Genomic DNA, 72,089 nt, shown 5'->3' on the forward strand with positions numbered 1-72,089 from the left:
CCTTGACATTATCTTTTACCAAAGTAAGACACAGTTAGAGGAGAAGAGTTAGAAAATCTGTGAATACATATCTGGAATGGAATATGCTCAGGAGTTCACAACCTTGGAGGTGGTAGCAGAGTTCAAAAAAGTAAGGCAAAAGGTAAACACTCCTCAAACATGGAGCTCTGCTGGCCGAAAGAATTCTTGAGAAACTACCTCTGAGGTTGGTCACTTGAAATATATGTTGTTTTCAGGAGATTTAGTTCTTTTGTAGAGAGACCATCAAAGCTGGTTCTGCATATATGTGACCTGTAAGACATGGTTTCTTATTTTTCATTGAACATGTGGCAGCAGTGCTGAATTCTTTTTTTGTAGCTAAACTGTGGACACTGGGGTAAGTTTCTCCCTGTGTTAACTGGGAAGACATTTGTTCATCCTCCACTTTTAGTGGTGTTTCTTGCTGTTGCATTGGGAGTTTGGTATTTGCTTCACGAAATAAAGGAGTTCAATTGGGACACATTGCTGGAGGGAGTTTAGTCACGTGTGGTGGGTGAGGGTTTGCAGGAGAATGCAATAACCAGGCTTCTATCCCACATAGCTTGCCCCCTTGATCATAGCAACCTGATTCTGAACATTTCCCAGAAACCTCTCCATATAACAAGATGCCTTTACCTATTGGGTCTGTTGGCTGTAACCATATCAGTCACAAGCCATTTGGAAGCCAATGGCAGATCCACGTGGCCCCACCACAGATGTTTTGTCACACATCTGTCCACCACTGCTCTAGGCCCACTAATCAGTAGGCGACAACTAACTGGCATCTCTGTTCTTCACCATTCTCATGAAACCCTGTCAATCAAGGCACTGTCTGGTATACTATGATCAGCATCAGGATATCCAAAGGTTTTCCAGTGCCACCTCGTCATGGAAATTTCAAAAATTTCATGGTATTTATCTAGCCATTATTCAAGGAAGAAGTTGTAGTCACTGTGGGTTTCAATTCATTCAGGAACCATTAAATGTTAAGGAAGCTCATTTCAATAAAAGCTCTGGAGAACAATCACAGGCAAGGCATCCCAAATAGTTGCCAAAAGGTCACATGAAGCCAGGACCATTGAGGTCTACAATGTGAGGTCCATGTGTGTTTTGACTCTCAACTATGGCTGCCAAGTTTTTCAGAATAAAATCATGTGATATCCTGGCTGAGATTCTCAGTGTTCTGTGGAAAGCCACCCTTGGCCTAGATCTCAGTTTCAAAGGGCGACTCTCATGCGTGGCCTCCTAACATTCCCACACAATCCATGGCAATACTTCTCTGAGGTCAGTTCTACAACTCAGTCTCTAAGGAGTATTACACCAGAGTACAAGCCGAGGTGGACCCAGTCATCCCTTCCAACTGCCACACAAATGACCAAAATTAAAACCAAAACATTCCCACATGGCCCTCATCTTCTTCCACATAGACCCTCATTATAACCTCTGGCTGGAGATTTCCATGAGGGGTACAGCGCAAGAGAGTGTCCAAAATAAGCTCCCTTGGCCCTCATTTGCCTAAAGTCAGGGTGGCCTGGACACCATACCTGTGAACCAGGAGTGATCAAATAGGCCTGCCATTACAACTGCTCTGCTTCTCCAATTTGAGGCCTACTGACTGTGGGGTTTAGATTCTTTATGTGAAGTGGAATCATGAGAAAACCCACGCACCTCTGCATGGCTTTGAAAAACTCATTTGACCCAAAGGATCCCTATACTCACTTGATGATTGTCTGCAACCTAATAGAGGAAGGAGAGAGACATCATCCACAATGACTGAATTTTGACATTTTGGTTTTGGATGCACACATGGGATCTTTCTTTATATCCATCAGGTGCTGAGAATCTAAGCCACAGCCTCACAGAGGGCCAAGAGGCTGATTCAGACACATCCCTTTCAAAGCAATTAAGCAAAGAGCCACAGGTGATGCCCAATCATTTCCATATGAAAACTGTTTTTTTCATGCTTCACAAATGGGTGGCCTGAGGCAAAGACCTTCCTGTCATTCAGTGAAACAGAAAAATAGGTAAGCAAAAGGCACAAAACATGGTTTCTCCACTGAGACTTACCTGGTCACACTGATATCTGAGTTTTCTATGATGCTCACCATTACCTTCAGCTATTCAGTACATGGCCATGTGACAGAGCTTGGGGTGGTACCTATCTTGGACACAAAACCATGAGACTATTCTGCAGATTGGTCAGAATTCAGGAAGAAATCTGAAAATTAGGAAGATATTAGGTGTTGCCCATCGATAAGGCAACCTGCAGTGCAGTCATAAATTGGGCAGGATGAATGCTGGGAAGCTTTCTACTAGACAGGACACATTCATTGATGCATTCTCTTTTCTAATGTCTACAACCACGGACACAGTGTTATACACAGACATAGAAACACTTGCCTTGTCAAACGACTATCTAGAAACAGTCCACTGCAAACCAGACATACCAGCTTTTCTACCTATTCTAAGAAAATGAGACAAAACCACAAACTCACACCCACAAACACAAAGGCACCTCCTTCCCCAAGTAAGTCTGTGAATATCCAGAGTGTCCTCTGACTGGCGGGCCCTACTATATTCCCCCGAAATGGCCTGTACTGTGTCAGATCTGGTCTCCTTGGCCAACTCTGTGAAGTTGTTAGGAGCCAGCGGTGAGCCACTACCTAGTTACTAAGGAAAGGCCCGTCTTCAGAGCTCTCCTGGCATTTGGACATCCTCACATCAGTAGGTACCAAAAAAAGACAGAATCTGTCATTAGTAAAACTAAACAAGTGAGCCCACTGGGACTGGGACTGGGACTGGCTCTGGATGCTGGCTTCCTGGATCCCAAGTTCAGAGAGTTCCATCACCAAAGAAGTAAGGTAGGTCACTTCCTTCAGGAACTGAATAGGTCAATGCCTTGGCAAACACTTTGTCCTAATAGTTGCTTCCAAGGGTCCCATGAGATGGAGGCTGCCCCTACTTCCTGTGACACTGTCACAAGTTAGAATGGCATATCAACCATAGGCACACGGGAACAGCTCTCCACACAGACCTTGTTTGGTCCATCTTCTCTACATTAAGAAGAAAGTGGCTGATTCAGACACACCCCTTCATCCTGACAAGGTTGTTTGCCATGGAAGATGACTTTTGCTCTCTCAGGTACTTCATAGCTGCCTACCTCTTTTCCAGGGATCATGTCTGCATGGACCTTTGAGGTTCTCCGCAGGTGGAAGATCCCCTACATTCCTGTATTGTAAGACCAACTCTGTCCCTGCTCTTCTGTAAAGTTAGATTGAGGGAACAGTGTATGTTTAGGGTCAATAACATGTTGGATTTAGTTTAGGAATCATCCTGCAGAATGAATAATGGTATTTGAAACTGCGATATTTACCAGAATATATATGTGAAATATAAGTGTGAAACCAGAAATCTAGGTAACATTTGAAGCCCAGAAGGGCATTGGACCCTTGATTGTGATACTTAGCATTGAATTGCATTCTGCACAGAGGTCTCAGATAGATCAATATACAATGGCATAAGACCTTGTACCTTGCTTGATTGAATGTAGAAGAGAACAACCAGTCAAAAAAGGATAGTCGGTCGGATTAGGAAGATAGTCGGTAGGTTTACAAAAAGAATGAGTATAGGATTAGGAACAAAAGTTTATTAGCAATAGGTTATCGATTAGAGTGTGAATGTAAATGTCAGCACATGTGAAGAGTCAGTCACAATGATGAACTGGGGAAAATATGTAGGAAACAGATAGAAATAGAGCCATAATGAAATCAGGCAATGTATAAAGTGAGGGATAGGATTAGACATTTTCAGTAGGGTTGAGTTTGAATATATAATCTTAAGAAGAAACAAATATGTAGTCACCAATAGGATTGACATTTGACAGCATTAGGCAACATGGACATGGATGTTTTTAGTAATCCATGTTTACTTTCCTTTTAGGCTTTGGTACAAACATAAGTGTGACCTTTGCATTTTGTGTTCTGAATATTTCTGTGATTAAATGTATAAGTAGATCAGGTGACATGAGTATTTCTTCCACCATTTCAGGGAGCAATATTTTGAAGACGTATAAATTAGTATTGGGGGTATAAAGAAGTGTACACTGCGTCTATGAATATAGAGATAATGCATGAATAGACCATACTGTGAATAAATAATATAACTCTTTTCACTTTAAATAATGGATTGAATTTTTATCTGAAAATATATAAGAAATCCTATATTGGTATGCAATCATTAATTCCAACCAGTTATACATCTAATGGTAATATCAGAGTTATAATTTATCATAAAGTTTATGTGAGTTTTGCTTCAAGAGTGATTATGGAAATTGAAAGTCATGTGTCTTGAAAGAAGTCTCATGAAAAGACCTGTCAAGAAACATGGAAGAATACATGTGTCCTGAAGCAGGAAGTGATTGAAAGTGAAGCAAATTCCTATAAATTTGCGAACTTGTGGGGAAATCTTAAGAGCCCCTCCCAGCTCTCCCTTGAGCGCGATATCCAGACCGAGGGAATTAGGAGTGGCACGGGACTCGTGGTGCAGACCTCCAGGCCACCGCTCCCACCAGTGCTGAAAACTGAAGTCGCTTGCTCCAGCTTCCGGGGGCATGGCTTCCGGAGTGCAAGCAAATTCGCTGGGGGTTCTCAGGCCTAAGCTCTACAAACTTAGGGTCTGAGGGAGACAAACAGGGAGATTGTGCCCAGGCATTCATGAAAACAGGGCTCCTAGGAGCAGCAGACCTGGCATGTAGCCAGTATTGTGGTGAGTGTCACAGGTGAGTGGGGCCTGGCTTGAGGAAACACAAAAGAAGGCCCTAGGCACTCAGGATTGGACACCCACCCAGTGTGGGAGGAATAGCTGCTGCACAGTGATTGGTTCCCACCTATTGAAAGGAGAAGCTTGGCCCAGTGGGCACAGCTCTGCCTAATGGAAAAAAAGTTTATTGCAATCTATGACTGCATTTATTATTATTATTATTATTATATTAGTTTGTTTTTTTTGTTTTTGTTTTTTTTGTTTTCTTTTATTTTCATTTTTTTGTTGCTGTTCTTTAACTTTTTTAAAATGTTTTTAATTTTTTTAAATTTTTTCTTTTGTTATTATTATTTTTTAAAATTTTAATTTTAATTTTATATTATCATAATCATTTTTTTAAAAAATCATTTTCTTTCTTTATTTTCTATTTTTTCTATTGTCTTTTCATTTCTTTTCAATTTTCTTATTTCCCATTCCTTGCATTCTACCTGCCTACTCTCATTCTCTTTAGTGACTTTTTTCCTTCCCTTCTAAAATCTTTCCTCCCAAGCATCAAATAAATTTATAAGAGTAAACAGTAACTAAGCAGTCAAACAGAACAAGAAGTAACATGAGCAGCATAAACAAGCAAGGAAGAAAAGGAGTACAAACCACGAAGGACACCCTAAATATTCAGGAGGACCTAGAGTCATCAGAAAAATGGTCATATAAAGAACTCAAGGAATACCTTAGACAGATGGAATGGAAACTTAAAGAGGATACGAGACAGAAAATCCAAACAGTAAAAGAAAACATTGAAAATGAATTACATAAACAGATAAAAGAAAAAGTTAAGCATCTTTATCAGAGGATAGAGATTATAAAAAAATCAAACAATAATTCTAGAAATGAAGGAAATGATAAACCAAATTAAGAACTCCATTTAGAGTATCAATAACAGAGTGGAGCAAGTAAAAGCCAAAAGGTCAGATAATGAAGACAAAATATATCATCTTGAAACGAGTCCAGCCAACTCAGAAAGGCTGGCAAAAAAATCACAAGAAAAACATCCAAGAGATTTGGGATAACATAAAAAAAAAAAACACACTACGAGTCATCAGGATAGAGGAAGGTACAGAGACTCAAACCAAGGGAATGAGAAAACTGCTGAATGAAATAATTACAGAAAACTTTCCAGAAATAAAAAAGGAAATGGATATACAAATTGTAGATGCATAGAGGACAAGAGCACACAAAATCACAGTAGACCAATGCCAAGACACATTGTTCTGAAGATATCCAATATACAGAACAAAGAGAAAATAATAAATCTACAAGACAATGGAGGCAGAATACATTCCGTGGTAAACAAATAAGGTTAACAATGGATATTTCATCACAGACGCTGAAAGCGAGAAGATCCTGGAAAAATGTATATCAAACACTGAAAGACAATGGATGCCAACCAAGAATTATGTATCCAGCATAATTAACCATCAGGTCCAACAACGAAATAAGAATCTTTCATGATAAACAAAAGCTAAAAGAATTTGAAGCCAGAAAACAAGCATTGCAAAGCGTCTTGAGCAAAACACTACACAAGAAAGAAATGAAAAACAACAACCAAAACCATCAGTGGGAAGTACCTTGGTAATGACAGAGGCAGGGTGAAAGCTTGTCATGGAGAAACAAACTAAATTAAAAAAAAATATAAATAATCAAACATGGCTGGCATACAAACCATACATCAATAGTAACTCTGAATGTAAATGGCTTAAAGTCTCCAATAAAGCGACATAGGCTGGTAACTTGGATTAAATAAACAAATCCAAAAATATGTTGCCTCCAGGAGACACATCTGAAATGCAAAGACACACAGGCTGAAGGTGAAAGGTTGGGAGAAAATACACCATGCACACTTATCCTCATAAACAAGCAGGGGTGGACATCCTCATATCGAATAAAATCGACTTCAAGACTAAGTTAATCAAAAGGGATAAGGAAGGACATTATATACTGTTAAAAGGAACCATTCACTAACAAGACATAACAATTTTCAATATTTACGCACTAAATAATGGTGCTACGTTGTTCATGAAACAAATTCTCCTCAAGCTCCAGAATGAAATAGACCACAACACAATAATTATGGGTGACTTCAACACACATCTATCATCATTGGACAGATCCTCCAAACAAAAGTTGAATAAAGAAAGTATAGAACTCAATATCACAATCAATAACCTACATGTAACTAACATATATAGAATATATCAACCATCATCAAGTGGATATACTTTTTTTCTCAGCAGCACATGGATCCTTCTCAAAAATAGACAATATATGATGCCATAGGGCAACCCTCAGTAAATATAAAGGTGTGGAGATAATACCATGCATTTTATCTGATCATAATGGAATGAAACTGGAAATCAATGATAAAAGAAGGAAGGAAAAATCCTACATCACATGGAAAATGAACAATATGTTACTGAATGATCAGTGGGTTAGAGAAGATATAAAGGAGGAAATCAAAAAATTCTTAGAGATACATGAAAATACAGACGCAACATATCGGAATCTATGGGACACAATGAAAGCAGTTTTAAGAGGGAAATTCATTGCCTGGAGGTCATTCCTGAAAAAAAGTAAAACCGAACAAATAAATGAGCTCACACTTTAACTCAAAGCCCTAGAAAAGGAAGAGCAAAACAACAGAAAATGTAGCAGAAGGCAAGAAATAATTAAAATCAGAGCAGAAATCAACGAAATTGAAACAAAAGAAACTATTGAAAAAATTAACAAAACTAAAAGGTGGTTCTTCGAAAAAATATATATGTTCGACAGACCCTTAGCCATGCTAATGAAGAGAAGAAGAGAGAGAACTCAAATTACTAACATATGGGATGAAAAAGGCTATATTACAACAGATGCTTCCGAAATACAGAAGACAATTAGAAATTATTTGGAAAACCTATATTCCAATAAAATAGAATAGAGTGAAGACATCAACAAATTTCTTAAGTCATATGATTTGCCCAGACTGAGTCAGGAGGATACACACAATTTAAACAGACCAATGTCAATGGATGAAACAGAAGAAGCAATCAAAAGACTACCAACCAAGAAAAGCCCAGGAACGGATGGCTATACAGCGGAGTTTTACAAAACATTTAAAGAAGATTTAATACCAATACTTTTCAAGTTATTTCAGGATAGAGAAAAAGAGGGAGCTCTGCCAAATTCATTCTATGAGGCCAACATCACGCTGATTCCGAAATCAGAAAAAGACACCTCAAAGAAACAAAACTACAGACCAATATATCTGATGAACCTACATGCAAAAATCCTCAATAAAATTCTGGCGAATCGAATACAAAGGCACATCAAATAATTAGAAATTATTTTGAAAATCATTATTCCAATAAAATAGAAAATAGTGAAGACATCGATAAATTTCTTAAGTCATATGATTTGCCCAAACTGAGTCAGGAGGATACACACAATTTAAACCGACCAATATCAATGGATGAAATAGAAGAAGCAATCAAAAGACTACCAACCAAGAAAAGCCCAGGAACGGATGGCTATACAGCGGAGTTTTACAAAACCTTTGAAGAAGAATTTACACCAATACTTTTCAAGTTATTTCAGGAAATAGAAAAAAGAGGGAGCTCTGCCAAATTCACTTTATGAGGCCAACATCACCCTAATTCCAAAACCAGAAAAAGACAACTCAAAGAAAGAGAACTACAGACCAATATATCTGATTAACCTAGATGCAAAAATCCTCAATAAATATCTGCCTAATCGAATACAAAGGCACATCAAAAAAATTTTTCACCAGGATCAAGTAGGATTCATCCCTGGGATGCAACGATGGTTCAATATACGAAAATCAATAAATGTTATTCATCACATCAATGGACTTAAAGATAAGAACCATATGATCATCTCGATAGACGCAGAAAGCATTTGACCAAGTACAGCATCACTTTATGTTCAAAACATTAGAAAAATAGGGATAACAGGAACTAACCTCGACATTGTAAAAGCTATCTATGCTAAGTCTCAGGCTAGCATCATTATGAATGGAGAAAAATTGAAGGCATTCCCTCTAAAATCTGGAAAAAGACAGGGATGCCCTCTGTCACCAGTTCTATTCTATATAGTTCTCGAAACACTGGCCAGAGCAATTAGACAGACGAAAGAAATCAAAGGCATAAAAATAGGAAAATAAGAACGTAAATTATCACTATTTCCTGGTGACATGATTCTATACATAGAAAACCCAAAGGGGTCTACAAAAAAAACTACTAGAACTAATAAATGAATTCAGCAAAGTGGCAGGATATACAATCAAAACGCATAAATCAAAGGCATTTCTGTATATCAGCGACAAAACTTCTGAAACAGAAATGAGGAAAAACACTCCATTCACAATATCGTCAAAAAAATTAAATACTTGAAAATCAACCTAACAAAAAAGGTGAAAGACTTATACAATGAAAACTACAGAACCCTAAAAAGGGAAGTAGAAGAAGATCTTAGAAGATGGAAAAATATACCCTGTTCCTGGATAGGCAGAACTAACATCATCAAAATGGCGAAATTACCAAAAGTTTTCTATAGGTTTAATGCAATGCCAATCAAAATCCCAAAGGCATTTCTTGTAGAAATAGATAAAGCAATCATGGAATTCATATGGAAAAATATAAGACCCAGAATAGCAAAAGCAATTCTAGCAGGAAGTGTGAATCAGGCGATATAGAGATACCAGACTTAAAACTATACTACAGAGCAATAGTAACAAAAACTGCATGGCACTGGTACCAAAACAGGCGGGTTGACCAATGGGTACAGAATAGAGGACACAAAGACTAATTCACAAAGCTACAACTATGCTATATTTTATAAAGGAGCTAAAAGCATGCAATAGAGGAAATATAGCAACTTCAACAAATGGTTTTGTATAAAATGGAAATCCATATGCAACAAAATGAAACCGAATCCCCTCCTCTTCCATGCACAAAAGTTAACTCAAAGTGGATCAAGGAGCTAGATATCAAATAAGAGACTCTGCATCTGATAGAAGAAAAAGTTGGCTCTGATCTACATAATGTGGGGTCGGGCTCCAAATTCCTTAACAGGACACCCATAGCAGAAGAGTTAATAACAACAATCATCAAATGGGACTTACTTAAACTGAAAAGTTTTTTTTCTCAGCAGGATAAAAAAATGAGAGAGGTAAATAGGGAGCCTAAATCATGGGAACAAATTTTTACTCCTCACACTTCAGATAGAGCCCTAATATCCAGAGTATACCAAGAACTCAAAAAATTAGACAATAAGATGATAAATAACCCAATCAAAAAATGGGCCATGGACCTGAACCAACACTTCTCAGAGGAGGACATACAATCAATCAGTAAGTACATGAAAAAATGCTCACCATCTCTAGCAGTCAGAGAAATGCAAATTAAAACCACCCTAAGATACCATCCTACTCTAGTAAGATTGGCAGCCATTATGAGGTCAAACAACAACAAGTGCTGGCAAGGATGTGGAGAATAGGGTACTCTTATACATTGCTGGTGGGACTGCAAACTGTTGTGGCAAATTTGAAAAGCAGTATGGAGATTCCTGGGAAAGCTGGGAATGGAACCACCATTTGACCCAGCTATTGCCCTTCTCAGACTATTCCCTGAAGACCTTAAAAGAGCATATTACAGGGATACTGCCACATCGATGTTCATAGCAGCACAATTCAAAATTGCTAGACTGTGGAACCAACCCAGATGCCCTTCAGTAGATGAATGGATAAAAAAATGTGGTATTTATACACCATTGAGTATTATGCGTCCTTAAAAAATGACAAAATCATTGAATTTGCAGGGAAATGGATGGCACTAGAGCAGATTATGCTTAGTGAAGCTAGCCAAACCCTAAAAAACAAATAAAAATGTCTTCTTTGATATAATGAGAGCAACTAACAACAGAGCAGGGAGGAAGAGCAGGAAGAAAAGATCAACATTAAACAGAGACATGAGGTGGGGGGCGGAAAGAGAGAGATAAAGGAAATTGCATGGTAATGGAGGGAGACCCTCATTGTTACACAAAATTACATATAAGAGGTTGTGAGGGGAATGGGAAAATAAACAAAGATATAAATGTATTACAGTAGATGGGGTAGAGAGGGAAGATGGGAGGGGAGCAGGGATAGTAGAGGATAGAAAATGTAGCAGAATACAACAGTTACTAATAGGGCATTATAAAAATGCGGATGTGTAACAGATATGATTCTGCAATCCGTACTTGGGATAAAAATGGGAGTTCATAACCCACTTGAATCTAATGTATGAAATATAATATGTCAAGAGCTTTGTAATGTTTTGAACACCCAATTAAAAAAATAAAATAATAATATGAAATAAAATAATTAAAAAAAAACACATGGAGAAATATTTCACTGTCATCCAGAACAATGCCTTGACATTACCCTCGCCCCAAGTAATTCATCATTAGAGGAGAAGAGTTCGAAAATCTGGGAATACATAGCTGGAATTTAATATGCTCAAAAGTTCACAACCTTGGAGGTGGTAGAGTAGTTTACTAAAGTAAGGGACAGGGTAAACACTCCACAAATATGGAGCTCTGCTGGCCTAAAGACTTCTTCAGAAACTGCCTCTGAGGTTGGGCACTTGAAATATATGTTGTTGTCAGGAGGTTTAGATTCCTTTGTAATGAGAGCATCAAAGCTGGGTCTGCATCTATGTGACCTGGAGGACATGGTTTCTTATGTTCCAATGAACATGAGTCAGCAGTGCTGAATTCAATCTTTGTAGGTAAACTGTGGTCACTGGGGGCTAAGTGTCTCCCCGTGTGGACTGTGAAGCCATTTGGTCATCCTCCACATTTTGTGGTGTTTATTGCTGCTGCACTGGTAGTTTGGTATTTTCTTCACAAAATACAAGGAGTCCAACTGGGACAAAGTGTTGGAGGGAGTTTCTCAAGTGTGGTGGGTCAGGGTCCGCAGGAGAATGCACCCACCAAGGTTCTATTCCAAATAGCTTGCCTCTTGACCATAGCAACGTGATTCTGAACATTGCCCTGAAACCTCTCCAAATAAAAATACGCCTTTACATATAAGGGTCTGCTTGCTGCACCATGTCAGTCACAAGCAATTTGGAAGCCAAAGGAAGATCCACATGGCCCCAAAACAGATGATTTATCACACACCTGCCGACTGCAGCTCTATGCCCACTACTCAGCAGTCTCCAAATTACTGGCATCTCTGCTCTACACCATTTTCTTGAAACCCAGTCCATCAGGCACTGTCTAGTATACTCATAGTCAGCAACAGGATATCCAAAGTTTCTCCAGTGCCACCTGGTCATGGAAATTTAAAAAAATTTCACCGTATTTATCTAGCCATTTTTCAAGGATGAAGTTGAAGGCACTGTGGGTTTCACTTCATTCAGGAACCATTAAATGGTGAGGATGCTCATTTCAATGAAAGCTCTGGAGAACTCTCATAAGCAAGGCTTCCCAAAGAGTGGCCAATGATCACATGAAGCTAGACGCATTGAGGTCTACAATGTGAGGTCCATGTATGTTTTGACTCTCAACTATGGCTGCAAGCCTTTCAGAATAAAATTATGTGATACCCTGGCTGAGATTCCCAGTGCTCTGTGCAAAGCCAACCTGGGCCTAGATCTCAGTTTCCAAGGGCAAATCTCATGCGTGGCCTCCTAAAATCCCAACACAATTCATGGCAATACTTCTCTGATGTCAGTACCACAACTCAGTATCTAAGGGGAATCACACCAGAGTTCCAGCCCAGGTGGACCCAGTCGTCACTTCCAACCACCACCCAAATGACCACAATTAAAACCAAAACACTCCCACATGACCCACATCTTCTTCCATATAGACACTCATCATAACTTCTGGCTGGAGGTTTCCTTAAGGGGCTCCACCCAAGCCAGTGTCATAAATAAGCTCCCTTGCCCCTTAATTTGACTAAACTCAGGGTGGCCTGTACACCCTTCCTGTGAACCAGATGTGATCAAATAGGCCTGCCATTAATACTGCTCCGCTTCTCCAATTTGAGGACTACTGACTGTGGGTTTTAGATTCTTTATGTGAACTGGAGTCATGATAAAACCCAAGCACCTATGGGATAGAATCTGCGGGGCGTTGAGGAACTCATTTGACACAAAGGATCCCTATTCTCACTTGATGGAGGTCACAAACCTTACAGAGGAAGACGAGAGACTTCATCCACAATGACTGCTCTTTTTGCCACTTTGGTTTTGGATGTACACATGGAATCTTTCTTTAGATCCATCAGGTGATGAGAAACTAAGCAACAGCCTCACACAGGGCCAATGGTCTGAATGAGACACATCTTTTTCAAAGCAATTAAGCAAAGAGCCACAGGTGATCCATTCATTTCTATTTGAAAACTGTTTTCTTCAGGCTTCACAAAGGGGTGGCCAAAGGCAAAGACCTTCCTGACATTCAGGGCAACAGAACAATAGGTAACCAAAAGGCCCAAAGCAGGGTTTCTCCACTGAGACTTTAATGGTCACAGTGATTTCTGAGTTTTCTGCGATTCTCGCCATTCCCTTCAGCTATCCAGTACATGGCCATGTCACAGAGCTTGGAGGTGGTATATATCTTGCACAAAAACCATGAGCCTATTCTGGAGAGTGGCCAGAATTCAGGAAGAAAAGTGGAACTTAGGAAGATAGCAGGTGTACCCAATTGATAAGGCAAGCCGCAGTCCATTCATAAATTGTGCAGGATGAATTCTGGGAAGCTTTCTACTAAACAGGACACATCCATTGATCCAATATCTTTTCTAATGTCTACAACCATGGATAACAGTGGGATACACAGACATAGAAACACTCGCCTTGCCAAACGACTTACTAGAAACAGTTCACTCCAAACCAAAACAAACTGCCTTCCTTGCCTATTCTCAGAACATGAGACAAAACCACAAACCTACAACCAAACCTACAAAGGCACCTCCTTCCGCCAAGTAGGTCTTTGACTATCTGGAGTGTCCTCTGACTTTTGGGCCATACTATGTTCCCCCGAAATGGCCACTCCTGTCTCAGATTTGGACTCCATGGCCAACTCTATGAAATTGTCAGGAGCCAGCTGTGAGCCACTACCTGCTTTCTCAGGAAAGGCCCCTCTTCAGAGATTTCCTGCAGTTTGGCCATCCTCACATTAGTAGGTACCAAGAGAGACTGACTCTGTCCTTGGTAAATCCAAACAAATGAGACCACTCGGACTGGAACTGGCCCTGGCTTTTGTGCCTGAATTCCTGGATCCCAAGATCAGAGAGTTCCATCACCAAGAAAGTGAGGTGAGGTCACTTCTTTCAGGAACTGAAAAATCTGTGGAAAGCAACCCTGGGCCTAGATCTCAGTTCCAAGGGTGACTCTTATGCGTGGCCTCCTAAAATTCCAACAAAATTCAATGCAATACTTCTCTAAGGTCAGTTCCACAACTCAGTCTCTAAGGGGAATCACACCAGAGTTCAAGCCCAGGTGGACCCAGTCATTTCTTCCAACCACCACACAAATGACCAAAATTAAAACGAAAACACTCCCACATGGCCCTCATCTTCTTACATATTGTCATTCATCGTAATGTCTGGCTGAAGATTTTCATGAGGGGCGAAGCCCAAGAAAGTGTCCAAAATAAGCTCACTTGGCCCTCATTTGCCTAAAGTCAGGGTGGCCTGGACACCCTTCCTGTGAACCAGGAGTGATCAAATAAGCCTGTCATTAATAATGCTCTGTTTCTCCAATGTGAGGCCTACTGATTTTCAGGTATAGATTCTTTGTGATTTGGAGTCATGCGAAACCCCAAGCACCTCTGCAGGGCTTTGAGGAACTCATTTGACCCAAAGAATCCATTTTCTCACTTGACGGAGGTCAGGAACCTAACAGAGGAAGGCAAGAGACTTCATCCACAATGACTGATCTTTTTGCCATTATGGTTTTTGATGCACACATGGGATTATTCTTTAGATCCATCAGGTGCTGAGAATGTAAGTCACAGCCACACACAAGGCCAAGAGGCTAATTCAGCCACATCCCTTTCCAAAGCAATTAAACAAAGAGCCACAGGTGATGCCCATTCATTTCCATTTGAAAATTGTTTTCTTCAGGCTTCACAAAAGGGTGGCCTGAGACAAAGTCTTTCCTGACATTCAGTGCAACAGAACAATAGGTAAGCAAAAGGCCCAAAGCAGGGTTTTTCCACTGAGACGTTCCTGTTCACACTGATATCTGAGTTCTCTGAAAGGCTGGCCATTCTCTTCAGCTATCCAGTACATGGCCATGTCACAGAGCTTGGAGTGGTACATATCTTGGACACAAAACCATGAGCCTATTCTGGAGAGTGGCCAGAATTCAGGAAGAAAACAGGAACTTAGGAAGATAGAAGGTATTGCCTCTCGATAAGACAAGCTGCAGTCCATTCATAAATTGGGCAGGATGAATTATGGGAAGATTTATACTAGACTGGAGGCATTCATTAATGCATTCTCTTTTCTAATGTCTACAACAACGGACACAGTGGGATGCACAGACATAGAAACACTCCCCTGGTCAAACGACTTACAAAAAACAATCCACTCCAAACCAAACAAACCAACTTTCCTACCTATTCTCAGGACATGGCCTGACCTCTCTCAGATCTGGTTTCTTTGTCCAACTCTGTGAAGTTGTCAAGAAAAAGGGGTGAGCCACTACCTGCTTCTTCTGGAAAGGTCCCTCTTCAGAGCTCTCCTGGCATTTGGCCATCCTCACATCAGTAGGTACCAAGAAAGACTGACTCTGTCCTTGGTAAATCCAAACAAGTGAGCCCACTGGAACTGGGGCTGCCTCGGGGTGCCTGGATTCTTGGATACAAAAGTTCAGAGAGTTCCATCACCAAGGAAATGAGGTATGTCACTTTCTTTGGAACTGAATGAGGTCACTGCCTTGGCGACCACTTTGTCCTAACAGTTGCTTCCAAGTGTCCCATGAGATGGAGGCTGCCCCTACTTCCTGTGACACTTTCACAAGGTAGAATGGTATGTCAACCATAGGCACCCAGCAGCAGCTCTCGACAGAGGCCTGGTTTGGTCCATCTTCTCTACAATAAAAAGAGAGAGGCTGATTCAGACACATCCCTTCATCCTGACCAGGTTGTTTGCCATGGAAGATGACTTTTGCTCTCTCAGGTCCTTCATAGCTGCCTACATCTTCTCCAGGTATCATTTTGAATGGACCTTTGAGGTTCTCAGCAGGTGGAATGTCCCCTACTTTTCTGTATTGTAAGAACGACTCTCTCCCTGCTCTTCTGTAAAATGAGATTGAGGGAACAGTGTATGTTTAGGGTTAATAACAGGTTCGATTTGGGTTAGCAATCATTCTGTGCGATAAATAATGGTATTGGGAACCTGCGATATTTACAAGAATATCGAGGTGAAATATAAGTATGAAAACAGAAATCTAGGTATGATTTGAAACCCAGAAGGGCATTGGGCCCTTAATTGGGATACTTAGTTTTTAATTATATTCTGCAAAGATGTCTCAGACAATTTGATATACAATGGCATAGAACCTTGTACCTTGGATGTTTGAATGTGGAAGAGAACATCCAATCCAAAGGGATAGTCGGTAGGATTAGGAAGATAGTCGGTAGGTTTAGGAAGAAGAATGAGTGTAGGATTGGGACTAAAAATTCTTTAGCTATACGGTTTCGGTTAGAGAGTGAATGTAAATGTCAGCACATATGAAGAGTCAGTCACTATGATGAAATTGGGAAAATATGTAGAAAAGCAGATATCAATAGAGACATTATGAAATCAGGCAAAGTATTAAGTGAGTGATAGGAGTAGATATTTTCACCAGGGTTGAGTTTGAATATATAAACTTAGGAAGAAACAAATATCTAGTAACTAATAGGATTGACATTTGAGAGCATTAGGCAACCCGGACATGGATGTTTTTAGTAATCCATGATCTCTTTTCATTTAGTCTTTGGTACAATCATAAGTGTGACCTTTACATTTTTTGTCCAGAATATTACTGTGATAAAATGTATATGTAGATCAGGTGACATGAGTATTTCTACCACCATTTCTGGGAGCAATATATTGAAGACATAAAATTATTATTGGGGATACAAAGAGGTGTACCCTGTGTCCATGAATATAGAGATTAAGCATGAATACACCATACTGTGAATAAATAATATAACTGGTTCCAACTTTAAATAATGGATTGAATTGAGATCTGAAAATATACAATAAATCTTATATTGATATACATTCATTCATTCCAACCAGTTATACATCTAATGGTAATATTAGTGTTTTGGTTTATCATGAAGAGTGTGTGAAGTTTGCTTCAAAAGTGATTATGGAAATCGAAAATAATGTGTTCGGAAAGAATTCTCATGCAAAGACCAGTCAAGAAATATGGAGGAATACATGTGTTCTGAAGCAGGAAGAGATTGAAAGTGAAACAAATGCCTATAAATTTGCTAAATTGATTATGAAATATATATCCTATGATGTGCATAAACTGATGAAATTGTAATGTACCAGTTTTGAATAAAAATTAACGTAAAAATACACATCATGTCCCATTGGAATCTACTTGCATTGATGTTAAACTTGGTAAGTTACTGTAGAAATATTAGGATTCGCGTGCCTCATTAACCGAAGTTAGTTTCCTTTTTTTTTTTTAATTTTTTTATGGTTGTTCTAAACATTACATATTTCTTGATATATCATATTTCACACTTTGATTCAAGTGGGTTATGAACTCCCATTTTTACCCCGTATACAGATTGCAGAATCACATCAGTTACACATCAATTGATTTACACATTGCCATACTAGTGTCTATTGTATTCTGCTGCCTTTCCTATCCTCTACTATCCCTCCTCCTCTCCCCTCTCTTCCCCTCTTCTCTTTCTACCCCCTCTACTGTAATAAATTTCTCCCTTTTTGTATTATTTTTCCCTTTCCCCTCACATCCTCTTTTATGTAATTTTATATAACCCTGTGGGTCTCCTTCCATTTCCATGCAATTTCTCTTCTCTATCCCTTTCTCTCCCACCTCTCATCCCTATTTAATACTAATCTTCTTCTCATGCTCTTCATCCCTACTCTGTTCGTAGTTACTCTCCTTTTATCAAAGAAGGCATTTGGCATTTGTTTTTTAGGGATTGGCTAGCTTCACTTAGCATAATCTGCTCTAATGCCATCTATTTTCCTGCAAATTCTATGATTTTGTCATTTTTTAAAGCAGAGTAATACTCCATTGTGTATAAAGGCCACATTCTTTTATCCATTCTTCTATTGAACGGCATCTAGGTTGGTTCCACAGTCTTGCTATTGTGAATTGTTCTGCTATGAACATCAATGTCCATTCTTCTATTGAACGGCATCTAGGTTGGTTCCACAGTCTTGCTATTGTGAATTGTGCTGCTATGAACATCAATGTAGCAGTGTCCCTGTAGCATGATCTTTTAAGGTCTTTAGGGAATAGACCGAGAAGAGGAATAGCTGGGTCAAATGGTAGTTCCATTCCCAGCTTTCCAAAAAATCTCCATAATGCTTTACAAATTGGCTGCACCAATTAGCAGTGCCTCCAATAATGTACAAGTGTACCTGTTTCTCCACATCCTCAGCAGCACTTGTTGTTGTTTGACTTCATAATGGCTGCCAATCATACTGGAATGAGATGGTATCTTAGGGTGGTTTTGATTTGCATTTCTCTGACTGCTGGGGATGGTGAGCATTTTTTCATGTACTTGTTTTTTGATTGTATGTCCTTCTCTGAGAAGTGTCTGTTCTGGTTCTTGGCCCATTTGTTTATTGGGTTATTTGTTATCTTATTGTCTATTTTTTTTCAGTTCTTTGTATACTCTGAATATTAGGGCTCTATCTGAAGTGTGAGGAGTAAAGATTTGTTCCCAGGATATAGGCTCCCTATTTACCTCTCTTATTGTTCCTTTTGCTGAGAAAAATTTTTTAGTTTGAGTAAGTCCCATTTGTTGATTGTAGTTATTAACTCTTGTGCTATGGGTGTCCTATTGAGGAATTTGGAGCCCGACCCCACAGTATGTAGATCGTAGCCAACTTTTTCTTCTATCAGACGCCATGTCTCTGATTTGATATCAAGCTCCTAGATCCATTTTGAGTTATCTTTTGTGCATGGCGAGAGAAAGGGATTCAGTTTCATTTTGTTACATATGGATTCCAAGTTTTCCCAGCACCATTTTTTGCAGATGCTATATTCCTTCATTGCATGCTTTTAGCCCCTCCATCAAATATAAGATAGTTGTAGTTTCCTGGCTTGGTTTCTGTGTCCTCTATTCTGAACAATTGGTCCACCCTCCTGTTTTGGTACCAGTACCATGCTATTTTTGTTACTATTGCTCTGTAGTATAGTTTGAAGTCTGGTATCACTAGGCCGCCTGATTCACACTTCCTGCTTAGTATTGTTTTTTTTATTCTGTGTCTTTTATTTTTCCATATGAATTCCATGATTGCTTTCTCTATTTCTAGAAGAAATGCCGTTTGGATTTTGATTGGCATTGTTGCATTAAACCTATTGAGAACTTTTGGTAATATCACCATTTTGATGATGTTAGTTCTGCCTATCCATGAACAGGATATATTTTTACATCTTCTAAGATCTTCTTCTATTTCTCTCTTTAGGGTTCTGTGGTTTTCATTGTATAAGACTTTCACATCTTTTGTTAGGTTGATTCCTAATTATTATTATTATTCTTTTAGGATATTATGTATGGAGTGGTTGTCCTCATTTCCATTTCAGAAGATTTGTCGCCGATATGCAGGAATGCCTTTGATTTATGCATGTTGATTTTATATCCTGCCACTTTTCTGAATTCATTTATTAGCTCCATTAGTTTCTTTGTAGACCCTTTTGGGACTGCTGGATATAGAATCATGTGATCTGCAAAAGTGATAATTTAAGTACTTCTTTTCCAATTTTTATGCCTTTTATTTCTTTCGTCTGTCTAATTGCTCTGGCCAGTGTTTCGAGAACTATGTTGAACAGAAGTGGTGAGAGAGGGCATCCCTGTCTTGTTCCAGATTTAAGAGAGAATGCCTTCAATTTTTCACCATTCAGAATGATGCTAGCCTGAGGCTTAGCATAGATTGCTTTTACAATATTGAGGTATGTTCCTCTTATGACTAGTTTTTCTAGAGTGTTGAACATAACAGAATGCTGTACTTTATTGAATGCTTTTTTTGCATCTATCGAGATCATCATATGGTTCTTATTTTTAAGTCTATTGATGTGGTGAATAACATTTATTGATTTCCGTATATTGAACCAGCCTTGCATCACATGGATGAATTCTACTTGATCAGGATTCACAATTTTTTTGATATTTTTTTTGTATCCAATTCGCCAGAATTTTATTGAGGATTTTTTCATGTAGGTTCATTAGAGATATTGGTCTGTAGTTTTCTTTCTTTGAAGTGTCTTTGTCTGCTGTAATAATCAGGGTGATGTTGGCCTCGTAGAATGAATTTGGAAGATCTCCCTCTTTTTCACTTTCTTTAAATACCTTGAAAAATATTGGTATTCGTTCCTCTTTAAAGGTTTTGTTAAACTCTGCTGTATACCTATACGGTCCTGGGCTTTTCTAAGTTGGTAGTGTTTTGATGGTTTCTTCTATTTCCTCAATTGATATTGGTCTGTTTATGTTGCTATATCCTCCTGACTCAATATGGGCAGATCATATGACTTAAGAAATTTATCGATGCCTTCACTGTCTTCTATTTGATTGGAGTATAAGGATTCAAAATAATTTCTGATTATCTTCTGTATTTCTGAAATATCTGTTGTGATATTTCCTTTTTAATCCCTTATTCTAGTAATTTGAGTTCTCTGTCTTCTTCTCTTTGTTATCATTTCTAAGGGTCTGTCAATTTTATTTATTTTTTCAAAGAACCAACTTCTACTTTTGTCAAGTTTTTTCAATTGTTTCTTTTGTTTCAATTTCATTAATTTCAGCTTTGATCTTAATTATTTCTTGCCTTCTACTTCATTTGCTGTTGCTTTCGTCTTCTTTTTCTAGGATTTTGAGATGAAGTATGAGATCATTTATTTGTTGGTTGTTTCTTTTTTTAAGGAATGAACTCCAAGCAATGAATTTTCCTCTTAGAACTGCTTTCAATGTGTCCCATAGATTCCGGTATGTTGTGTCTGCATTTTCATTTATTTCTAAGAATTTTTAAATTTCCTCCTTGATGTCTTCTATAATCCATTGATCACTCAGTAACCTATTGTTCCTTCTCCAAGTGATGCATGATTTTTCCTTCCTTCTTTTATCATTGATTTTTAGTTTCATTCCATTATGATCAGATAATATGCATGGTATTAACTGTACTCCTTTATATTGTCTAAGAGTTGCCCTGTGACATAATATATGATCTATTTTTTACAAGGATACATGTGCTGCTGAGAAAAAAGGTAACTGCTTGATGTTGGGTGTTATATTCTACATATCTCAAATAAGTCTAGGTTATTAATTGTGTTATTGAGTTCTATAGTTTCCTTATTCAACTTTTGTTTGCAAGATCTGTCCAGTGGTGAGAGAGGTGTGTTCATGGCTCCCATGATTACTGTATTGTGGTCTATTAGACTATTGAAATTGAGAAGAGTTTCTTTGATGAACATAGCTTCACCATTGTACGGGGCATATATATTAACGATTGCTGTGTCTTGTTGGTGTATGGTTCCCTTGAGCAGTATGTAGTGTCTCTCTTTATCCCTTTTGATTAACTTTGGCTTAAAATCTATTTTATTTGATATGAGTATGGACTCTCCTGCTTGTTTCCGAAGTCCATATGAGTGATATGATTTTTCCCAAACTTTCACCGTCAGTCTATGTATGCATTTTCCTATCAAATGCGTCCCCTGTAGGCAGTATATTGTTGGGTCTTGTTTTTCGTTCAATTCTACTAGCCAGTGTGTCTTCATTGGTGAGTTTAAGCCATTAACATTTATGGTTATTATTGAGATATGAGTTGTTCTTCCAGCGATATTTGTTTATTTATGTTCCTAAACATGGTTTGTTTTCCTCTTTGATTATCCCCAGCCTTTACTGTACTCCCTCCCGCTGTTGGTTTTCATTGATATTTTCCATTTCCTCTTCCTGTAATATTTTGCCGAGGATGTTTTGAAGAGATGGTTTTCTAGCTGCAAATTCTTTTCACTTTTGTTTATCGTGGAAGGTTTTAATTTCATCTTCCATCCTGAAGCTTACTTTCGCTGGATACACAATTCTTGGTTGGAACCCACTTTCTTTCAGTGTTTGAAATATGTTATTCCTGGATCTTCTAGCTTTCAGAGTCTGTTTTGAAAGATCAGCTGTTATCCTGATTGGTTTACCCCTAAATGTAATCTGCTTCCTTTCTCTTGTAGCTTTTAAAATTCTCTCCTTTTTCTGTTTGTTGGGCATCTTCATTCTAATGTGTCTAGTTGTGGCTCTCTTATGATTTTGCACATTCGGCATCCTGTAGACTTCTAGGACTTGGGATTCTTTTTTATTTATCAAGTCTGGGAAGTTATCTCGTATTATTTCATTGAATAGGTTGCTCATTCCTTTTGTTTGGACCTCTATACCTTCCTGTATCCCAATGTCTCTTAAGTTTGGCCTCTTTATGTTATCCCATATTTCTTGGATGTTCTGCTCGTGGTTTCTTAACAGTCTTGCTGAGCTGTCTATGTTCTTTTCAAGTTGAAATACTTTGTCTTCATTGTCTGATGTTCTATGTTCTAAGTGTTCTACTCTGCTGGTAGTATTCTCAATTGAGTTTTTAAGTTGGTTTATTGCTTCCTGCAATTCTAGGATTTCTGTTTGTTTGTTTTTACAACCTCTATCTCCCTATATAGTTGATCTTTTGCTTCTTGGATTTGTTTATGTAATTCATTGTCGAAGTGATCTTTAATTGTCTGATTTTGTTGTCTGATGTCTTCCTTGAGACTCCAGATCATCTAAAGCCTGAGTATCCTGAATTCTTTATCTGACATTCCATCTGAAGCAGCTATTACCTCTTCTAAAATTGTGTTTACCTGCATTGCTTGTGGTCCTTTCTTTCCTTGTTTTTTCATACTGCTCCCGTTTCTCTCTGCTTGTTGAAACTGTTGTGTTTTTGAAATTTTCCACCTATATACTTATATTGCTCTTGTATAGTTGAAAAGTCTCCCTTGAAGTAGCGGGGGGCGGCTGTTCTGCTCCTCCAATTGGGGTGATCTATCTACCACGCTGACGGGCTGCTGGGCCTGTTGTGCTGGTTGGTCGCAGGTCTGTCTACAATGCGGGCGTGGGCAGTGGCTCTGCTCTGCCCCTCCTCCATTTGGTGTGACGTGTCTACAACACCCACGGACCCCTCGGCCTGTTCTGCTGATCCATTGCAGGTCTTCCTACCTTGCAGGTGCGGGCGGCAGCTCTACTCTGCCCTTATTCAAATTGGGATGATGTGTCTACCATGCCGGCAGGACGCTGAGCCTCTTTGCTGGTCGGTCGCAGGTCTGTCTATTTTGTGGGCACGGGCAGTGGATCTGCTCTGCCCCTACTCCAAATGGGGTTATGTGTCTGCCGTGCCCGCAGGCCACTTGGCCTGTTTCGCTGTTCGGTTGCCTACGTTGTGGGCGAGGTTGGTCACTCTGCTCTGCCCCTACTCCAATTGGGGTGATGTGACTACCTCGCCGGCGGGTTGCTGGGCCTGTTCTGGGCATGGGTGGTGGCTCTGCTCTGCCCCTATTCCTATTTGGGTGACCTAACAACCATGCTGGTGGGCCGATGGGCTTGTAATGGGCACGGGAGAAGGCTCTGCTCTGCCACTACTCCAATAGGGGTGCCGTGTCTACCACACCGGCGGGTCGTTGGGCCTGTTCTGGGCATAGGCTGTGGCTCTGCTCTGCCCCTACTCCAATTGGGGTGACGTGACTACCAAGCCTGCTGCTCGATGGGCCTGTTCCGGGCACGGGCAGCGGCTCTGCTCTGTCCCTACTCCAATTGGGATGACGTGACTACCACGCCTGCGGGTCGCTGGGCCAGTGCCGGGCGTGAGCGGTGTCTCTGCTCTGTCCCTCTAGCTTGAAGACAAAGTGAGAGAGACTCGGGTGTTTGTGACTCACTTTTTTTACCAGGAGACCAACTGTTTCTATCACCGCTGGTATCGATGAAGTTATCTCCTCCGCCACTTTGTGATGACTTCAGATCTCTAACATGTTGGTATCCCATGCGAATGGCAGCATTTCGTTCCCTTTGCAGGATGAACAAAGCAATGGGTGAGTCCTGACCGGCCCTCACAAGCCCCGTCTCAATCCTGTTGCCACTGCCTATGAAGGCTCAGTAGGTATTTACCTCCACAGTATTCAGCAAGACCTAGACCGAGAAGCAGTTTCCGCAGGTTCTTTAGCCCTGGGCCTGATCAGTTCCAGGAGCCAGAATTCGGCCGCTCTGGGCTTGGTGTATGTTCTGATAGGAGCAGGCCTGAGTAATTTGTCTCCGAGACACAGGCGAATGACAGCCTGAGATTACCTGTTCTATAGCTGAATGAGCTGCTATCAGTTGAAAACAGGAATGGTGACGTCAGCTCTCCAAGATGGTGGCCCCTGGCTTCCTCTGTGGTCTGACTGGTGTGGAAAACCGAATTGGACCGTGTATTTCCCTGGTCTCAAACCCAGAATTCAGCAATGAGCACAGTGATTGTACAGATGGCAGGAGCCCACAGAATCTGCACCACTGAATATTTGTGTTGCTATCTCATTGCTTCCCAGCACGCGCCACAGACTCTACCCGCAGGGCGATTTGCTGAATAAGCAGCATGATGCTCCATGCAGACAAATCACTCACGTTTGAGCCCTGTAGCTGATCCTTGTGAGATGGAAATACTTCCACTAGGTTTAGGACCACCCAAATTTTGCTGGAAACTCGTCATTCTCCTGCACAGTGATGCTGTACATGGGGTTAATGCACTCTTTCGCTGTCATCATATGATCCCCTGAAGTTAGTTTTCAGTACTAGGAAACAAATATGTATTTCAGGTGGATGAATATTTCTGAGAATAAACTTGTGAAAAGTTGATTATACATCCACATACATAAATATGAATGAATTTAGGGAGTGTATAATCAGACAAATACATTTCATATTTTGAAAAATCTGGAGAGTGAATACATATATATATATATATACACACACACACACACAGACATTAAAAAGTAGCATTATGTATGCCAATTGAAATTCACCATGAAAAATATATCATCCAGAGATCCAAAAATATTCATTTTCCTGAACATCAATTTATGTTGTACAACTAGAAAACTGACCCATATGTTGAATTTTCAGTTCCAACAGCGTTTAGTAGGAGTGATCTTTTCTTACAATTTGTATCTGCCAAGTCAGCCACCTCACAAAATGTACGTGTGATACCAGGTATAATTCAATATGTGCATAAAAAATACATGTGCTGAATAGGCTACAGAGAAAGGGAGACAGTTATTCACATATTTGTTAACTTTTAAAACACATGGAGAACTATTTCAATTAAAATTGGCTTGATTTATAACACCTACCATTTATCATACGAAAGGCAAATCCAACTATACACCATGCCTCCTGTAAACCTCTTGTATTTCTATTTTGTCTGGGTTATTTTTCTGCATCATATTAAGATTATAAGTAAAAGTCTAGAAGGGAATTTGTTAGTGTCAGGGATTCAGTATTTCGAATGGAAAATTGGAAAATGTATCCAATGTGTATGCAAATATGTGCTACATAAAAATCTTCCCACTCTCATTCAGAACAATGCCTTGGCATTACCTTCGCCCCATGTAAGACACAATTAGAGGTGAAGAGTTAGAAAATCTGTGAATACATATCTGGAATAGAAAATGCTCAGGAGTTCACAAATTTGGAGGTGGTAGAGGAGTTTCCAAAAGTAAGGGACAGGGTAAACACTCCACAAACATGAAGCTCTGCCGGCCCAACATCTGGAGAAACTACCTCTGAGGTTGGGCACTTGAAATATATTTTGTTGTCAGGAGCATTAGCTTCCTTTGTAGTGAGACCATCAAAGCTGGGTCTGCATCTATGTGACATGGATGACATGGTTTCTTATTTTCCAATGAACATGAGGCAGCAGTGCTGAATTTTCTCTGTGTAGGTAAACTGTGGCCACTGAGGGCAAGTGTCTCCTCATGTGGACTGTGAAGCCATTTGTTCATCCTCCACTCTTCATGGTGTTTCTTGCTGTAGCACTAGGAGTGTGGTATTTGCTTCATGAAATAAAAAGCGTTCACCTGGGACACAGTGCTGTAGGGAATTCTGTCAGTTGTGGTGGGTCGGGTTCTGTTGGAGAATGCACCAACCAGGCTTCTATCCCACATAGCTTGCTCCATTGACCATAGCAACCTGATTCTGAACATTGCCCTAAAACCTCTCCATATAACAAGATGCTTTTACATATAAGGGTCTACTGGCTACAAAATGTCAGTCACAAGATATTTGGACACCAATGTCAGATAAACATGGCAACACCAGAGATTTTTTATCACACACCTGCCCACCACGTCTCTAGGAACACTACTCAGCAGGCTCCAACTTACTGGCATCTCTGGTATACACCATTTTCATGTAAACCAGTCAATAAAGGCATTGTCTTGTATTCTCATGATCAGCTAGAGGACATGCAAAGGTTCTCCTGTGACACCTAGTCTTGGGAATTTCAAAAATTTCATGGTTTTTATCTGGCCAATTTTCAAGGATGAAGTTGGAGGCACTGTGGGTTTCAATTCATTCATTAACCATTAAATGTTGAGTAAGCTCATTTCAATGAAAGCTCTGGAGAACTCTCAGAGGCAAGGCTTCCCAAAGGGTGGCCAAAAGGTCACATGAAGCCAGGCCCATTGAGGTCTACAATGTGAGGTCCATGAGCCTTTGACTCTCAACTATGGCTGCCAAGTCTTTCAGAATAAAATCATGTGATATCCTGGCTGAGATTCCCTTTGCTCTGTGGAAAGCCACCTTGGGCCTAGATCTCACTTTCCAAGGGCGACTCTCATGCATGGCCTTCTAAAATCCCAACACAATTCATGGCAATACTTCTCTGAGGTCAATTCCAGATCTCAGTCTCTATGTTGAATCACACAAGAGTTCAAGCCTACCACCATACAAATGTTCACAGCTAAAACCAAAACACCCCAACATGGCCCTCATCTTCTTCCATGTAGACACTCATCATATCCTCTGGCTGGAGGTTTCCATGAGGTACACAGCCCACGTCCGTGTCAAAAATAAGCTCCCTTGCCCCTCATTTGCCTAAAATCAGGGTGGCCTGGACTCCCTTCCTGTGAAACAGAAGTGAAAAAATAGGCCTGCCCTTAATACTGCTCTGCTTCTCCAACTTGAGGCCTACTGAGTGTGGCATTTAGATTCTTTATGTGAATTCATTTTTTTTTGTTGTTGTTGTACTTTAACGTTTTAAAATGTTTTCATTTTTAAAATATTTTTATTTTATTATTATTATTATTATTTTAAATTTTAATATTCATTTTTTAAATGATCATTATTTTTAAATTTTTTTCTTTCTTTCTTTCTTTTCTATTTTTTTTCTTTTGTCTTATCGTTTCTTTTCAATTTTCTTATTTCCCCTTCCTTTAATTCTACCTGCCTACTCTCATTCTCTTTAGTGACTTCTTCCCTTTCCTTCTAATATCTTTCCTCCCAAGCATCAAATAAATTTATAAGAGTAAACAGTAACTCAGCAGTGAAACAGAGCAAGAAGTAACATGAGCAGCACAAAAAATCAAGGAAGAAAATAAGTACAAACAATGAAGGACAGCCTAAATATTCAGGAGTACCTATAGTCATCAGAAAAATGGTCATATAAAGAACTCAAGGAATACCTTAGACAGATGGAATGGAAACTTAAAGAGGATACGAGACAGCAAATCCAAACAGTGAAAGAACACATTGAAAATGAATTACATAAACAGATAAAAGAAGAAGTTATGAATCTTTATCAGGAGATAGAGATTATAAAAAAAATCAAACAATAATTCTAGAAATGAAGGAAACGATAAACCAAATTAAAAAGTCAATTGAGAGTATCACTAACACAGTGGAGCAAGTAGAAGACAGAATGTTCGATAATGAAGACAAAATATATCATCTTGAAATGAATCTAGCCAACACAGAAAGGCTGGTAAAAAATCATGAGTAAAACATCCAACAGATATGGGATAACATAAAAAAACAAATTTATGAGTCATCTGGATAGGTACACAGATTCAAACCAATGAAATGAGTAATCTATTGAATGAAATAATTACAGAAATATTTCCAGAAATACAAAGTAAACGGATATACAAATTGGACATGCTTACAGGACACCGAGCACACAAAATCACAGTAGATCAACACCAAGACACATCGTTTTGAAGATATCCAATATACAATACAAAGAGAAAATATTAAAAGCTCTAAGAGAAAGGAGGCAGATTACATTAAGGGGTAAACCAATAAGGTTGAGAAGGGATTTTACATCACAGTCGCTGAAAGCGAGAAGATCCTTGAACAACGTATTTCAAACACTGAAAGACAATGAATGCTAACCAAAAATTCTGTATCCAGCAAAATTAAGCTTCAGGTATAACAATGAAATAAAAATATTTCATGATAAACAAAAGCTAAAAGAATTTGTAGCCAGAAAAGCAGCATTGCAAAGCATCTTGAGCAAAACAATACACGAAGAAGAAATGAAAATCAACAACCAAAACCATCAGTGGGAAGTGCCTCAGTAATGACAGAGGGTGGGGGAAAAGCTAATCATGGAGAAACAAACTAAATTAAAAAAAAAGATGAATCATCAATTATGGGTGGCAGTACAAACCATATATTAATAGTGACTCTAAATGTTAATGGCTTAAACTCTCCAATAACACGACATTTGCTGGTAACTTGGATTAAAAACGAATCCAACAATATGTTGCCTACAGGAGACACATCTGAATGGAAAAGACATACAGGCTGAAGGTGCAGTTTTGGAAAAAATATACCATGCAATGGTCCTCGTAAGCAAGCAGGGGTGGCCATCCTCATATCGAATAAAATCGACTTCAAGACTAATTTAATCAAAAGTGATAAGAAAGGACATTATATACTGTTAAAAGGAACCATTCACCAACAAAACATAAAAATTATCAATATTTATGCACCAAATAATGGTGCTGCAACGTTCAAAAAACAAATTCTCCTCAAGTTCCAGAATGAAATAGAACACAACACAATAATTATGGGAGACTTCAACACACCTCTCTCACCATTGGACAGATCCTCCAAACAAAAGTTGAATAAAGAAAGTATAGAACTCAATATCACAATCAATAACCTACATGTAACTAACATATATAGAATATATCAACCATCATCAAGTGGATATACTTTTTTTCTCAGCAGCACATGGATCCTTCTCAAAAATAGACAATATATGATGCCATAGGGCAACCCTCAGTAAATATAAAGGTGTGGAGATAATACCATGCATTTTATCTGATCATAATGGAATGAAACTGGAAATCAATGATAAAAGAAGGAAGGAAAAATCCTACATCACATGGAAAATGAACAATATGTTACTGAATGATCAGTGGGTTAGAGAAGATATAAAGGAGGAAATCAAAAAATTCTTAGAGATACATGAAAATACAGACGCAACATATCGGAATCTATGGGACACAATGAAAGCAGTTTTAAGAGGGAAATTCATTGCCTGGAGGTCATTCCTGAAAAAAAGTAAAACCGAACAAATAAATGAGCTCACACTTTAACTCAAAGCCCTAGAAAAGGAAGAGCAAAACAACAGAAAATGTAGCAGAAGGCAAGAAATAATTAAAATCAGAGCAGAAATCAACGAAATTGAAACAAAAGAAACTATTGAAAAAATTAACAAAACTAAAAGGTGGTTCTTCGAAAAAATATATATGTTCGACAGACCCTTAGCCATGCTAATGAAGAGGAGAGAGAACTCAAATTACTAACATATGGGATGAAAAAGGCTATATTACAACAGATGCTTCCGAAATGCAGAAGACAATTAGAAATTATTTGGAGAACCTATATTCCAATAAAATAGAATATAGTGAAGACATCAACAAATTTCTTAAGTCATATGATTCGCCCAGACTGAGTCAGGAGGATACACACAATTTAAACAGACCAATGTCAATGGATGAAACAGAAGAAGCAATCAAAAGACTACCAACCAAGAAAAGCCCAGGAACGGATGGCTATACAGTGGAGTTTTACAAAACATTTAAAGAAGATTTAATACCAATACTTTTCAAGTTATTTCAGGATAGAGAAAAAGAGGGAGCTCTGCCAAATTCATTCTATGAGGCCAACATCACGCTGATTCCGAAATCAGAAAAAGACACCTCAAAGAAACAAAACTACAGACCAATATATCTGATGAACCTACATGCAAAAATCCTCAATAAAATTCTGGCGAATCGAATACAAAGGCACATCAAAAAAATTATGCAACATGATCAAGTAGGATTCATCCCTGGGATGCAACGATGGTTCAATATACGGAAATCAATAAATGTTATTCACCACATCAATAGACTTAAAGATAAGAACCATATGATCATCTCGTTAGAAGCAAAAAAAGCACTTGACAAAGTACAGCATCCCTTTATGTTAAAAACATTAGAAAAACTAGGGATAACAGGAAATTACCTCGACATTGTAAACGCTATCTATGCAAAGCCTCAGCTAGCATCATTATGAATGCAGAAAAATTGAAGGCATTTCCTCTAAAATCTGGAACAAGACAGGGATACCCTCTCTCACCACTTCTATTCCATATAGTTCTCAAAACACTGGCCAGAGCAATTAGACAGACTAAAGAAATAAAAGGCATAAAAATAGGAAAATAACAACGTAAATTATCACTATTTTCGGGTGACATTATTCTAAACATAGAAGACACAAAAGGGTCTACAAAAACTACTAGAACTAAAAAATGAATGATATGCTACCCACCGGCAGGTCAGGCCCAGAAACCTGCGGAGGGGCACTGTTGCCCCACGCACCTGCAAGGTAGGTGGTACCGTGACCACTGACAAAACAGGCCCAGTGGCCCGTCTGACACATCACCCCGGTTGGAGGAGGGGCAGGGCCGCCACCAGCGCTTGTTAGGTAGACAGACCTGCAAACGACAGACAGAACAGGCCTAGCGGCCAGCAGAGGGGCAGAGCCGCTGCTCACGCCTGCAAGATAGGCGGACCTGTGACCACCGAAAGAACAGGCAGACCGAAAGTACAGGCACAGCGACCTGCCGGCGTGGTAGGCACATTGCCCCAATTGGAGGAGGGGCAGAACCACCGCCAAAGCCTGCGAGGGAAACTTTGCAACTATACAAGAGCAATATAAATATATAGGGGGAAAAATCAATAACACAACAGTTTCACCAAGCAGAAAGAAACGCGATCAGTATGAAAAGAAAAGGAAAGAAAGGACCACAAGCAATGCAGGTCAACTCAACTTTAGAAGAGGTAATATCTGCAGCAGATGGAATGTCAGATAAAGAATTCAGGATATACATGCTTCAGATAATCTGGAGTCTCAAGGAAGACATTAGACAGCAAAATCAGACAATGAAAGACCACTTCAACCACTTCGAAAATGAATTACATAAACAAATCCAAGAAGCAAAAGATCAATTATACAGGGAGATCGAGGTTATAAAAAACAAACAAACAGAAATCCTGGAAATGCAGGAAACAATAAACCAACTTAAAAACTCAATTGAGAATACTACCAGCAGAGTAGAACACTTAGAAGATAGAACATCAGACAAGGAAGACAAAGTATTTCAACTGGAGAAGAACATAGACAGCTCAGCAAAGCTGTTAAGAAACCATGAGCAGAACATTCAAGAATATGGGATAACATAAAGAGACCAAACTTAAGAGTCATTGGGATACAGGAAGGTATAGAGGTCCAAACAAAAGGAATGAGCAATCTATTCAATGAAATAATACGAGAAAACTTCCCAGACTTGAAGAATGAGACAGAATCCCAAATCCTAGAAGCCTACAGGATGCCGAATGTGCAAAATCATAAGAGATCCACACCTAGACACATTATAATGAAGATGCCCAACATACAGAATAAAGAGAGAATTTTAAAAGCTACAAGAGAAAGGAAGCAGATTACATTTAGGGGTAAACCAATCAGGATAACAGCTGATCTTTCAACACAGACTCTGAAACCTAGAAGATCCTGAAATAACATATTTCAAACACTGAAAGAAAATGGGTTCCAACCAAGAATTGTGTATCCAGCAAAATTAAGCTTCAGTATGGAAGATGAAATTAAAACCTTCCACGATAAACAAAAGTGAAAAGAATTTGCAGCTAGAAAACCATCTCTTCAAAACATCCTCGGCAAAATATTACAGGAAGAGGAAATGGAAAATATCAATGAAAACCAACAGCGGGAGGGAGTACAGTAAAGGCTGGGGATAATCAAAGAGGAAAACAAACCATGTTTAGGAACATAAATAAACAAATATCGCTGGAAGAACAACCCATATCTCAATAATAACCCTAAATGTTAATGGCTTAAACTCACCAATTAAGAGACACAGGCTAGTAGAATGGATCACAAAACAAGACCCAACAATATGCTGCCTTCAGGAGACGCATTTGATAGGAAAAGACATACATAGACTGAAGGTGAAAGGTTGGGAAAAATCATATCACTCATATGGACTTTGGAAACAAGCAGGAGTGTCCATACTCATATCATATAAAATAGATTTCAAGCCGAAGTTAATCAAAAGGGATGAAGAGGGACACTACATACAGCTCAAGGGAACCATACACCAACAAAACATCACAATCATAAATATATATGCCCTAAACAATGGTGCAGCTATGTTCATCAAACAAACTCTTCTCAAGTTCAAGAGTCTAATAGACCACCATACAATAATTATGGGAGTCTTCAACACACCTCTCTCACCACTGGATAGATCGTCCAAAGAAAAGTTGAATAAGGAAACTATAGAACTCAATAACATAATTAATAACCTGGACTTAATTGACATATATAGAATATACCACCCAAGATCAAGCAGTTACACTTTTTTCTCAGCAGCACATGGATCCTTCTCAAAAATAGATTTTATATTATGTCACAGGGCAACTCTTAGACAATATAAAGGAGTAGAGATAATACCATGCATCTTATCTGAACATAATGGAATGAAATTGAAAATCAACGATAAAAGAAGTAAGGAAAAATCATGCATCACTTGTAGAATGAAAAATAGGTTACTGAATGATCAATGGGTTATAGAAGACATCAAGGAGGAAATTAAAAAATTCTTAGAGATAAATGAAAACACAGACACAACATGTCGGAATCTATGGGACACATTGAAAGCAGTTCTAAAAGGAAAATTTATTGCTTGGAGTTCAATCCTTAAAAAAAGAAAAAAAAAACAACAAATAAATGATCTAATACTTCAACTCAAAGTCCTAGAAAAAGAAGAGCAAAACAAAGGCAAAAAAGTAGAAGACAAGAAATAATTAAAATCAGAGCTGAAATTAATGAAATCGAAACAAAAGAAACAATTGAAAAAATTGACAAAACTAAAAGTTGGTTGTTTGAAAAAATAAATAAAATTGACAGACCCTCAGCCACGCTAACGAAGAGGAGAGAGAACTCAAATTACTAGCATACGGGATGAAAAAGGCAATATTACAACAGACACTTCAGAAATACAGAAGATTATCAGAAATTATTTTGAATCCTTATACTCCAATAAAATAGAAGATAGTGAAGGCATCGATAAATTTCTTAAGTCATATGATTTGCCCAGATTGAGTCAGGAGGATATTGACAACCTAAACAGACCAATATCAATTGAGGAAATAGAAGAAACCATCAAAAGACTACCAACTAAGAAAAGCCCAGGACCGGATGGGTATACAGCAGAGTTTTACAAAACCTTTAAAGAGGAACTAATACCAATACTTTTCAAGCTATTTCAGGAAAATAAAAAATCGGGAGAACTTCCAAATTCATTCTAAGAGGCCAACATCGCCCTGATTCCTAAACCAGACAAAGACACTCCAAAGAAAGAAAACTACAGACCAATATCTCTAATGAACCTAGATGCAAAAATCCTCAATAAACTTCTGGCGAACCGGATACAAATACATATCAAAAAAATTGTGCACCATCATCAGGTAGGATTTATCCATGGGATGCAAGGTTGGTTCAATATACGGAAATCAATTAATGTTATTCACCACATCAATAGGCTTAAAAATAAGAACCATATGATCATCTCGATAGATGCGGAAAAAGCATTCAACAAAGTACAGCATCACTTTATGTTCAAAACTCTAGAAAAACTAGAGATAACAGGAACATACGTCAATATTGTAAAAGCAATCTATGCTAAGCCTCAGGCTAGCATCATTCTGAATGGAGAAAAACTGAAGGCATTCCCTCTAAAATCTGGAACAAGACAGGGATGCCCTCTCTCACCACTTCTGTTCAACATAGTTCTCGAATCACTGGCCAGAGCAATTAGACGAAAGAAATTAAAGTCATAAAAATAGGAAAAGAAGAACTCAAATTATCACTATTTGCAGATGACATGATTCTATACCTAGCAGAGCCAAAAGGGTCTACAAAGAAACTATTAGAGCTAATAAATGAATTCAGCAAAGTGGCAGGATATAAAATCAACATGCATAAATCAAAGGCATTCCTGTATATCAGCGACAAATCCTCTGAAATGGAAATGAGGACAAGCACCCCATTCACAATATCCTCAGAAAAAATAAAATACATGGGAATCAACCTAACAAAAGAGGTGTAAGACTTATACATTCAAAACTACAGAACCCTAAACAGAGAATTGAAGAAGATCTTAGAAGATGGAAAAATATACCCTGTTCATGGATAGGTAGAACTAACATCATCAAAATGGCCATATTACCAAAAGTTCTCAATAGGTTTAATGCAATGCCAATCAAAATCCCAATGGCATTTCTTGTAGAAATAGAGAAAGCAATCATGAAATTCATATGGAAAAATAAAAGGCCCAGAATAGCAAAAACATTGCTAAGCAGGAAGTGTGAATCAGGCGGTATAGCTATACCAGACTTCAAACTATACTACAGAGCAATAGTAACAAAAACAGCATGGTACTGGTACCAAAACAGGCGGGTGGACCAATGGTACAGAATAGAGGACACAGAAACCAATCCACAAAACTACAACTATCTTATATTCGATAAAGGGGCTAAAAGCATGCAATGGAAGAAGGCTAGCATCTTCAACAAATGGTGTTGCGAAAACTGGAAATCCATATGCAAAAAATTGAAACTGAATCCCTTTCTCTCGCCATGCACAAAAGATAACTCAAAGTGGATCAAGGAACTTGATATCAAATCAGAGACATGGCGTCTGATAGAAGAAAAAGTTGGCTCTGATCTACATACTGTGGGGTCGGGCTCCAAATTCTTCAATAGGACACCCATAGCACAAGAGTTAATAACTAGAATCAACAAATGGGACTTACTCAAACTAAAAAGATTTTCTCTGCAAAAGAAACAATAAGAGAGGTAAATATTGAGCCTACGTCCTGGGAACAAATCTTTACTCCTCACACTTCAGACAAAGCCCTAATATTCAGAATATACAAAGAACTAAAAAAATTAGACAATGAGATAACAAATAACCCAATCAACAAATGGGCCAAGGACCTGAACAGAAATTTCTCAGAGGAGGACATACAATCAATCAACAAGTATATGAAAAAATGCTCACCATCTCTAGCAGTCAGAGAAATGCAAATCAAAACCACCCTAAGATACCATCTCACTCCAGTAAGATTGGAAGCCATTAGGAAGTCAAACAACAACAAGTGCTGGCGAGGATGTCGGGAAAGAGGTACTCTTGTACATTACTGGTGGGACTGCAAATTGGTGCGCCCAATTTGGAAAGCAGTATGGAGATTTCTTGGAAAGCTTGGAATGGAACCACCATTTGATCCAGCTATTCCCCTACTCGGTCTATTCCTTAAAGACCTAAAAAGAGCATACTATAGGGACACTGCTACATCCATGTTCATAGCAGCACAATTCACAATAGCAAGACTGTGGAACCAACCTAGATGCCCTTCAATAGAAGAATGGATAAAAAAAAATGTGGCATTTATACACAATGGAGTATTACTCTGCATTAAGAAATGACAAAATCATAGAATTTGGAGGGAAATGGATGGCATAAGAGCAGGTTATGCTAAGTGAAGCTAGCCAATCCCTTAAAAACAAATGCCAAATGTCTTCTTTGATATAAGGAGAGTAACTAAGAACAGAGTAGGGACGAAGAGCATGAGAAGAAGATTAACATTAAACAGGGATGAGATGTGGGAGGGAAAGGGAGAGAGAAGGGAAATTGCATGTAAATGGAAGGAGACCCTCAGGGGTATAGAAAATTACATACAAGAGGAAGTGAGGGGAAAGGAGGAAAAATATAAGGGGGAGAAATGAATTACAGTAGAGGGGGTAGAGAGAGAAGAGGGGAGGGGAGGGGGAGGGGGGATAGTAGAGGATAGGAAAGGCAGAAGAATACAACAGTCACCAGAATGGCAATATGAATATCAATGGTTGTGCAATTGATGTGATTCTGCAATCTGTATATGGGGTAAAAATGGGAGCTCATATCCCATTTGAATCAAAGTGTGAAATATGATATATCAAGAACTATGTAATGTTTTGAACAACCTACAATAAAATTAATTAAAAAAAAACAAAATAAAACAACAACAACAAAAAAAACAGCATGGTACTGGTACCAAAACAGGCGGGTGGACCAATGTTACAGAATGGAGGACACAGAGACTAATCCAAAAAGCTACAACTATCTTATATTTGAAAAAGGAGCTAAAAGCATGCAATGGAGGAAATATAGTATCTTCAACAAATGGTGTTGGGAAAAATGGAAATCCATATGCAACAAAATGATACTGAATTCCTTTCTGTCGCCATGCACAAAAGTTAACTCATAGTGGATCAAGGTGCTAGATATCAAATAAGAGACTCTGTGTCTGATAGAAGAAAAAGTTGGCTCTGATCTACATATTATGGGGTTGGGCTCCAAATTCCTTTATAGAACACCCATAGCACAAGAGTTAATAACAAGAATCAACAAATGGGACTACTTAAACTGAAAAGTTTTTTCTCAGCAAGAGAAAGAATAAGAGAGGTAAATAAGGAGCATACATTATGGGAACAAATTTTTACTCCTCACACTTCAGATAGAGCCCTAATATCCAGAATATACAAAGAACTCAAAAAAATAGACAATAAGATAACAAATAACCCAATTAAAAAAATGGGTCAAGGACTTGAACAGACACTTCTCAGAGGAGGACATACAATCAATCAACAAGTACATAAAAAATGCTCACCATTTCTAGCAGTCAGAGAAATTCAAATCGAAATCACCCTAAGATACCATCTCACTCCAGTAAATTGGCAGCCATTATGAAGTCAAACAACAAGTGCTGGCAAGGATGTGGGGTAAAAGATACTCTTGTACATTGCTGGTGGGACTGTAAACTGGTGTGGCCAATTTGGAAAGCAGTATGGAGATTCCTGGGAAAGCTGTGAATGGAACCACAATTTGACTCAGCTATTGCCCTTCTCGGACTATTCCCTGAAGACCTTAAAAGAGAGTAATACAGGGATACTACCACATCGATTTTCATAGCAGTACAATTCACAACTGAAACACTGTGGATCCAACCCAGATGCCCTTCAATAGATGAATGGATAAAAAACATGTGGCATTTATACACTATGAAGTATTACGCAGCACTAACAAATGACAAAATCATAAAATTTGCAGAAAAACGGATGGCACTGGAGAAGATTATGCTTAGTGAAAATAGCCAATCCCTAAAAAATAAATACCAAATGTCTTCTTTGATATAATGAGAACAACTAAGAACAGAGCAGGGAGCAATAGCAGGAAGAAAAGATTAACTTTAAACAGAGACATGAGGTGGGAGGGTAAGTAAGAGAAAAGGGTAATTGCATGGTAATGGAGGGAGACCCTCATTGTTACACAAACTTACATATCGTTGTGAGTGGAATGGGAAAATAAACATGGAGTGAAATGAATTACAGTAGATGGGGGAAAAAGAGAAGATAAGAAGGGAGGGGAGGGGAGATAGTAGAGTATAGGAAAGGTAGCAGAATACAACAGTAACTAATAGGGCATTATGTAAAAATGTGGATGTGTAACCGATGTGATTCTGTAATCTCTATTTGGGCTAAAAATGGGAGTTCATAAGCCACTTGAATCTAATGTAAGAAATATTATATGTCAAGAGATTTGTAATGTTTTGAGCAACCAATAAAAGAAAAAAAAGTAGCAATATATATGCCAATCGAAATTCATCATGAAATATATATAATCCACAGATCGAAAAATATTCATTTTACTGAACATGGATTAATGTATAATGATATTCAACTAGGAAGCTCACCCATAGGTTGAATTTTCAGTTCCAAGAGCATTTAGGAGGAGTGATCCTTTAGGACAATTTGCATCTGCCAATTCAGTTACCTCACAAGTATGTACGTGTGGTACCAGGTAGAATTCTATATGTGCATATAAAAATACATGTGCTGAATAGGCTACAGAGAAAGGGAGACAGGAATTCACATATTTTTTAATTTTAAAAACACATGTAGAACTATTTCAACAAAAAAATTGACTAGATTTATAACTCCTACACTATATAATGCAAAAACCAATTGTAACAATACACCATGCCTCCTCGGAACTGCTTGTATTTCTATTCTGTTTGGGTTATTTTTCACCATCATATTAGAATTATAAGTCAGAGTATAGTAGGGTATGTGTTAGTTTCAGGGCTTCAGTATTTCAAATAGAAAATTGAAAAATGAATCGAATGTGTATGTAAATATGTGTTACACAAAAATCTTTCCACTCACATTCAGAACAATGCCTTGATATTAGCTTGGCCCCAAGTAAGACACAATTAGAGTAGAAAAGTGTGAAAATCTGTGAATACATATCTGGAATGGAATATGCTCGGGAGTTCACAACCTTGGAGGTGGTAGAGGAGTTTCCAAAAGTAAAGAACAGGGTAAACACTCCACAAACATGGAGCTCTGCTGGCCTAAGAGTTCTTGGGAAACTGCCTCTGAGGTTGGGCACTTGAAATATATGTTGTTGTCATGAGCTTTAACTTCCTTTGTAGTGAGACCATCAAAGATGGGTCTGCATCTATGTGACCTGGAAGACATGGTTTCTTATATTCCAACGACCATGAGGCAGCAGTGCTGAATTCTCTCTTTGTAGGTAAACTGTGGCCACTGGAGGCTAAGTGTCTCCTCGTGTGGACTCTGAAGACATTTGGTCATCCTCCACTTTTCGTGGTGTTTCTTGCTGCTGCACTGGGAATTTGGTATTTGCTTCACCAAATACAAGGAGTTCTACTAGAATACAGTGCTGGAGGGAGTTCTGTCACGTGTGGTGGGTCAGGGTCTGCAGGAGAATGCACCAACCATGCTTCTATCCAACATAGCTTGCCCCAATAACCATAGTTAACTGATTCTGAACATTGCCCTGAAACCTCTCCATATAAAAAATGCCTTTACATATAAGTGTCTGATTTCTGCACTATGTCAGTCATAATCCATTTGGAAGCCAATGGCCGATCCACATGGCCCCACCATGGTGTTTTATCACACACCTGCCCACCACTGCTCTAGGCCCACTACTCAGCAGGATACTAATTACTGGCATCTCTGTTCTACACCATTTACATAAAACCCAGTAAAACAAGGCATTCTCTGGTATACACATGATCAACCACAGGACTTCCAAAGTTTCTCCAGTGCCACCTGGTCATGGGAATTTCAAAAATTTCATGGTATTTATCTAGCCATTTTTCAAAGATTAAGTTGGAGGCACTGTGGGTTTCAAATCATTCAGGAACCATTAAGTGTTGAGAAAGCTCATTTCAATGAAAGCTTTGGAGAACACTCACAGGCAAGGCTTCTCAAAGAGTTGCCAAAAGGTCACATGAAGCCAGGCAAATTGAGGTCTACAATGTGAGGTCCATGTGTGTTTTGACTCTCAACTATACCTGCCAATCTTTCAGAATAAAATCATGTGATATCCTGCCTGAGATTCCCATTGTTTTGTGGAAAGTCACCCTGGGCCTAGATCTCAGTTTTCATGGGTGAGTCTCATGCATGGCCTTCTAAAATCTAAACACGATTCATGGCAATACTTCTCTGAGTTCAGTTCTAGAACTCAGTCTCTAAGGGGAATCACACCAGAGTTCAAGCTCAGGTGGACCCAGTCATTCTTTCCAACCACCACAAAAATGACCACAATTAAAATCAACACACTCCCACAGGGCCCTCATCTTCTTCCATAAAGACACTCATCATAACCTCTGGCTGGAGATTTCTATGAGGGGCACAGCCTAAGAAAGTGTCCAAGATAAGCTCACTTGCCCCTCATTTGCCTAAAATCATGGTGGCCTGGACACTCCTCCTGTGAACCAGGAGTGATCAAATATTCCTGCTGTTAAAGTGTTCTGCTTCTCCAATTTGAGGCCTACTGGCTGTGAGGTATGGATTCTTTAAGTGATTTGGAGTCATGAGAAAACCCAAGCAAATATGGGCAAGCCTCTGCAGGGATTTGAAGAACTCATTTAATCCAAAGGATCCCTATTCTCACTTGATGGAGGTCAGGAACCTAAAACAGGAAGGCAAAAAAATTCATCCACAGTGACTTCTCTTTTGGCCATTTCGGTTTGGGAAGCACATGGGATTTTTATTCAGATCCATTGGGTGCTGAGAATCTAAGTCACAGCCTCACACAAGGACCAGAGACTGATTCAGACACATCCCATTCCAAAGCAATTAAGCAAAGAGCCACAGGTGAAGCCCATTCATTTCCATATGAAAACAGTTTTCTTCAGGCTTCACAAAGGGTTGGCATGAGGCAAAGACCTTCCTGACATTCAGGGTAATTGAATCAGAAGTAAGCAAATGGCCCAAGAAGGGTTTCTTCACTGAGACTTTACTGGTCACACTGATATCTGAGTTTTCTGAGATGCTCTCATTCTCTTCAGCTATCCAGTACATGGCCATGTCACAGAGCCTTGTGGTGTTACATATCTGGGACACAAAACCATGAGCGTATTCTGTAGAGTGGCCAGAATTCACGAAGAAAAGAGTAACTTAAGAAGACAGTAGCTGTTGCCCATCCATAAGGCAAAGTGAAGTCCATTAATCAATTGGGCAGTATTAATGTGGGGAAGCTTTCTACTAGAGAAAACAAGTCCATTGATGCATTCTCTTTTCTAATGTCTACAACCACAGATACAGTGGGATACACAGACATAGAAACCCTCACAATGTCAAAGGACTTACTAGAAACAGTCCACTCCACACCAAAAAAAAAACGCCTTTCCTACCTATTCTCAGAACATGAGAAAAAAACCACAAACTCACACCCACAACGGCAAAGCCACCTCCTTCCCCCAAGTAGGTCTGTGACTATCCAGAGTGTCTTCTGACTGGTGGGCCATATTATGTTCCCCAGAAATGGCCTGTCCTGTCTCAGATCTGGTCTCCTTGGCCAAATCTGTGAAGTTGTCAGGAGACAGCGGTGAGCCACTACCTGCTTTCTCAGGGAAGGTACCTCTTCAGAGATCTGCTGGCATTTGGTCATCCTCACATCAGTAGGTACCAAGAAAGACTGACTCTGTTCTTGGGAAAAGCAAACAAGTTAGCCCAATGGGACTAGGACTGGGTCTGGCTCTGGGTGCCTGGCTTCCTGGATCCCAAGTTCAGAGAATTCCATCACCAAGGAAGTGAGAGGAGGTCACTTCCTTCAGGAACTGAATGATGTCACTGCCTTGAAAACCACTTTGTCCTAACAGTTGCTTTCAAGGTTCCCATGAGATGAAGGCTGCCCCAACATCCTGTGACACATTCAGAAGTTAGAATGGAATATCAACCTTAGGCACCCGGGAACAGCTCTCCACACAGGCCTGGTTTCTTCCAACTTCTCTACAATAAGAAGAGAGAGGCTGATTTAGACCCATCAATTCATCCTGACCAGGTTGTTTGCCATGGAAGATTTCTATTGCTCTCTCAGGTCCTACATAGCTGCATAAATCTTCTCCAAGGATCATTTCTCCATGGATCTTTGAGGTTCTCAGAAGGTGGAAGATCACCTACATTCCTATATTGTAAGACCAACTCTGCCCTGCTTTTCTGTAAGTTATATTGAGGGAACAGTGTATGTTTAGGGTTAATAACATGTTTGATTTGGGTTACGAATCATTTTGCGAGATGAATACTGGTATTGGCAACCTTCGATATTTACAAGAGTATATAGGTGAAATATAAGTATGAAAGCAGAAAATTAGGAAAGATTTGAAGCCCAGAAGGGAATTGGACCCTTAAGTGGTATTCTTAGCTTTGAGTTATGTGCTGCACAGTTGTCTCAGATAAATCAATATACAATGGCATAGGACCTTGTACCTTGGATGATTGAATGTTGAAGAGAACATCCAGTCAAAAAGCGATATTCAGTACGATGAGGAAGGTACTCGTTAGGTTTAGAATGAAGAGTGAGTATAGGATTTGGACAAAAAGTTTTTTAGCAATAGGGTTTCGGTTAGAGAGTGAGTGTAAATGTCAGCACATGTGAAGAGTCAGTCATAATGATGAACTGGGAAAAATATGAGGGAAAGCAGATATCAATAAAGACATTAGGAAATCAAGCAAAGTACAAAGTGAGTGATAGGATTAGACATTTTCAACAGGCTTGAGGTTGAACATATAATCTTAGGAAGAAACAAATATGTAGTCACCAATAGGATTGACATTTGAGAGCATTAGGCAACCTGGACATGTATGTTTTTAGTAATCCATGCTCACTTTGCATTTAGGCTTTGGTACAATTGAAAGTGTGACCTTTGCTTTCTGTGTCCAGAATATTTCTGTGATAAAATGTATATGTATATCACGTGACATGAGTATTTCTTCCACCATTTCCAGGAGCAATATTTTGAGAACATATAAATTTGTATTGGGGTACAAATAGGTATACCCTCTGTCTATGAATATAGCAATAACGCATGAATAGACCATACTGGGAATAAATAATATAACTGGATCCACTTTAAATAATGGATTGAATGGATATCTGAAAATATATAAGAAATGTTATAATGATACACAATCAATCATTCCAACCAGTTATATATCTAATGGTCATCTTAGGGTTATGTTTTCTCATGAAGGGTGTGTGAGTTTTGCTTAAAAATTGATCATGGAAATCGAAAATAATATATTTGAAAAAAAGTCTCATGAAAAGACCAGTCAAGAAACATAGGGAAATACATGTGTTCTGGAGCAAGAAGTGATTGAAAGTGAAACAAATGCTTATAAATTTGCTAAGTAGTGGATAAAATATATATCCTATGATGTGTATAAACTGAAGAAATAGTAATGTACCAGTGTTGAATAATAATTAATGTCAAAATACACATCATGTCCCATAGGAATCTACTTGCATTGATGTTAAACTAGGTCAGTTAATGTAGAAATACTAGGATTTGTTTGCACCTTTCACTGAAGTTAGTTTTCAGTACTAGAAAACAAATATGTATTTCAGGTGGATGAATATTTCTGAGAATAATCTTGTGAAAAGTTGAATATTAATCCACATACATGAACATGAATGAATTTAGGGAGTGTATATAAGACACATATATTTCATATTTTGAAAAATCTAGAGATTTATATATTGTGTGTTTGTGTGTGTGTGTGTGTATATATACACACACACACACACACAAACACACACAAAGACATGCAAAAGTAGAATTATATATGCCAATCAAATTTCACCATGAAATATATATCATCCACAGATCCAAAAGTATTCATTTTACTGAACATGGATTTATGTATAATGTTATTAAACTAGGAAGCTCACCATTAGCTTGAATTTTCAGTTCCAACAGCGTTTAGGTGTAGTGATCTCTTCTCACAATTTGTATCTGCAATGTCACGCACCTCACAAAAATGTACGTGTGATATCAGGTAGGATTCTATATGTGCATATAAAAATTAATGTGCTGAATAGGTTACAGCGAAAGGGAGATAGGAATTCACATATTTGTTAACTTTAATACACATATAAAACAATTTCAATTAAAAAATGACTAGATTTATAACACCTACCATTTATCTTGCAAAAGGCAAGTCCAATATACACCATGCCTCCTCTGAACTGCTTATATTTCAATTCCGTTTGGGTTATTTTTCTCCAACATATTAGTATTTGTAGTTAGCGTCTAGAAGGGTATGGGTTATTGTCAGGAATTCAGTATTTCAATTGGAAAATTGGAAAGTGAATCCAATGTGTATGCAATTATGTGCTGCACAATATTCTTCCCACTCTCATCCAGAACAATGGCTTGACATTACCTTCGCCCCAAGTAAGACACAATTAGAGAAGAAGAGTTAGAAATTCTGTGAATACATATCTGGAATGGAAAATGCTCAGGAGTTCACAACCTTGGAGGTGGTAGAGGATTTTCCAAAAGTAAGGGACAGGGTTGATCACCCAACATGATCTTTCATTAAAATTGTGAGCCATCTTGCCACAAAGCCATGAAAAGATAATTTTTGCTTTAGTATAAATTACTGCAAATTCTGAACCTGCTTAGAATGCCTGACCATGTTTTGAACTCACCCATGCCTGGCTCTCTGACCAGATAACAGCCCATTCTGAAACTTTAATGACACCTCATAAATATTCGCCTTCCCTGGCCAGACAACGACCCTCTCAGAGGCTCTAATGGTCCTCATAATTTCTGATGCTGGGGCCAGAAAAAAAAATGTAAACTACAATTAGTGTGATGCTTGTCAAAGTTCTGTTTTCTGTAACCCTCCTTTTGTGTAACTTTCTGGGCTATAAAGCTGGGCTGTAGGAAAGGTGGGGTTGCTGTCTTGTTCCCGCCAGTTTGAGAGGGAGAGGCAGCCCGGCTGCTTGAAATATTAAGCTTGCCTTAATTTGATTTAATTGGAGTCAGTGGTCTTTTCTTGTGTCCTGGACTAACATTTTGGAGTTCCCCAGCAACATGACCCGACCAGATCACAAAGCCAGACTGCTGGAAATTCTGAAGCTGGCCTATCCTCCAGGACTCCGGGCTGGAGAGCCAAGTTCCAAAACCTTGGAATGAGCCTTCAGTCCGTGGATCACTGCAGTGAACCATCGCACTAAAACTATTATCAAGCACCTGGTGGAGGAGGCCTTCATAGGTAAGAGGCGCCTTTATAACATCTGATATCCGGTTAAGGGAGTACTCTTCTGATGACAGAGAGGTGGCCTGGGAAGGCTCACATATACTCCTGTCTGGGACAGTAATAGGAATCCTTCTTTCCTCTGTTCTGTTCTGTAGGGAATACCTCTGAAAGTGTAGAGAGGTGACGACTGGCATGCAGGAGCTCCTACCCCGGAACTTTAGCAAGACGCTGCATTGCTCCTCTGGTTTTCTGTTTATTTGCTGAGTTTCTGTTTTTTTGTGTGTGTGTGTTTTGTTCTGTGTTCTAAATGTTTTATATTTGTTTGTTTTGTGCGTTTTGTTGTGTGATTTTTGTGGTAAAAACTTAAGGATATTGGACTTGAAAATGGGTAATAAATCATGTAAGCCTGACACCCCTTTGGACTGTGTTTTAAAGAAATGTGATGCACTATACCCGCCTTTGTTAAGCAGGATGAGAGAAGCCCCTAGCTGGCTGTCTGGAGCACACCCACGGCAGAGGGCAATGCCTGCTGGGGACCTAATAACTGAGTATCTCCCAGGTTAACAAGTGAAACTCCTTTAAAACCCCTTGTCCCTCCAGATCAAGTGAGTCACAACTTTGGACAAAGTCCCCTGTTTTTCTCCTTTGTTAGCAAAGCAGTAAACCTCCCTTTTACTTTTTCTCAAACCCTGTCCTTATATTAAATTGGTATTAATTGGCTTCAAGGTCCGGAACCGAAATTTAAGTTACAAATTTTGATACCGCCCCTGACCCTGGAATTTTTGAGAGCTGACTACTGAAATGTTAGGAGATTCAGCGTGCTTGGGGTGGAACCAAACCAGAGGAGCTAATCCTGTAAGTAAAAGACGGGACTGAGGGACTCCCAGTAGTTGCCGAAGTCCTGTTGCTTCAGTGAATTTCCTCCTTCCTTCCCTGCACTCTAAGTATTATGCCACCTCTGTCTTCTTAAAAAAGAGAAAAAGAAAAAGGAGACACTAAATGCAGTAAAGTCACCATGGAGACCTTTGATATTGCATTTCAGGTTCCCCCTCTGTGAAAACATCTGATGCCCTTGTGGGGACATATATCGTGCCACTGGTGTAGGAGATTTTTCTCTTTTCTGCTGTTTTAAAGGCTTCTGTCCTGTCAGCCATAGTCTGGAGCTCCTTTCTGTCTGTCTTTTGTCTTTGTTTCTGGCCATTTAAGACACGTGCAATAATGTGTTGATATTATAAATTGTTTCTTGGGAATGATCTTAGCTGAATGTGTGTCTAAAGGATGATGTTTTATTGTAACAATATGGTATCTGAATGGGTTTTTGAAGCATTGCACAATCTTGAAGTTAAAAGTCGGGTTTAGGTAATATTTTAGTTTATGATTTCAGATAATTCATGCCAGAGAACTTAAATACTTAAAATGGAAAACTAAAGAATTCTACTTCCAAGTTGGCAAGTAACTTCCCAATCATTCAGTCTTTTTTTTAACCAATTTTTAATTGGGTAGCCTGGGAAAATGTCACAGTGTGTATCAGTGCATTAATTTGGACAAGGATAGTAAATCATAGTATGGTATCTGTTGACAAAAAAAGATGTTAAGGTATAAAATTTTGTGAATTGTATCTTAAAATTGTATCATAATTTTCAACATCCTCACCTGAAAATTATGGTTAAAGTGCCTTAGGCCTGAGGTGTCTGCTTAGAATAGCAGTTTTGTCCAGCTCCTTCCAGAACTCAACCAGGACTTATGTTGAAATGTAAATGAAAGAAGCCTGCAAACTCAGTAGGAGACTGATCTGATGTCTAAGTGGGAAAAAAAAGGTATATCGTATGGTATTTACTAATTACTGGCCAGTCATTTTTTCTAGGACTCTCATTTTTTTCCTTAGATTCTGTATTTTTTTTGAGCTCATTATTTTGATCCTACAGAACTAGGTTAATATTTTTCTGATCAGTTCTATATTTGACCAACAGTGGAGTTTTGAAACATTGCAATGGAGATTTCACCTGCGAAAAGCTACAAGGCCTTACTATTATTATTTGTGCACACTTTTGTTATGTGTTGTATGTCTATATATCCATATGTTCGTATATCATATATGTGATATACAAATTAACATATATAAGGAGCGATCATTAAAAAAAAGCACTCATAAAAACAAATTTTAAAAAGTGGATTCAAAGATCTTTAATTCACGTGATTTAAATGATTCACTTTAAATTTGGATAAGCAAATAACAATAAATGTCTTTAAATTTAAGCTTACAAGTTTTTCTAGCTGCTCAAAAATCTAATAAAATATTAATGTCTATAAAATGTCTAATATGCCTTGGTTCTAGGACTTTTCCTTTAACAAAGAAATGGTTTACACTGTTCAATACATTTCTCTAATATTTTGATAAATAAGTGAAGTAAATTTGATATGGGATTACTCATTCATGAGTACTTTTGTTAGATATCTGATTGATTTAGTAAGGTCTGTATAAGTTTGTTCTAAAGTCTGTATAAGATTGTAAAAATCAGTCATGTGATAAAGCGACACAAATTTCTTAAAACAAAAGTTTACCCATAACATTGTGTTTATAAAGTTTTATTTTTCTAGAACAAGCAACCATAAAAATTAAACAACTGATTAAATAAGTACTGTTATTTTAGAGCACTCTACTGCCATTTCTTTAAAAGCTAAACTTGGTTAATGTAAAAACATCAATGTCATTGTGATGCTATTAATGTGCTCATATCTTCCAGGTATACAATTCTGTAAGGTAGAAACTTTAAAAGAGCATTTCATCAAGCTGGTGTTCTGAAGTTGTATGGTAAAAATATATATATATTGGGGATTTATTTACTTGTTATCAATAAGATATATAAAGTTTTATGTTACTTTTTACATTGGGAAAAAATTTAAATATATTTTTAAGTTAATGAGCGCCTAATCTATGTAAAGGTTAAAAACTTTCAGCCTTTCTTTAATTCATGTTTTAAATGTGATATCATATGGTGTTAGCTAATATTCATGTGACCTCAAACAATTTATGTAAACTGTGTAAAATGGTATTTAAAAAACAAAGATCAGCTTTAGAACTAAAACACTTAAGATTTATATAGAGCCCTGCCTTACCTGAGATAAGGCTCTGTGTCTCATCTTACAACATGTGAGAATAACTACGAAAGCAGTAGGTCAGATGTTATTTAATTTAAAGTTATGTTTTTCTGTCAAGATTACTAGGATCTCAAAAAGGGGATATAATGTATAACTCAGCTTAAAATTCAGGGTAGTTATTACACGAACTAAGTATTTTTACTCTTGTTAATTTTATTTTGAATTTCCTTATAAGTTAACTAAAGATTCCCTGTTAGTGTTTTACAAAAGAGTTGCTTTTAGAACACAATATTGGTTAATTTAAGATAATAAGTCATCACCTACAAGACATACAGAAAAATACAGATCCCAAATAATAAAAAGATAAATAATTTTAAATTATAGACATTAAAGCACAGTACTCTTAATATAAGGCTGTTAAAATTTATTTGCTGGATGTTTAAGATTAGGATTTAAAATTTAATTTAAATGAAAAGGGACAATAAAACAAATATTTGGCTCTTGCCCTCTGAGTCAGTCTGTATCCAGGGAACAGGAGACTTCTCTAAAGAACTTTGCAACTCTGAGCCACATAACCTCCTGATCAGGAAGATTAATGAGACCACTGGAGAACAGAAAGCCAATCAGTGCATTTTCTACAAAGAAGAGAGTCATCAGAGAAGGGAGATATTCCTGATGCTTCCCAGAGAAGCCACATGGTCAAGCAAGACCTGGACTCACCTAGCGCAAATGGCACTAGCAGAACTGAGAAGCTGCTCTCAAGTTTCCCAAGGAATGACTCCCATAAAATCTCAACTGACTGTTAACAATAGATAGAAACAAAAGTCAGTTTTACTGCTTCATCTTAAACTCTTAGCAAAGACAGATAAACCCAAAATACAGCCATTCCTGGGCATTTTAAAAAATAATAGTTATAATAATATTTTAACGTATACACTTTATGGTAGCCTCCCAAAATAAGTAAGACTGGAGGCTACAATGAAGGATTCTCAGACAGTAATGCCTGATGAGTATAAAAAGAGACTATCAAGAGGAGGTACCAGAGGCAGAAGTTTTTTGTTTAAGGCCTACAGATATTCCTAACCTACACAGGTAGGCTTGGTATTTGCTAGTACGATTATCCAGCCCTGAATAACAGAATTAAAGGTTTCTCTATTACACACAGAAGTCATACTAGTAAAAGGAATTTGCAAGATCAGATGACATTAAATTATTAAACTGTATCTTATGGGGTGAAACAACTATGACACTAAAAGTTAAGTTGAAAGTCCTGATAACTGGGGATATTGAAGACAGATGAGGGGACATCTATACAGTGACATGTTTCAGCTGCTGCAACATTTATTCAGTACTCATGGTTTTTGTTTCTCTCATAGAAGAACCCATCCCCAGATGACTTTACAAACTGTTCTACCACAACCAGACTTCAAACCGAATTGACTTCTAAAAGGCAACTCATATCCCTCATGCTGTGCACCCTCATGTCACCCTCTCTCAGCTCAGAAGAAGCCAAAATGAGTGACGACTCTCTTCTTACAACAATGGAGCCAAAAATAGATAGACTTTCATTTTAAGTAATTAATTAAGTCAGGTAAAATCAGGGAGACTGGTTTTGTGTGAGTTCAAAAAATATGGAGACTGTTACTTGAGGTATTAAAATTCCCTCAGTGCTCTTCCCCTACCCTATCAAAGATTTGAAAGGGACACATTAGAAAAGGGGGGAATGATAGACCCAACCTGATCTTTTATTAAAATTTGGATCCATCTTGCCACAAAGCCATGAAAAGAAAATTTTGGCTTAACTATAAATTACACCAAATTCTGAACGTGCTTGGAATGCCTGCCCGTGGCCTTGAACTCACCCATGCCTGGCACTTCGACCAGGAACAGCCCTCTATGAAACTTTATTGACACCTCATAAATATTGGCCTTCCCTGGCCAGACAATGACCCTCTCTGAGGTTCTAATGGTTTTCACAAATTCTGATGTTGGGGCCAGCAAAAAAAAAAAAAAAATATATATATATATATATATATATAAACTACGATTAGTGTGATGCTTGTCAGAGTTCTGATATTTGTAACCCCCCTGTAGTGTAAAATTCTGGGTTATAAACCTGGGCTGTAGGAAATTTGGGTGGCTGTCTTGTTCCCACTGTTTTGGGAGGGAGAGGCCACCTGGGCAGTGGAAATTATAAGCTTGCTTTAACTTGATTTTAATTGGAGTCAGTGGTCTTTTCTTGCATCCTGGTCTAATAGGTAAACGCTATCAAACATGCAGCTCTGCCGGCCTAAAGACTTCCTTAGAAACTGCCTCTGAGGATGGGCACTTGACATATATGTTGTTGTCAGGAGCTTTAGCTTTCTTTCTAATGAGACCATTAAAGCTGGATCTGCATCTATGTGACGTGGAGGACATGGTTTCTTATTTTCCAAAGGACATGAGGCAGCAGTGCTGAATTCACTCTTTGTAGGTAAACTGTGGCCACTGAAGGCTAAGTGACTCCCCGTGTGGACTGTGAAGCCATTTGGTCATCCTCCACTTTTCATGGTGTTTCTTGCTGCTGCACTGGGAGTTTGTTATTTGCTTCACAAAATACAAGGAATTCAGCTGGGACACAGTGCTGGAGAGAGTTCTGTCACATGAAATAGATCAGGGTCTGCAGGAGAATGCATCAACCAGGCTTCTATCCCACATAGCTTGTCCCCTTGACCATAGCACCTGATTCTGAAAATTGTCCTGAAACATCTCCATATAACAAGATGCCTTATATGGAGAGTTATCAGACATATAAGTGATTCCTGGCTGCACAATGTCGGCCACAAGCCATTTGGAAGTCAATGTCAGATACACATGTCCCGACCACAGATGTTTTATCACACACCTGCACACCACAGCTCTGGGCCCACTACTCAGCAGGCTCCAACATACTGGCATCTCTGTTCTACATCATTTTCATGAAACCCAGTCAATCAAGGCACTGTCTGGTACACACTTCATCAGAAAGAGGACATTGAAAGGTTCTCCAGTGCCACCTGGTCATGAAAATTTCAAAAATTTCATTGTATTTATCTAGCCATTTTTCAAAGATAAAGTTGGAGAAATTGTGGGTTTCAATTCATTCAGAAACCATTAATGTTTGAGGAAGCACATTTCAAGGAAACTCTGGACAACTCTCAGAGGCAAGGCTTCCCAAAGAGTGGCCAAAAGGACACATGAAGCCAGGCCCATTGAGGTCTACAATGTGAGGCCCATGTGTGTTTTGACTGTCAACAATGGCTGCCAAGTCTTTCAGAATAAAATAATGTGATGCCCTGGCAGAGATTGACAATGCTCTGCGGAAAGCCACCCTGGGCATTGATCTCAGTTTCCAAAGGCAACTCTCATGCGTGGTCTCCTAAAATCCCAACACAATTCATGGCAATACTTCTCTGAGGTCAGTTCCTGAACTCAGTCTGTAAGGGGAATCACACCAGAGTTCAAGCCACGTGGACCTAGTCATCTCTTCCAACCACCACACAAATGACCACAATTAAAACCAAAACACTCCCAAATGGCCATCATCTTCTTCCACATAGACACTCTTCATAGCCTCTGGCTGAAGGTTTCCATGAGGGGCACAGCCCAAGACAGTTTTCCAAATAAACTCCCTTGCCCCTCATTTGCCTAAAGTCAGGGTGGCCTGGACTCCCTTCCTGTGAACCAATAGTGATCAAATAGTCCTGCTCTTAATACTGCTCTGCTTCTCTAATTTGAGGCCTACTGACTGTCTGGTATAGATTCTTTATGTGAATTGGTGTCATGAGAAAACCCAAGCCCTTATGTGCTAGCCTCTGTAGGGCTTTGAAGAACTGATTTGACACAAAGGATCCCTATTCTCACTTGATGGAGGTCAAGAAGCTTACAGAGGAAGGCGAGAGACTTCGTCCACAATGACTGCTCTTTTGGCCATTTTCATTTTGCATGCAAACTGGGAAACTTTCTTTAGATCCATCAGGTGCTGAGAATCTAAGCCACTGCCTCACATAGGGCAAAGAGGCTTATTCAGCCACATCTCTTTCCAAAGCAATTAAGCAAAGAGCCACAGGTGATGCCCATTCATTTCCATTTGAAAACTCTTTTCTTCTGGCTTCACAAAGTGGTGGCCTGGGGCAAAGATCTTCCTGACATTCAGGACAACAGAACAATAGGTAAGCAAAAGGCCCAATGCAGTGTTTTTCCACTGAGACTTTAATGGTCACACTGATATGTGAGTTTTCTGAGATGCTTCTATTCTCTTCAGCTATCCAGTACATGGCCATGTAACAGATCTTGAAGGTGGTACATATCTTGGAAACCAAACCATGAGGCTATTCTGGAGAGTGGCCAGTATTCAGGAAGAAAACAAGAACTTAGGAAGATAGTAGGTGTTGCCCATCCATAAGGCAAGCCTCTCTCCATTCTTTAATTGTGCAGGATGAATGCTGGCAAGCTTTCTACTAGACAGGACACAACCATTGATGCATTCGCTTTTCAAATGTCTACAACCACAGATACAGTGGAATGCACAGACATAGAAACACTCACGTTGTCAAACGACTTTCTAGAAACATTCCAGTCCAAACAAACAAACAGTCTTTCCTACCTATTCTCAGAAAAGAGACAAAACCACAAACTCACACCAACACCCACAACGGCACCTCCTTCCCCCAAGTATGTTGGTGAATATCTTGAGTGTCCTCTGACTGGTGGTCCATACTATGTTCCCCAAAAATGGCCTGTTCTGTCTCAGATCTGGTCTTCTTCACCAACTCTGTGAAGTTGTCAGGAGCCATGGTTGAGCCACTACCTGCTTTCTCAGAAAAGGCTCCTCTTCAGAGGTCTCCTGGCATTTGGCCATTCTCACTTCAGTAGGTACCAACAAAGACTGACTCTTTCCTTGGTAAATCCAAACATTTGAGACCACTGGGACTGGGACTGGGACTGACTCTGGGTGCCTGGCTTCCTGGATCCCAAGTTCAGAGTGTCCCATCACCAAGGAAGTGTGTACTGATATTTGCTTCTAAGGGTCCCAGTAGATGGAGACTGCCCGTACTTCCTGAGACAGTTTCACAAGTTAGAATGGTATATCAACAATAGGCACCCGGGAACAGCTCTTCTCACAGGCCTGGTTTTGTCCATCTTCTCTACATTAAGAAGAGAAAGGCTGATTCAGATACATCTCTTCATCCTGACCCGGTTGTTTAAAATTGAAAATGACTTTTGCTCTCTCAGGTCCTTCATAGCTGCCTTCTTCTTCTCCACGTATCATTTCTGCATGGACCTTTGAGGTTCTCATCAGATGGAAGATACCCTACAATCCAGTATTGAAAGATCAACTCTTTCCCTGCTCTTCTGTAAAGTTAGATTGAGCGAACAGTGTATGGTTAGGGTTAACAACATGTTCGATTGGGTTAGGAATAATTCTGCAGGATGAATAATGGTTATGGGAACATGCGATATTTACAAAATATACAGTTGAAATATAAATATGAAAACAGAAATCTAGGTAAGATTTGATGCCCAGAAGGGCATTGTGCCCTTGATTGGGATACTTAGCTTTGAATTAATTTCTGCACAGATGTCTCAGATAAATCAACATACAATGGTATAGGACATTGTACCTTGGATGATTGAATGTCGAAGAGAACATGCAGTCAAAAAGGGATAGTTGTTAGGATTAGAAAGATAGTCGGTAGTTTTAGAAAGATGAGTGAGTATAGGATTTGGACAAAATGGTCTTTAGCAATAGGGTTTTATGTAGAGAGTGAATGTAAATATCAGCACATGTTAAGAGGCAGTCACAATGATGAACTGGGGAAAATATATATCAATAGAGACATTAGGAAATCAGGCAAAGTATAAGGTGAGTAATAGGATTAGACATTTTCAACAGGTTTGAGGTTGAATATATAATCTTAGAAAGAAACAAATATGTAGTCACCAATAGGATCGACATTTGAGAGCAATAGGCAACCTGAACATCGATGATTTTAGTAATCCATGTTCAATTTCCATTTAGGCTTTAGTACAATCATAAGTGTGACATTTGCTTTTTGTTTCCAGAATATTACTGTGATAAAATGTATATGTAGATCAGGTGACATGAGTATTTCTTTCACCATTTCTAGGAACAGTATTTTGAAGACGTGTAAATTAGTATTTTGAATACAAATAGGTGTACACTGTGTCTATGAATATAGAAATAATGCATGAATAGACCATAATGTAAATAAATAATATAACTGGTTCCAACTTAAATAATGGTTCGAGTTGATATCTGAAAATATACAGGAAACCTTATATTGATATATATCCATTCATTCAAACCAGTTATACATCTAATGGTAATATTAGGATTATGGTTTATCATGAAGAATGTGTGAGTTTTGCTTCAAAGGTAATTGTGGAAATCGAAAATAATGTGTTTGGAAAGAAGTCTCATGAAAAACCAGTCATGTAACCTGGAGGAATACAAGTGTTCTGAAGCAGGAAGTGATTGAAAGTGAAACAAAAGCCTTTAAATTTGTGAACTTGTGGATGAAATATATATCTTATGATGTGCATAAACTGAGGAAATAGTAATGTACAAGTGTTGAAAAAAAATGAACGTCAAAATACACATCATGTCCCATAGGAATCTACTTGCATTTATATTAACCTGGGTCAATTAGTGTAAAAATATTAGGATATGTATGCACAATTCACTGAACTTAGTTTTCAGTACTAGGAAACAAATACGTATTTCAGGAGGATGAATATGTCTTAGAATAATCTTATGAAAAGTTGATTATAAATACGCACTTAAATATTAATGAATTTAGGGAGTACATAATAAGATACATTTATTTCATATTTTGAAAACTCTGGAATATATATATATATATATATATATATATATATATATATATATATATATATATATATACAGACATTAAAATACACACACAGAAATTAAAAAGTATTAATATACAAGCCAAATGAAATTCACCATGAAATATATATCATCCACAGATCTAAAAATATTCATTTCACTGAACATGAATTTATGTATAATGTTTTTCAGCTAGGATACTCACGCATAGGTTGAATTTTCAGTTCCAACAGTGTTTAACAGGAGTGATCTCTTCTTACAATTTGTATCTGCCAAGTCAGCCACCTCACAAGAATGTACGTGTGGTACCAGGTAGGATTCTATATGTGCATATAAAAATATATGTGCTGATTAGGCTACAGAGAAATGGAGACATGAATTCACATATTTGTTAACTTTAAAAACACATGGAGAAGTGTTTCAACAAAAAATTCACTAGATTTAAAACTCCTACCATATATAATGCAAAAGGAACGTCCAAATGTACACCTGGCATCCTCTGAACTGCTTGTATTTCAATTTGGTTTGGTCTATTTTTATCCATCATATTAGGATTTGTAGTCAGAGTCTAGTAGGGAGTGGGTTACTATGAGGGATTAAGTATTTTGAATGAATAATTGGAAAATGAATCCAATGTGTATGCAAATATGTGCTACAAAAAAATCTTCCCACTCTCATCCAGAACAATGCCTTGACATTACCTTCGCCCCAAGTAAGATACAATTAGAGGAGAAGAGTTAGAAAATCTATGAATACATATCTGGAATGGAAAATGCTCGGGAGTTCACAACACTGGAGGTGGTAGAGGAGTTTCCAAAGTAATGGAGACTGTAAACACTCCACAAACATGGAAGTGTGCAGGCCTCAAGACATCTGGGAAACTGTCTTTGAAATTGTACACTTGAAATATATGTTGTTTTCAGGAGCTTTAGCTTCCTTTGTAGTGAGATCATCAAAGCTGTGTATGCATCTATGTTACATGGAGGGCATGGTTTCTTATTTTCCAATGAACATGAGGCAGCAGTGCTGAATTCTCTCTTTGTGGGTAAGCTGTGGCCACTGGGGTCTAAGAATCTTTCCGTGTAGACTGTGAAGCCATTTGGTCATTCTCCAATTTTGTTGTGTTTCTTGTTGCTGCACTGGGAGTTTGGTATTTGCTTCACAAAATACAAGGAGTTCAACTGGAACACAGTGCTGGAGGGAGTTCTGTCACGTGTGGTAGGTAAGGGTCTGATGGAGAATGCACCAATCAGGCTTCTATGCCACATTGCTTGCCCCCTTGACCGTAGCAACTTGATTCTGAACATTGCCCTGAAAACTCTCCATCTAACAAGATGGCTTAATATACAAAAGTCTGCTGGCTGCACCATGTCAATCACAAGCATTTGGAAGCCGAAGTAAGATCCACATGACCCCACCACAGATGTTTTATCACACAACTGCACACCACAGCTCTGGGCCCACTACTCAGCAAGCTCCACCATACTGGCAGCTCTGTTCTACACCATTTTCATGAAACCCAGTCAAGGAAGGCACTGTCTGGTACACTCTTGATCAGCAACAGGACATCCAAAGTTTCTCCAGTGCCACCTGGTCATGGAAATTTCAAAAATTTCATGGTATTTATCTAGAAATTTTTCAAGGATGAAGTTGGAGAAACTGTGGGTTTCAATTCATTCAGGAACCATTAAATTTTTAGGAAGCACATTTCAAGGAAACCTCTGGAGAATTCTCAGAGGCAAGGCTTCCCAAAGTGTGGCCAAAAGGCCACATGAAGCCAGGCCCATTGAGGTCTACAATGTGAGGTCCATGTGTGTTTTGACTGTCAACAATGGCTGCCAAGTCTTTCATAATAAAATCATGTGATGTCCTGGCTGAGATTGAGAGTGCTTGGTGAATAGCCACCCCAGGCTTAGATCTCAGTTTCCAATGGCGACTCTCATGCATGGCCACCTAAAATCCCAACACAATTAATGGCAATACTTCTCTGAGGTCAGTTCCAGAACTCAGTCTTTAAGGGGCATCACACCAGAATTCCAGCCCAGGTGGACCCAGGATTCTCTTCCAACCACCAACAAATGACCACAATTAAAACCAAAACACTCCCACATGGCCCTCATCTTCTTCAACATAGACACTCTGAATAACCTCTGGCTAGAGGTTTCCATGACGGGCGCAGCCCAAGACCGTGTACAAAATAAGCTCCCTTGCCCCTCATTTGCCTAAAGTCAGGGTGGCCTGGACACCCTTCCTGTGAACCAAGAGTGATCAAATAGCCCTTCTTTAATACTGCTCTGCTTCTCCAGTTTGAGGCCAACTGACTGTCTGGTATAGATTCTTTATGTGAATTGGTGTCCTGAGAAAACCCAAGCACCTATTGGCTAGCCTCTGCCGAGCTTTGAAGAACTGGTTTGACCCAACGGATCCCTATTCTCACTTGATGGAGGTCAGGAAGCTTACAGAGGAAGGCGAGAGACTTCATCCACAATGACTGCTCTTTTGGCCATTTTGGTTGTGGATGCACACTTGGAAACTTTCTTTAGATCCATCAGGTGCTGAGAATCTAAGCCACTGCCTCACACAGGGCAAAGAGGCTGATTCAGCCACATCCATTTCCAAAGCAATTAAGCAAAGAGCCACAGGTGACGCCCATCCTTTTCCATTTGAACATTGATTTCTTCAGGTTTCACACAGGGGTGGCCTGAGGCAAACACCTTCCTGACATTCAGGACAACAGAACAAAAGTCCAAAGTAGTGTTTCTCCACTGAGACTTTAGTGGTTGCACTGATATCTGAGTTTTCTGAGATGCTCTCATTCCCTTCAGCTTTCCAGTACATGATCATGTCACAGAGCTTGGAGGTGGTACATATCTTGGAAATAATACCATGAGGCTATTCTGGAGAGTGGCCAGTATTCAGGAAGAAAAGAGGAACTTAGGAAGATAATAGGTGTTGCCCATCCATAAGGCAAGCAGCTCTTGATTCTTTAATTTGGCAAGATGAATGCGGGGAAGCTTTCTACTAGACAGGACACAACCATTGATGCATTCGCTTTTCAAATGTCTACAAAAACAGATTCAGTGGGATACACTGACATAGAAACACTCGCATTGTCAAACGACTTTCTAGAAACATTCCAGTCCAAACAAACAAACCGCCTTTCCTACCTATTCTCAGAACATGAGACAAAACCACAAACTCACACCGACACCCACAATGGAACCTCCTTCCCCCAAGTATGTCTGTGAGTATCCTGAGTTTCCTCTGATTTTTGAGCCATACTATGTTCCACCAAAATGGCCTGTCCTATCTCAGAACTGGTCTTCTTTGCCAACTCTGTGAAGTTGTCAGGAGCCATGGTTGAGCCACTATCTGCTTTCTCAGAAAAGGCCCCTCTTCAGAGCTCTCCTGGCATTTGGCCATTCTCACTTCAGTAGGTACTAAGAAAGACTGACTCTGTCCTTGGTAAATCCAAACAAGTGAGACCACTGGAACTGGGACTGGGATTGGCTCTGGGTGCCTGGCTTCCTGGATCCCGAGTTCAGAGAGTTCCATCACCAAGGAAGTGTGATAGGTCACTTCCTTCACGAACTGAATGAGGTCACTGCGTTGGCAACCACTTTGTCCTAACAGTTGCTTCCAAGGGTTCCATGAGATGGAGGCTGCCCATACTTCCTGTGACACTTTCACAAGATAGAATGGTATATCAACCATAGGCACCCGGGAACAGCTCTCCACACAGGCCTGGTTTGGTCGATTTAATCTACATTAAGAAGAGAGAGGCTTTTAGACACATCCCTTCATTTTGACCAGGTTGTTTTACATGGAAGTTGACTTTTGCTCTCTCAGGTCTTTCATAGGTGTCTACATCTTCTTCAGGGATCATTTCTGCATGGAACTTTGAGGTTCTCAGCAGGTGGAAGATCCCCTATATTCCTGTATTGTAAGACCAACAATATCCTTGTTCTTCTGTTAAGTTAGATTGAGGAAATATTGCATGTTTAAGGGTAATAACAGGTTCGATTTGGTTTAGGAATCATTCTGTGGGATGAATTAAGGTATTGGGAACCTGCGATATTTACAAGAATATACTGGTGAAATATAAGTATGAAAACAGAAATCTAGGTAATATTTGAAGTCCAGAAGGGCATTGGGTGGCCTGAACACCCTTCCTTTGATTCAGGAGTGATCAAATAGCCCTGCCGCTAATACTGCACTGCTTCTCCAATTTGAGGCTTACTGACTGTCAGGTCTAGATTCTTTATATGATTTGGAGACATGAGAAAACCCAAGCACCTATTGTCTCATGCCACAGCAAATGGTTTATTGGGGTCCAGCATGCTGGGGCTCAAAGCTCACTTCAGAGGAGCAAAGAACAAAGAGCCCCAAGAACAACTTGAGAAGATATTATATACAATCTTTAGAGAGTGCAGAGACTTTATATACATCATAGCCTCCTTTAGCAAATCAACATATGTGGTAAGCCATTGTTGTCGATTGTGGCTGCCATTAGAAGATGGCGCCGGCTTCCACTGTGGCCTGTAGTAAACAACTCCTTTTATGGAGAGATGGCACGCTATCCCTTGCTACCCTATGAGAAAGATCCACGTGGCGGCTTAAGATTGGTATGTGGGAGGCTTTATTATACTGTGCTTGGGCGCTCGGGAGGAGGGGGGTCACTAGAAGATACTTTAATCAAGGCCTGAATAAACTGCTGAAAGAAGATTTCTGAGTTGCGTCTTCCTTGCGGGCAAGGGGTCGCGACAAGTGGTGCCGAGACCCGGGAACCAGAACTTTCAGTAGTCAGGTGTGGTGCACCGGTTAGTCCCAGGTAAGTGGGATCCACGATCAAAGCGGGGATTAGTCCCAGGTAAGTGGGATCCGCGATCAAAGCAGGGCAGCTCCTCTGTAAAGCAAGAGAGAGCGTTACATTTTATTGCAGCTGCACTGTGTACTTTCACTTTTGTTTTTTGTGTGTCTTTTGTTGTGTCATGGGTGCCACATCTTCAAGTCCGCTTCTCCTGGTCCTACATGGCCTGTTACGTTCCAAGGGACTAGAAGTGAAACGTAGTACTTTACAGAGATTTTTACAGAAGACAGATATTGCTGCACCGTGGTTTGCATTTTTGGGCAGCCTTACTATACCTAGCTGGGACAAATTAGGGAAAGATCTAGATTTCGCTCGTGAACAAGGTACCTTAGAGGGTGGTGTTATACCACTTTGTAAGTTAGTTAGAGGATGTATAGTAGATAGTAAATGCCAGGAAGCTGTGAGTGAGGGTCAAGCTGTTCTTGAGCAACTACATGAGGAAAAGTCTGAAGGATCACATAGTGAAGTGGCAGAGAGCATTGGGAGTAAGAGTAGTGAGAAGGCAAAAGAGCCTGAAACTAAAAATAGGAGAAGGCTCTACCCAGACTTGGCTGAATTAAAAACGCCTGCGAACACAAGCGGCTCAGAGAGTTCTGAGGACCTTGATATATTCCTACAACAACTACGCAAGATAAAAATGAAGAAAAAGAAACAAGGGTTACAGGGCACGCAGGCCTACTGTAAAAAGGGGACGGGATCCAATATTGGTCAACAACACTCTGAGGAGGAGGAGGTAGAATATCTCGAAAAAGATATGGTGCCGGTTGCCCCACCCCCGTATGTGGGGGGGAGCCAAAATTCCGGGAGATCTTATCATGCGCAAGTTTGGAGGACAGTTAATACAGATATGGGACTTGCATACCCTGTATTTCAGGACAATAACAGGGGAAGATATCATGAGCCTTTAGACTTTAAGATAATTAAAACCTTGGCGGAATCTGTCCGCACTTATGGCGTGGATGCCGCTTTCACCCTTACTCAGGTGGAGGGACTTGCTAGATTTTGTATGACTCCTTCAGATTGGGCTAATCTAGTCTGCGCCTGTGTCTCCCCAGGGAAATTTTGGATTGGAGAGCATTTATGCTAGAGGGTGCAGTAGAGCAAGCTGCTCAAAATCATGCAGCGAGACGCCCTGCCTAGGATAAGGATATGCTTTTGGGACAAGGCAAGTTTGCTAATCAACAAACAGGATACCCCCCCCGAACATTCACGCCTTGTCAAGATCACTCTTGGGAGAAACATCAGGTCTCTAAGGGTTTCTCTCTTTCCCCGTCTCTTAAAAGATACTTATATAATTCTTCCAACTGTAATTCCTCTATAGGAACAGGTTGGTCTTGGTTTCAATGGTTAATTTCCAATGAAAAGGGAGCCACAGCTGATATCTCCACTTTGGCTCAATTACGAGGAGTCAAAAGCTGGTTGTTTAATGTTTCTGGTAGTATCCAAGACTCGGATCGAGGTAGGAGACTTGGAAATATTTCACATAACTCACAATTAAGTAATGCTACGTTATCCTCTGCAGCAGTCTGTCTCCAATCTCCGTTCCTGTTTCTTTTGGCTAATGATACATCACAGGGGATGCTTAATTGTTCTAATGTTACCTGTTATTTAACTGAGTGTTGGAATGGCTCTTGGACTGTGGCAGTGATTATGAAAATTCCAACCTTTGTCCCGATCCCAGTTACTGTGGATCCGGAATCTTTTCCTATTGTTGAACTGATTAGAGCCCGTAAAGATTTTGGTATTATGGCAGTTATAGTGACAGCTGTGGCGGTATCTGCTGCTGCAGCAGTTACAGCTGGAGTAGCCATGGCCAGCCAAGTACAAACTGCTGCCACTCTTAATGAGGTTATTCAACAAACATCCACCATACGTACATCTCAAAGTAGAATTAATCAACACATTTTATCTGGGATTCTGGCTGCTAATCAAAGGATAAATCTGCTTCAAGATCAAGTTGAGAAATTGTCTGATCTAGTATATTTAGGTTGTGTTGATCAACGTGCACATTTATGTATAACCTCTGTCAGATTTAATGATTCCAGGAATGCCTCCCACATCATCGGGAAATATTTATCTGGAACCTGGTCCATGGAAGCAGAAAACTTACTCCAATCTCAACTAACTCAAATTGCTGTTTTGAATAGTACCCGTGTCGAACCAGTGACTTTGGGTCAATTCACCAGTTGGCTATCTTCTGCCTTTTCCTTCTTTAAGGAGTGGGTGGGAGTGGGCAATTTGGGGGCAATGTGTTGCTTCGGTATTATACTTTGTTTGTGGCTTCTATGTCGCCTTATAACTCGCCATACACAGGAGAAGGCTATGATTGTATAGGCTCTTGCGGCCTTGGAAAATGGCATGTCTCCGCAAATCTGGCTTGCTCATCTTAAACAGTGATTTTCTGGGCATGGCCATTGCACCCCAAGTTAATTTCACAGTGCACTGGGATTGGCATGTCCTCTTTCTTATTCTCCCCCAGTACTGAATAGCCCTTGCACTCTGCAGGTCTTGTTACCATTGCACGCAGATGGGTTTTAGGACTGGTCTTTCTTCTCGGCTACAGACTCTTTACTTTCCTCTGGGCCTTAGGGATTGTGTTGCCAACTAAAAATTTGTTTTTGTTACCAGGCTACCTGTGTTGCCCTACTTCTCGCCGTCGTCAAGATGCAGGATGCGAGGCAAAGCACTGCACTTGAGTGATCCCTCAACGGACCTCAAGGAAAGCATGTCCTATTGCATGCGGGTTTGACGTCCACGCCCCCGCCCTACGAAAAAAGGCGTCGGCTGATATGGGGTCAGGTCTGGGGAAGGCGCCTCCTTAGGACTGAACCATACATTGCAGCCGCTTCTGCACAGTGGGATAGGACCTCTACTTTCGCCTGCATTGTTTTATAAAATAGAAGGGGGAACTGTGGTAAGCCATTGTTGTAGATTGTGGCCGCCATTAGAAGATGGCGCCGGCTTCCACTGTGGCCTGTAGTAAGCAACTCCTTTTATGGAGAGTTGGCACGCTATCCCTTGCTACCCTATGAGAAAGATCCACGTGGCGGCTTAAGATTGGTACGTGGGAGGCTTTATTAGACTGTGCTTGGGCGCTCGGGAGGAGGGGGGTCACTAGAAGATACTTTAATCAAGGCCTGAATAAACTGCTGAAAGAAGATTTCTGAGTTGCGTCTTCCTTGCGGGCAAGGGGTCACGACAATCATATACTGTGGGAAAATCAAATAACAACTGTAAAACATGATTAGCACATTCATGTGCGGGAACAGTTCGGGCAGGGGGTGATTGGTCAGCCCTGAGAAGGGGTATACATTTAAACTGATTGGTTGAAGCCCTGAGATGTATACGTGCTGACATGCACGGTTTCTGGGAAGGGGTTGTTAAGTAACTAGGTGGTCAGGGAAGATTTCAACACATCTAACGGGCAGTTCCGGGAATTGTCTTCACTGACACAGGAATTTCAGGTTCAGAGCACAGCTTGTAAACTTTACAAAACCTGTTTCTTTACGTTTCAATTTCAATTTCATTAATTCTTTCATTTCTCACTCCTTTTTCTGCCTACTTTTAATCTTAAAAGTAATGAATCATAATTATTGTGGGGTCTCACATTCTATTTCTGCCAGTGAAGTGTATTTCTGTCTGATTACCATGAGTTTTACCTGCCCAATCTGAGCCTGGAGAAAGAAAACTATGTAGTTAAGCAAACGAGGTCCCACAGTTATCAACACCATAAGCATGATCAGGGGTCCAGCTAAGGCTGATAGGAGTGCAGTTAACCAGGGGGACTGGGTATATCATGACTCAAACCACACTTGTTGAATCTCCCTTTCTCTCTGGTGCTCTACAAGGAATTTTCTCAATTTACTCATGGATTATTTTACAACTCCAGTATGGTCAGCATAAAAACAGCATTTTTCTCTCAGTACAGCACAGAGGTCCCCCTCCCTCAAAAAATGGAGGTCTAATCCTCGACTGTTCTGTAAAACAACTTTAGAGAGAGAGGTTAAGGATTCCTGCAAAAGTGTGATGGAGGTCTCTAACGTCTTCAAGTCTTGATTTATTGCTGTTTCTAATCAGGCCATTTGTGGTGACCCATGGATCATATCAGCTGTTCCTGTACCCACTCCTGCAGCAGCTCCTAGCCCCAATAGGATGGCTAGAGTAAGGGACACTGGCTCCCGGCAAAATCGGGTTGGTTGTCCCCCTAGTAGACCTTCAAAGGATTCTGCATCATGATAGAGCACCCTGGGGAGTATCTGCACCATTATACAATAATGTACAGAGCTGTCAAATACCTGGGCTGAAATGCAAGGAGTTCTGACTGTGTGGAGTTTAGTACCATAAAGGTTCCTTTAATTAGTTCCCAGGGGGAGGAGTCAGCTGTACTCTGGACTGGGGAAGTAGGCAAAGATGGAAACTGCGAAGTATGATATGGTAGAGGGGTTTTGGTAGATCTAGGCATTGGAGGTTGAGGAGGCTTAATTCCTGACTTGAGGGGATTGGGCCCTATTGCTGTGGGATTTTCTTCCTTTTTAAGCCGGATGGTGAACCAGAGACCAAAGTCATAACCAGGGCCATTAATATAGAATCGCATTCCCCAAGTATTTCCCATAGGCCATGTTGTTCTGAGGTAGCCCCTTCCTTTGGAAGTGAAAGTTATATTGAGGGGGTAACATAGACTATTTTTTCCACAGCAAGTTTTTGACACCACTTGGATAGCGGCACATTTATTGGGATCAATCCAGATGTCATTTCATCCTACCCAAATCATACTGTCTGGGGAGTTTGCGTTTCACAATGTAGGTCCCGTGTGTTCATAACCCCAAGATCTACAATAAAAGTCACTGGGTCCTCCACAGGTTTGGGCCTGTTTGTGACTTCAGAAATCAGCTGGGCACACTTAATACACAAGACTGGCTAGTTTACACCTGAGCTGGGGGAGATGACATCAATAATTCATGGGGTAAGTTGGTCTATGTTGCCCTGGTTTGGGTTTGAGTGGCATTTGTGTGGGGTCCACTATGTCAGGGAGATCCCAGTCAGAGAGGCCTATGGCAAGCTGACAAATATCCGGGTGGAGAGATGGCCACCAAGTCCATAAGGGGGCTGTATGTGAAATAGACCACACTACTTGCCCAGTAGGATTTATAAAACTTGCCATTGTTGCTGAACAGGCTGATGGGGATTAGGACTGCTGGTGGTCAGGGGAAGAATCCATAGCCCTACCCACACCACGGACATGCAACTTGAGAGGGTTACCAGTCTGTTTCAGTTTCCAGCCAGAGTCTGGAGAGGGCGCAGGATTGAGATGGGAGGTATGGATCCAGGAAGTGATCCCATCCACTTTCACCACTGTAGGTGTTATAAGCAGCACCTGGTATGGTCCTTTCCAGCAGGGTTCCAGGGATGACACCTGACACTGTCTCATGTAGACGAAGTCTCCCACTTGATATCAATGTGGAGTTCCCTCGTCTCCAGGTTGATAAGCAGTGGCCAACTGTTTTCACAGGTATCGCTGGGTGCTGGGTTTGTTCAAGGGCTTTAAGTCTGTCTAGCAAGGGGCTGTTGAAGGAATCATTAATCTCAGAGTTGGGGTTAGGTCCCTTAATGGAGGAGGGGCACCGTAGAGAATTTCATAAGGGGTGAGGTTACACAAAGAGGCGGAGGGGTATTTCTTGCACGAAAAAGTGCATGAGGTAGGAGCATAGTCCAATTTTTTATGCCGGTCTCCAAGATTATTTTCGTTAAGTCTCTTTGATGGTTCTATTCGTCGTTTCTCTATGTCCTGAGCTCTGGGGTCTATAAGCACAATATAACTTCCAATTAATCCCCAGGGTCCTGGAAAATCCCTGACTTACCTTGGCCATGGATGCCGGTCCGTTATCAGACCCTATTACCTTAGGCAGACCGAACCTTGGAAAACTGTCTTCTAGGATCTTTTTGACCACCATCTGAGCTGTTTCTTTCTTCATTGGGAAGGCTTCGACCCATCCTGAAAAAGTATCTACAAAGACTAGGAGATATTTAAGTCCATACATTGCTGGCTTAATTTGAGTAAAGTCCACTTCCCAGAATTGTCCTGGTCTGGTTCCTCGTATGCGCATCCCTGCAGGACTCTTGGATGGGAAAGTATTAACTAATTGGAAGACTTGAAAAGCTCTAGTCACCAGCTCAGATATTTTTTTCCTCTGTGAGTCAGTCAATAATAAGTCCTTTATTCGGTCCTTTAAGAGTGCTTATAACTTTTTTGAGCCTAAGTGGTTGAGCTGGTGTACATCTTTGACATAAAGGTGGGCTTTTTGAAATTGTAAACTTGGCTCTGTAGGGTCCCAGAGTTCTGTATCTGTCTCCTCAGATGATAAGTTGCCTGAATGTTCCGGGGCGGCCAAGTCTCCTGATTTTTGTTCCCCCCGGTGTGAAAAAAGTTAACAGAGTCACTCCGTTTAGGGCTGCCAATTAAGCTTCCTCATCTGCCCTTCTGTTTCCAACTGCCACGGGATTGTTTCTTTTCTGGTGCCCTGGACAGTGCACTATAGCTAGTTCCTTATGGCCCTGCACTGCTGAGCGAAGGTGGAGGATCTCATCTTTATTCTTTATTTCTTTCCTGCAGAGGTTAATAGCCCCCATTGTTGGTAAATAGTCCCGTGCATATGAACAGTGGCAAATGCATAGTGGCTAACAGTTTATATGGTGGCCCTTTTGCCTGTTGCTAGTTCCAATGCTTTCATAAGGGCAATCAGTTCTGCTTTTTGGATTGATGTCCCTTCTGGGAGACCCGAGTATCAGATGAAATTAGTTTTGCTAACTGCTGCTGCTCCAGCCCGCTGCTTACCATCTTGGAGGAAGCTGCTGCCATCTGTAAACCATACGACTTCAGGGCGAGGCAGTGGCTGATCCTTCAAGTCTTGTTGTATACTGGTTTCCTTGCCAGTATGTGTTGACACTCATGAGTGACGGGTCCTGATGATTCTTCTGGCAGCAGTGTAGGTGGGTTGAGTGGAGCAGGGGGTCCCAGCGTTATTCTGTCTTTGTCAAGCAAGAGGCTCTGGTAGTGGTTTATTCTGGAGTTTGATAGCCACCTCTCTGGAGGCTAACAGATCATGCTCTCCAGGGCATGGGGGGATATAATGGTTAGCTTCTGTCCCAACGTTAATTAATGAGCATCTTTTATTAGAAGGGCTGCCGCTGCTATAGCACTTAAGCAATGGGGCCACCCGCTAGCCACTGGGTCCAGTTTTTTGGATAAATACGCTACCGGCTTTTTCCAAGGTCCAAAAGACTGAGTGAGCACTCCCCGTGCTATTCCTTTCTTTTCCTCGATGTAGAGAGTGAAGGGTTTTCTACATCTGGGAGTGCTAAGGCCGGAGCAGATAGCAGCATCTTTTTTTGACATTATCAATAGCTTGTTGGTGCTCAGGGGTCCATTGGAAGTGGGCATCCCCCTTTATCAGCGGGTATAAAGGGGCAGCCAAAGATGTTAACCCAGGAGTCCATAACCTGCAAAAGCTGGCAGTCCCAAAAAACTCTCTGAGTTTTCTCTTATTAGATTGGGGCAGTATCTGCACAACAGTTTTTTTTTCTGGGCTCAGGGAGCCATCGTTTGCCACCCTTGAGAGAATAACCCAGGAAGATTACTTCTTGCTGACAAATTTGGGCCTTTTGGCAGAAGCCTTATATCCAAGCCGAGCAAGCTCGAATAATAGTGCTTGGGTCCCAGACTCATAGGTCTCCTTGGTGTCGGCTGCCAGTAGAAGATCATCCACTATTGGAGTAGTGTGACTTTCGGGGTGTGCAGTTTTGAAGTCATTGATGTCTCTGTGGAGGACTTCATCAAAGAGAGTGGGGGATTTTTTGACCCCTGTGGGAGTCTAGTCCAGGTTAGTTGGCCAGATGTTCCAGGTTCTGGGTCTATCCACTCTAAAGCTAACAGCAACTGACAGTCCTTATGTAGAGGCGAGCAGAAGTAAGCATCTTTTAAGTCCAGCACAGTGTACCATTTCCGCTACGGATTCAGAGTGCTAAGCAAATTATATGGATTGGGTACTGTGGGGTGAATGTCCTGCACTCTGTTGTTGATCTCTCTTAGGTCTTGAACAGGACGGTAGTCCCCAGTTCCTGGCTTTCTTACTGGTACCGGGGTGTGTTCCAGGCTGATTGACAGGGCCTTAGGACCCCAAGAGCCAGGTATTTATGAATATGGGGCCTTATCCCATCCTTAGCTTCTTTGCTTAGAGGATATTGTTTAACACTAATTGGAGACGAAGAGGCTTTTAATTCTACTACTATTGGAGGTTGTTGATGACTAGACCTAACCCAGCAGTTTCTGCCCAGGCATTAGGATAATCTTTTATCCATTTATGGGGTAGTTTGCCTGTTTGATTAGTCCTATGGGGCGCAAAGAGTTGATATTCATCTTCTACGGACATAGTCAAAGATGTGACTATGGGAGTTTATACTGAACGCTATAGAACCTCCACTTGGGGACCATTAGGTTTAAAGGTTATTCTAGTCCAGAGTTTGGTAAGCAGATTCCTGCCCATCAATGGGGCCGGGCATTCTGGAATTACTAGGAAACAGTGGTGGACTTTTCCCTTTCCGAGGTCCATGTTCATCTTAGTTGTCCAAGCCCGATATCTACTGCCATTAGCCCCTTGAACTAGGGACCATTTAATTGATAGGGGGGCCAGTGAAGTCTTAAGGGCTGAGTATACTGCTCCTGTAATCACTTCAAAGTTCACTGTGTTCCCCTCAACTTCAAATGTTACTATGAGCTGGGGAAGGGGATCTGATCCCCGAATTTTCTAGTCCTCTTCTAGAGTCAGCACGGCGGGCTGGCGTGGCTGCTTCTTTTGGGGGCACTCTTTGGCCCAGTGTTCTTTTTTATTACAGTGGGCACATTGATTTGAGGCCAGGGGCAGCCTTTGGCGTGGGCCCAGGTAACCCTTTACGTATCCCTGCTTTTTAACTTCTGGCCTATTTGCTGCTGTGACCCAAACCTTAGGCAATGCTTTACTCTGCCATTTGCTTCTTTCCTCCTTCTTTTGTTCCCTTTCCTTCTCTCTCTCCTCTATTCCCTTTCCTCCTCAGTTTCTCTCTTATAATATGCTTTCTCAGCTTCTCTGACTAAATCTCATAAGGTCATATCTTATAATCCATCTAGACGTTGTAACTTTCTCTTAATATCTAGGGCAGTCTGCTCGATAAAGGCCATTGCAACAGATGCCTTTTGGTCTTCTGCCTGAGGATCAAAAGGAGTATATTTCCTATAGGCTTCCATAATTCTCTCCAGAAACATAGAAGGAGACTCATTAGGCCCTTGGATAATCTCTCTTACCTTGGACAAATTAGTCGGCCCTCTGACGGCCGCTCAGAGACCCACTATTAGAGAACGGCGATAAGTGGACAGATGCTACCTACATTTAAAGGTGTTGGGGTCCCAGTTGGGTCGGTTCATGGGCCTGTAGGGATGGAGAGGGAGCAGCACAGGGGCTTCCGAGTTTTCTATTATCCATCTCCTGCGGGTTTTTTTAGGTGGCCCAGCTTCCTTCAGGGGAGCAGGGGCTGCTGCTGCTGCGGGGAAGTCCCCTGGAGGGCTTGGGTCTGGCCCAATTGCCTCTAGCGGCAGAGAGGCTGAGTCAGCGGCGGGAGGATCATCTGGAACATGTTGTGCGTTGGGGAGCGAGGGTAGAGGATAAGGAGAGAGAGGAGTGTCCAGTCTTATGACTCAGAATGGAGGGAAGAGGGGGAGGAGAAGAATGTTGGAATGATAGGATCGTGGGGCAAGGGGTATATGGCTGTTGATCTGGGTGGCCACGTGGCCCCGGTGAAAGACAATATCTCTGACTTTTCGGATTAGAGGGAAGTGGAAGGATTCTTCTGGGGGCCATCCGACTCCTAGGATGGGCCATTCTGAAGCACAGAGAGTCTGCCAGGTCCGGCATTTTACTGAAAAAGAAAGATTCTTGGTACTTGAGCGGACATCAGTCCAATGATCAAGGTTAAGGGACAGAGGCATGGAAGTGCTTTGTCCCATAATGTCCCATAATGGGAGTTACTCAAACAGGGACAGTGAATACACAAACATGACACAGACAAAGACAAACAGTAAACGTTTAACATGAGTCCAAGACAAAGATTAGAACTGAGTAACTGGCAAAACATGATGGGTTAGACAATAAAGACAGACAGTAAACTCAACATGAGTTCCTGACAATGAACAAAACTGAGTAGCCAGCAAAACCTGATGGGCTGGAAAACCGAATCGTGAAGCAAAAAATAACCGAGTTGAGGAAACTACTAATCCTCTATTTCCCGAGTCCTCTGGAGTGTCTCCCAGGGACGTGGCCTGTGGCTCTGTGACACATCTGTCAGCCACCGTCGCAGAGAGCTAATGTTCTTCACCGACAGCCATTTTGCCAAGCCCTAACCTGAAACCTGAAACCAGAAAGAGGCACCTTACTTACTCTGAAAGGAGTCCGTTGGGGTCTTTTTTTCGTCACTGCTGGATTTCTCAGCTAGGGCCTCCAGATGAAAAGGTGGGCCGAACTTCGGAGGAAAAGACCACCAAGAGAATTTCTCATGAAACAGCAAAGGGTTTATTGGGGGTCCAGCATGCTGGGGCTCAGAGCTCACTTCAGAGGAGCAAGGAACAAAGAGCCCCGAGAACAACATGAGCAGATTTTATATACATTCTTTAGAGAGGGCAGGGACTTAACATACATCATAGCTTCCTTTAGCAAATCACCGTATACCGTGGGAAAATCAAATAACAACTCTAAAACATGATTTGCACATTCATTGGTGGGAATAGTTCAGGCAGGGTGCTATTGGTTAGCCCTGAGAAGGGGTATACATTTAAACTGATTGGTTGAAGCCCTGAGATGTATATGTGCTGAGCTGCACGGTTTTTGAGAAGAGGTTGTTAAGTAACTAGGTGGTCAGGGAAGATTTCAACACACATCTAAAGGGCAGTTCCAGGAATTGTCTTAACTGCCACAGGAATTTCAGGCTCTGAGTGCAGCCTGGATACTTTACAGAACCTGGTTCTTTACGTTTCAATTTCAATTTCTTTTATTCTTTCAGAACCTTACAAAGGAAGGCGAGAGACTTCATCAACAATGACTGCAATTTTGGTCATTTTGGTTTTGGAAGCAGACATGGGATCTTTTTTTAGATCCTTATGGTGCTGGTAATCAAAGCCACAGCCTCACACAGGGCCAAGAGGCTGATTAAGACATATCCCATTCCAAAGCAATTACTTCTTTGAGGTCAGTTACAGAACTCAGTCTCTGAGGGGAATCACATCAGAGTTCAAGCCCAGGTGGACCCAGTCATCTCTTCCAAACTCCACACAAATGACCACAATTAAAACCAAAACACTCCCCCAAGGCCCTCATCTTCTTCCATATATACATTCATCATAACCTCTGGCTGGATGTTTCCATGAATGTCACAGCCTAAGAGAGTTTCCAAAATAAGGTCTCTTTCCCTTCATTTGCCTAACCACAGGGTAGCCTGGACACCCTTTCTGTGAACCAGGATTGATCACATAGGTCTGCCGTTAATACTGCTCTGCTTCTCCAATTTGAGGCCTACTGACTGTCAGGTATAGTTTCTTCATGTGATTTGGAGTCATGAGAAAACCCAATCATCTCTGCAGGGCTTGAAAGAACTCATTTGTCCCAAAGGATCCCTATTCTCACTTGATGGAGGTCAGGAACCTAAAAGAGGAAGGTGAGAGACTTCATACACCATGACTGATCTTTTTTGCATTTTGGTTTTGGATGCACACATTGGATTTTTCTTTAGATCCAACTGGTGCTGATAATCTAAGCCACTACCTCACACAGGGCAAAGAGGCAGATTCAGACACATCCCTTTACAAAGCATTTAAGCAAAGAGCCACAGGTGATGCCCATTCATTACCATTTGAAAACAGTTTTCTTCAGGATTCACAAAGGGCTGGCCTGAGGCAAAG

This window comes from Callospermophilus lateralis, unplaced genomic scaffold (assembly GCF_048772815.1).
Source record: "Callospermophilus lateralis isolate mCalLat2 unplaced genomic scaffold, mCalLat2.hap1 Scaffold_305, whole genome shotgun sequence".
In the NCBI taxonomy this organism is placed as follows: Eukaryota; Metazoa; Chordata; class Mammalia; order Rodentia; family Sciuridae; genus Callospermophilus; species Callospermophilus lateralis.